Below are 52,217 nucleotides of genomic sequence, written 5' to 3' on the forward strand. Positions count from 1 at the left end.
ATCTCCAAAAGCACAGCACTTCATTTTACGGCGTGATAAGAGTTCAGGTTTAAACTCACTTGGATATCTCCACGGAATTCCATAATTATTTCTTGCACCTATCTGGATTTGAATGTGGGGGGTGAATGGGCTGTGTGCATGCACACATGCGCACACTGTCCCACCTCGCTTCCTAGGGTCCTTTGCGAGACGGACGGCGGGGACACTGCGAGAGCCGCTCTTCCCCATTCATAAAATAAAATCTTGGGAAGTGCATCGGACAGATGACGACACTCCTGCCCCTGTAGTGCTCTTCAGCGGCGCGCGGCGAGAACGGCCATTATGTCATTATAAACTCGGTGTGCGTGATTCCCGCGCAGGGATGAGTGGAACGGTGCGGGAAGGGAGCATTCCGAACTCTTTCCTGTTCTCGTGCACACGTGGGCCAACCACAATATTCCTGACTTCATTCTGGCATGGGAGCAACCCCTGGACCCCATCCAGTCCTAATCTGTCTCCCAATTCCCACCGACAGCAGGTGTTCCGTATACGGAAAGCTGCGGCTTTGGGGCCAGATTTTCGCAATCACATGTGACAGGGCGCGCAGCGGAAGCTTCTTAATCAAGTCCTTGTCGCATTGTTGCCAGTGTGCCAAAATGCACACAAAGTGTACAATAAGTACTTCACCGCTACTACTGAACACTGTAGCGTAGTATAGTATATATACTATATAACATGTAAGGAACGATGCGCTATATATTAGCATATAAAGCAACATTCCTTACATGTTACAGTTTTCCCAGATATTTTACATTTAGAGCATTTACCAGATGCCCTTATCCAGAGCGACTTACAATCAGTAGTTACAGGGACAGTCCCCCCCTGGAGACACTCAGGGTTAAGTGTCTTGCTCAGGGACATGATGGCAGTAAGTGGGGTTTGAACCTGGGTCTTCTGGTTCATAAGGCAAGTGTGTTACACTCTAGGCTACTACCACTACTATATTGACTTCTGACATTTATTAAGTGTTTTCGTTGTGTTAACCCATCACCCTGAGTGAGCAATGGGCGGCCATGACAGGCGCCCGGGGCAGCAGTGTGTGCGGATCGGGATTCGAACCGGCAACCTTCTGATTACGGGGCCGCTTCCTTAACCGCTAGGCCACCACTGCCCCATAATTACTTGTTTTCTGTGCCAGATGAATAGGGCATACCGTCCCCATACACCGCTCCCTGCCTGGCGCCTGTCATGGCCGCACACTGCTCACCAAGGTGATGGTTGCAAGCAGAGGACACATTTCGTTGTGACATCGTGTGCTGTGCTGAGGTTTCACAGTGACAATCCCTTCACTTTCACTTTCAGAATGCTGTCTTGGCAGTGCGATGGCGATTGGAGAAGCTGGTATTGAACGAGAGCACTGTCTTTCCCTCAAACTGTGTTTCAGTTGTTAGAAAAATTAGCTAGCTGTGCGCCATTTGCAAGATTACTTTTCTCTAATATGGGTTTCCGGCTTCCCAGGTTTTCCCAATTGCACTTTTTTTTTGGTATCTCAAGATAACAGATGTTATCGCAAGGTCATGACTTAATTTTCTCACCATTTCATGCGAGCCCAACATTTACGACGTTACTAAACGCAGTGCTTTCTAAGAACGGTGCAGGCGATTTTAAAAGATTCAACCCCATATGTCCTCTCCTCCCTCACTAAAAAACGCGATGCTATTTCTGCTTGTGTCAGCCCCTGATTACAGCAATAACGAATGTGTTCGTCCATGATGCCGTATGTAGCAAGCAGGTTAGCTCAAACCAGCAAATCGGTTTTAAAAGAAATGATCTCAAAGTCACAAGTTGTTTTTGTTGAGATAACAAGTTGTTTTCTCAAAGTAATAAGTTGTTAACTCTAGAAATCAATTTACTATCTTGAGAAAACAAAACCAAAAAGTGGAATTGCATGTCCTCTATGGATCTCCGTTGGAGCGAATGTTGTTATCCATACGAAGACGTAGAGACATTTTTTCCAGGAGCCTCGACCCCAATTCCTTCCCGCATACACACATTAAAATAATTAAATGATTAATTACCAATGTTTATTGAAAAAAAACAGCAGTGGACCACTAGCTCGAGCTGACCCAGCTCAACTAAACTGATAGAAATTGAGACAGGAGAAAGAAATATTTCTCCTGCTTTGAAGGTCCCAGTAGTGGGGACAGTGGGGACTTCATCCATAGGTGGAACGATTTCAACACCACTAGGACTCGAGCCACCTAAACTCAGTGATCAGGGGAGAGGGCCATAGTCAGGGAGTTGACCAGGAACCCAATGGTCACTCTGTCACTCTGAGGAGAACCTTCTAAAAGGACAACCATCTCTGCAGCAACCATCACCATCTGCAATAAACGGCACATGGCAGCCTGCCTGGAGATTGCCAAAAAGCACCAGAAGGACTCTCAGACCATGAGAAACTAAATTCTCTGAAATATTTAATTCTGGATGTCATGTTTGAATCACCAGGCCCATACCATCCCTACAGTGAAGCATGGTGGACGCAGCCTCATGCTGTGGGGGGGGGCTGCAGGAACTGGGAGACTAGTCAGGGTCGAGGGAAAGATGACTGCAGCAATGTAAAGAGACCTGCTCCAGAGTGCTCTTGAACTCAGCAGGACAACAACCATAAGCACACAGCCAAGATGTCAAAGGAGTGGCTTCAGGACAACTCTGAATGTCCTTGAGTGGCCCAGCCGGAGCCCAGACTTGAATCAGCTTGAACATCTCTGGCGAGATCTTAAAATGGCTGTACACCGATGCTTCCCATCCAACCTGATGGAGCTTGAGAGGTGCTGCTGAGAGGAATGGGCCAAACTGGCCAAGGATCGGTGTGCCAAGCATGTGGCCTCATATACAAAAGGCCTGGAGGCTGTAATTGCTGCCAAAGGTACATTGACAAAGTATTGAGCAAAGGCTGTGAATACTTATGTACATGAGCTTTCTCAGTTTTTCATTTTTAATAAATTGAATAAATACATTTTTCCAAGTTGTCATTATGGGGGCTGTACCATAATAAAATGTGGAAAAAATTATGCTCTGTGAATACTTTTCGATTGCACTGTACGTTCATAATCATTATTTATCAGTGCATCACTTCATTTTTTTTGTTTATTGGAAAAAACATGTGACTACAAGTAATGGCAATGTCATTTGTCAATATGGCAGCAAGGAAAGTCAATGCAAGTTGTAGATGGCCACCAGAAACAGACTCTGTGCTCCAGGGTGTCCCAGGTCCTCATGTCCTTGCTGATTTGCCCATCACTGTTTATACAGTATGTATAAATGGCGTAATAGAATTCCTGCTATTGCTGCCATTTGACCCACCACCTCTGTGTTTTGTTGGATCTTCTGCTTTATGGTAGTGATCTGGTCCGGCTCGCCTTCACATCGTACATATTATCAATCTCAGCCAATCAGCAGCGAGGGCCCTGTTCTGTGCTCTCTGTCCACCTGACGTACATAAAATCTCAACTCGCTATAACACATGTGACTGTGCCCAGCAACACACACACACACACACACACACACACACACACAGAAACACACTCTTTGACAGACCCCTCCCCCTGCCACCGCCGTCCATTCCTTCAGCGCCGCCGGTAAACAAAGCAGAGCGCATGAATGAATGAGGGACTGAGGAGAGGGCAGAGGAGGAGGAGGAAGATGCAGATGGTAGAAACATCCATGCAGAAGGAAGCAGGGGGGTGGGGCTGCAGGAACTCACTCACATCATCTCTGCCAACGCGCCTCAACGCCGCCGCCGCCGCCGTCCTCTCCGCGCTCGCCCCGCTCCCGCTCTCCTCTCCTTTTTTCCTCCTTTTCCTTCCCTTTCTCTCTCCCTCTCCCTGCATGGTAAGCTACGCGGCTGCGGGTGCTGTGGATGAGCGTACATGAGAAGTGGGGGCTGAGGGAGGGGCACAGAGAGGGGGTGTGGATGGTGGCAGAAGGTGTGTGTGTGTGTGTGTGTTGCAGATCGCTCTGTTTCCCAGTGCAACGTTCCAGATCAATTCTTCAGGAGCTAAAACTCGCAGGACGCGTAGTGGCCTTTTCCCCAACACTTACCTTTGAGAAATTCCCGGAAACAAACATTTCCGGAGTGTCCAGAACGGGGGGAGGAGGACGTGAGCCAAAAGTGCTGAATTGGGGCAAAAGGGGAGAAGATATCTACGATTTCCCTCCATTCTCCTTTCGTCCCCCCTCTGCCCGGTGACTCTGATGACACTTAGAACCTCATCTGTTCTGAGTCTGGGTAACTTGAAGGGTGGCAAGACCGCCATCACTTCATGCAATACAATATGGAATTAACGTTTTTTCCCGCCCTCTTTTCCCCATCTTCCCTTCCCCCTTCTCCCTCTCTCTCTCTCTCTCACACACACACCCATCTTCCTCTCTGTCCATCCAGCCTCTTCCTTCCCTCCGGTGCCCTTCACCGTCTGACCTCCAGATGGAGACACCACAGGGAAGAGGGGGAGATGGAGAGAAAATTAAAAAGTGCAGGGAGGTGAAAGAAAATGGGATGAGTAAAAAGACGGAGCAAGAGAGGAGAGGGAAAAACAAGGGTAGGGTAAAAAAAAAAAGCTGAATGGATGGATAGATTGGGACAATGAGTGTCAGAACGCACCGTCCACCTGCTTCATGCCAGATAGAACCCTAAAAAATGTCTTTATTGAATGTGACACTGCGGCAAAAAAGGAAATCGGGGCCCGAAATCAATGGAATGGGAAAAAAAAAGAAACATTTGTATGCGGTTCGTTCCGTCTTCTCCGGATCTTGCATGTCACTGTTCCATGTGCAACTTTTTGGGTTCACAGTCACCATCCAACATCTACTATGTCACAAATCCTACTAAGTGCAGAGGTTTTTAGTGTGACACACGTTACACATCGGCTGTCCAGTCATTCTGACGGTGATGCTGATGTATCAAGCGAGCCCCAGCACATACAGACACATTTCATACACACTTAATATAGAACCTTACACCAAAAACAAGCGTTTTTAACCATCTGTGAGGACATTCAGTCAGTTTTGTCATCGTCCCCAAAACCACGTTCCGTCATGAAAAGATATATCGGTGTTTGGTGACAACCAGTGATGGTCAGGGAGCTTTAGCACATTTGCCTCTGTTCCGGGATTTTGGTCAAACTCTAAAACAGGCTTAAAATGTGCTTCAATGGATCGGGCATGTGTGTGTGTGTGTGTGTGTGTGTGTGTGTGTGTGAGACCTGGTTCCTCACGCCTGCAGGTGTTTTAGCAGCATGGATTACAGGGACACCATATGGCTGATGGACCACATCCAGACCCTTCCAAGACCTGCTTCATGAGTTCAACATACATGGCTCCATTCAAACATCACTGACGGCTACAGTTTCCCAGTAACTGAGAATCCTTTGTCGTGATGAAGCCACGCCCACAGAAAAACATCAGATCTTTCATGGATCTGGTAAAGGAAAACACACACACAAATGCCTCACAATGCACAATCACCCCAAGTCAGAGGTCATCTGAAACCTCTGTAGAAACAGCAGCCCACCCAAGTAGGACAGCAGCTACATTCCCATAATCCTCAACTAGTTCGGCCAATCCCGCCCAGACTGGCCTAACCACCATGTGCTGCAGTGCAGCGCTTGGCAGTAACAACATGACATCACGTGTAACACAGTTTACCATCATCTACAACAATGGTTCCCAACCTGGGGTCTGTGACTGTGCTGAGGTTACCAAACTTATATCAGTAAACATTTACTGTATAAAATCCCAATATCCCAACCCTGTATAATCCTGTATGTGAAGTGAAGTGATTGTCACTTGTGATACACAGCAGCACAGCACACAGTGAAATTTGTCCTCTGCATTTAACCCATCACCCTTGGTGAGCAGTGGACAGCCATGACAGGCGCCCGGGGAGCAGTGTGGGGACGGTGCTTTGCTCAGTGGCACCTCAGTGGCACCTCAGTGTATAACCACTGTTACATAGACTAGAACTGTTAATCTTGGCCCAAGACGTGTTGAGTCGGGTTCGTACTAATCAGTTTAGTCGGGTCAGCTCGAGCTCGCACAGTAAATGATCGGTCAGCAAGCACGAACTTCTGGTCTATAGTACCTATCCTTTCTGTAGGCTTCACCACTTGTAAATTGGTTTTATTAAAAGGTAGTTGGGCAGCGGTTGGCCTAGCGGTTAAGGAAATGGACCCCTAAACGGAAGGTTGCCGGTTCGAATTTTGTTGTGTGGGCTGTGCTGCAGTATTTCACAATCACTTCAATTTCATTTCTGTCTTTTTAATAATCACTTCATTTTCATTTCTCGGCCACCGTTGTCAGGTGATGCGTTTGAATTATCGCCAGAGAGATGCTGAGGGGGTGAATCAGAGGCAAGCATCTGGCTATAATATTTTAAACCCGCACATTTCCTTTCCCGCTTAGTCTAGCACGTGTGGCCGGGCTTTTAAAAGTTGAACATTGCAAGAGCTCATGGGGTCATGGCTGTATGGAAATGGCGCAGTAAATACACTGCCACTGTGTGACTGTCATTTATTTAAATGCGCCACACGGCATAACAGTCAGGTCAGGTCGGGTCTAACTACAGATTACGGCTGTAATATACCCTGCAGTGTGAAACAGTGTATGTGGGAAGGAATGGGGGGGGTTACTGTCTTATTCTGGACACAGACGGGGGGCTTCAAGGGATAAAAGGTTTGATCTACTCAACCAGTTAAAAGTTTGGACACTCCTATTCACTTATGGGTCTGCCATATTTTACATTATAGAACACAATTGGAGACATAGGACTATGAAATAATATGTCAGTTATGTAATAAACAAAAAAACGAACAGAACAAGGCAAAAGGCGTGGAGCTTTTGCTGTGTTTGCAGCATTTCACACTCTTGGCTTCTCTTGACCACGTCCCTTTTTTCATTGCAGTGGTGGTCTAGCAGGTAAGGAACCGGACACATAATCAAAAGGTTCAAATCCCAAACCACCAAGGTTGCACTGAGGTCTGTCCCCACACACTGCTCACCGGGAGCCTTTCGTGGCTGCCCACCGCTCACCAAGGGTGGTGCGGGGTTAAATGCAGAGGACACATTTTGTTGTGTCAACTTGAAACAAACCAGAGAGTCACCACCGTAACAACTAGCTTCAGGGACCTTCAAATGGACCAGTAACATCATAATGGACAATCGTAGCATCGTAATGTAGACCACGACACTGGACTACACTCTGGACTTCTCCAACCCTACAACTGTAGGACTTTTATTTATTTATTCTTATTGGACAATCATCCCCAACCTGCACTGACACAATTTGCAGGCTCACTCTACCCTGGAAAGGGGTCCCTCTCTGTATCACTCCTTCCCAACGTTTCTTCCTTTCTTTTTTTCTTCTCGTTTTTTTGTTTGTGGAGTTTTTTCCTTGTGTGCAGAAGGGTCAAGTGGGGGGGGTGTCAACTGTAGGGCATGTCAAAGGCCCATTGAGACATACTGTATGTGATTATGGGCTATATAAGAAATAAATGTTGTTGTTGTTGTTGTTGTTGTTGTTGTGTGCACCGGGTGATGTGCAATTAATCACAAGAAAAAACTATCCCAACAGTCCTGAAGGTTCATGTTGAACACTTTCTTATTATTCACTCGTGTTAATGTGCATCTCATAATGCGGATTTTGATGATGTCAATAGTTAACAAAGCAGCCATGAAGGTAAAAAGAGGCGACTCTGAAAAAACAGATTCATTAAACATACTTCACTTTCTCCTGATACAACAAATGCTAAATATGTTTCTCGCATTGGATTCTTCAAAATGGCTCCATATTGGTATCCATAACCGCCACAGGGTGGGTGCGAATGGTGAACGTATAAGTACAAGTGCCTTTCCCAGTGTGGAAGCATGTGATGCAGTGTGTACTGCAATGCAGCATAATACAATATATACTAGTGCTGCACAATATATGGAAAACATGCGATATTGTTGTTGAATATTGTGATAACGACATTTGTTGCGATATAACATTTCCCTAGAGAAATGCTTTTTAAATAGCTAATAATAATTATTATTATAATTTAAAAAGCATTTAAATATGTAATGATCATTCTAAAATAAACATGTAATATATATTAATCTGATCTAATTAAATCTAATTTGGCTAAAAAGAAACAATGTCAAGGAAGTTGCAAATATTTAGACTTCAAAACATTATGAATGACTTAAAACCCTCAGCAGATATTCTGATTTCTGGTTTGCTGTTACCATAGACCTGCCAACACAATATGAATTGCTTTCAAAGATTACTTTTTATTTACATGTAACCATACACTCATCAAGAGTGTCTTAAAACAAGAGCATATATATAACTTATCAAACAAAAATGAAATAAGAAAATACTATTAAACAAAGTGTTCAGACCTCAAATAAATTGGTATGTAGTGGAAACACTAACATATTGTCAACATTCCCATAAATAAAAAATAATATTAACATGTAAACATTACAGGGTCCAGTCTAGCCAATAGCATTATATCACCAACTTGGGAGGCGGGTATAGAGATAGTAAGGGCCCATCTGATTGGTCCAAATTTAGGACACACCAAATGCTTGGCACAATAAATTAATGCTGTGTCTACATTTAACTACATTTTACACTTGAAAGAGCCATTTCCCACCATATTTCGAATATGGGATAATGAAAATGTCCATCGAATGCCTACTACAGAATTCGGCTGGAAGTTTGTAGGTCACTTCTCGTGTACTGTTTTTCAAATACGGAATGTGAATTCACCGCTCAGCTTGGCCGGTTCCAGCCCGGTATTGGTGTCCAGTTCGCACGTGCTGAAGTACAGCGGAAGTACTGCGCGTACTACTCGCCTCGCATACTGTTTTTCACATTACAATATGTCATGTGGCGGCGGAGGGCCGGCCATGAGTAGGAACCAGGCATGCCTTGCGGGTGAGATACGTGCTGACGGGACTGCAAATAGTTTAACCATGTTACGGGTAAATGTGTTCTGTTGGGGTTTGGGATGGTGTGTGTTATGGGGATTTATATAGCGTGAGCAAGGGGGGGAAATTTTACACCGGGACGTAGTGGTGTAGGGCTGGAGGAGAAGAAGACATGCCTCCCTGTTATTTGGAAGCCGGAGGAGTAGGTATTGGCTGTTGGCGCCACCTACTGGCTTCCGTTCAATAAAAAGTGGAATTCCGAAACCCTCATGATTGATCCGATTTCTCCTTTCCTGACCTCGCGGCGACGGCTTGTCATAGTAGTATATGGTATGCGATTACGTATGCAGCAACTCGCGACTCTTTGCGATACAGATATTGCGTATACTATTATCGCGATAACAATAATTATATTATATAGCGATATATCGTGCAGCCTAATATAATACTGTACTCAAGTTTAATTCAGTGTAGACAGCGATGCAGTATAACGCACATTTACCACAAATATTGTGGCATATAGCATAAGCGTAATGTTGCTATGCGTAATGTTGCAATGCAGCAACGGAGCAAGCAACGTTGCCTGGGATACGATACATTCCGGCACTAAACTAGAAAGGTTCACAGTCGGCCACTTTATTAGGATACAGCTCTTCTTCCTCCAACGCAACGATGGGATGTCTGCGCCGAAACACATGCTGGACCTGAGGTTGACGAAAGCCTCATCTACTGTAATAAACGTGTCCAGCAGGGTGCGTGAGACGCCGCGGCGGCAACTCTTACCTGGGCGCGTCGAAGCTGTCGTAGGAGCCCACGGTGTAGTGTCTGAAGAGGCGCTTGGCCCTTCTCGCTGCGGCTCTCTGGAACACACACACACAGCGTGGTTCAGATCTCCAGAGCGCGGGCGCGGGCAGCATGGCAGGCCGCGCACGCCTCAGAACGGAGGGCTTCGCGGCTCTCGCTCGCTCGCTCGCGCGAAGTTCGCTCCACGCCGCCACTAATAATAGAAGCCAAGCCCAGCGTAGCGCCGCCGCTAACTGCGAAAACACACACTCAGCATCACAGCACTCACGCTGCGCCGGTGACACAACACAACTCCACACACACCTGTGAGTATGAGAAGGAGAATGTGTGTGTGTGTGTGTGTGTGTGTGTGTGTGTGCATACAGTAGGCCTGGCACTAACAAATTTGGAGCCCTAGGCAAGATATTAGGTGGCGCCCCCAGAACGCTGCCAGATCGCTGCTTCTGAAAGCATGTTCAGAACGCTGCTTTTTTAGAACTTGCACACGAACAGCCTGCGGGGTTTTTTTCCGCTAAGCGTAAAAAATCTGATTCTTTATGCTGTTGTCTTGCAACCTTAAGAACACCGTAGTAGAGGGGGGAGGGGGTTCGCTTATATGGCCTATTCAGTACATTGCATTTACATTTACAGCATTTACCAGACTCCCTTATATAGAGCGACTTACAATCAGTAGTTACAGGGACTGTCCCCCCCAGGAGACACTCAGGGTTAAATGTCTTGCTCAGGGACACAATGGTAGTAAGTGGGGTTTGAACCTGGGCCTTCCGGTACATAGGCGAGTGTGTTACCCACTAGGCTACTACCATCCTACAGTATTCTGTGTTATTGTGTGGTGTGTGTTGGTGTGTGTGTGTGTGTGTAAGCTCACCTGAGCGTGACTCCAGGCTGCGCAGCGCCACCTCCTCCACGCAGTCCGATGGGAACCAGCCGGTCCGGCCCCTCACCGTCCCCTCCCAGAATCCGCCCTCTCCCACACTCAGCACTGACAGAGAAACCCAACGAGACTCGTTTATGACATACACACACACACACACACACACACACAAAACCTCTAAAATCAAGCAAGTAAAACTTTAAATTGTCCTCAAGTTTAATTTAACTACACAACTCAGGAGACATGCATGCAGAAACATACGGTCACGAACATTAGGGGTGTTGAAATGAATCATAAAATCGATGCGTCGCGATGCAGATGCGGATTCTGCATCGATGCAGCGCAGAACAAAACTGATTATATCATGACGTTGCTTGGTGGCGGCGTACACAGCAGTGCCGATAGTGTAGTGACTGTGGCTTTGAGGGCTGAACGCCCGCGTGGACGCTTTCATTCGCTCCGGTGAGCAGAAAAGGCCCTGGTGTTCAGTCCACGCTCACCTGGAAGAACGCCTGGCTCGGACGTCCGTGTGAACGAGGCCTTTACTCTCATCTCACTGATGTGTTTGAAAACATAATGTGAAATAATGTAGGAAAACGGATGGGATGCATCGTCATGCTTCGATATTTGAGGTATTGATAATTGTAGTCGAATCCGGAGACCAGTAAAGGTTCACATGTCTAAAGCAGTACACACACACACACACACACACACACCTTTGACTTTGTCTCCCTTGTTGAAGCTTATTTCTCTGTCATTTTGGGCAGAGTGTGACCGTGTGGCCACGAACACCCGACCCGGAACGGCACTGTAGAGCCGCCGGCGCTGGCCACCTCCAGTCGTGCCCTGGCTGCTGATGGAGCCCCTGAGGGTCAACACACACACACACACACACACACACACACACACAAATAAAGTTACACAGAAACACACTTGTATACACCAAACGCTTGAAACTTTAATGGAGTCCTTCTCACCCCTGTCTGCCGCGTGTCTGCCGGCTGCGCTCGTCTCGGTCCCCGGCTCTCCCCCGTGACGGTGAGCGGGTGCGGGCCCCGCGGGGGCTGCTGGAGCTCCGCAGGGTGCCCTGCTTATAGCCCTGAAATCCACACGCCGCAATTAACAAGACAAATCGGAATACAAAATCGGGCTTCATCAGCATCTTCCAGCCAACAAAAACCACATCGTGATTAATTTGCATCATGACCCGGCTACGTCATGACTGAACTTCACTGGCATCTACAGGTCTGCGTGGCGCCGTGCAGCGCAACTCGGCTGAATCTTGCCGAGAGCGACATTTGTGCTTACACCCCATGAAATTCAAGATTCAAGACTATTTAGAGGGTAGAAACACTGATCCTCTGAAGAGAAGCTGATATTTAACAAAGCAAGATGAGACACAAAGTGCAGATGGGATATAGTGCAAAGAATATCATAAAAGGAAAAAATACATACTAATATACATTTACATTTACGGCATTTGGCAGATGCCCTTATCCAAAGCGACTTACATACAGTACAGGCCAAAAGTGTAGACGCACCGTCTCATTCAATTTTTTGTCTTTATCTTCATGACCATTTACATTAGTAGATTCTCCCTGAAGGCATCAAAACTATGAATGAACACATGTGGAGTTATGTACTTAACAAAAAGTGGAGACCTGGCCTCACCAGTCACCAGACCTGAACCCAATCCAGGTGGTTTGGGGTGAGCTGGACCCCAACAAGTGCTAAACACCTCTGGGAACTCCTTCAAGACTGTTGGAAAAGCATTTCAGGTGACGACCTCTTGAAGCTCATCGAGAGAATGCCAAGAGTGTGTAAAGCCGTAATCAGAGCAAAGAAACTAGAATATAAAACATGTTTTCACTTATTTCACCTTTTTTGTTAAGTACATAACTCCACATGTGTTCATTCATAATTTTGATGCCTTCAGTGAGAATCTACTAATGTAAATGGTCATGAAAATAAAGAAAACACATTGAATGAGAAGGCGTGTCCAAACTTTTGGCCTGTACTGTATACAACAAAATATGTTTCTTGCATTGGATTCTTGAAAATGGCTCCATCTTAGTCTCCATAATCGCCACAGAGTAGGAACGTCCAAACTTTTGACTGGCAGTGTAAGTTAAGAATTAAATTGCAATGGCAGTTGTGGCCTAGGAGGTGAGGCAGCATACTCGTAACCAAAGGGTTGCCAAGGTGCCACTGAGGTCCTCTTGATTAAGGTACTGTCACCACACACTGCTCCCCGGGCGCCTTTCACGGCTGCACACATGGTGATGGGTTAAATGTACAGGACACATTTTGTTGTGTCACCGTGTGCTGTGCTGTGTTATTAGGGGTTAGACACTTTGAAGGATACCTGTCATTTATGATTTCTTTTTATTTATTCATCTTATCTTCCGCAGAGGAACCTTTCAGCAACCACCGTACCTGCACCGATACAATGTTGGAGCTGGCGGCGTTGGGAAAGGCCATCCAGTCTGGGAGGTTCATGCTGTTGTCGCTGTTGGCACGCAGGAACGGGTGGGGATGTGGGACACTCAGGGTGCGGGCGCTCTCCCGCCTCTGTGGGGCGTACTTTGGCGACTCCAGGAAGGGAACTTCCAGGAAGAAAATATCATGCAACAGTGTGAAAAGTCTAAAATACTGCAGGATTTCTTTATCATGAGCCTTGCCATCTCCAGAACGAAAATAAAAATACAAACATACATACACAAACATCGTAGAGAGAAGACCTACCCACATCCGTCTCCCTGTGGCTTTTAATGATCTCCCCAAGTTCAAAATGGCCAGACATTACTGCCACCTGAAAATTTGAAACAGTATGATTTATGTGGGTGTTTTCTGACTCTACACATGTCTGTACTTCCCACACACACACACACACACACAGTCTCAGCTGGCAATGTGGATATAACTGTGAAGTGCTTCAGGCATACAGCTCACCTGAGACCACACTATCTCCTTGTCTCTCTCTCTCTCTCTCTCTCTCTCTCACACACACACACACACATAAATAAAAGTACCTTTTATGGAACAATTTTCGGGAAATCTCGGTACCTGGAATGGGGTTTGCCCGCTGTTGTTCTTCATGTCCTTTTTGGCGCCCCTGTACAGTAGGATGCGGGCACAGCTCTCCTGAATGGTGGAAACGCAATAGCACAGTCAGCTACGTTCGACCAATGAAAACACTTCCAACTGTTGACTGCTTTTCCTACTACCTTATTGTATAAAGCACAGATGTGCAAGGCAGTGTTCCCTGAGGCATTCTGGGAAGAAGAGTCCGCACCGTAGAAGAGCAAGTGCTCTAGGTGCTGGGAGTGGCCATTCTGACAGGCCTGTAGGACAGGTGTTTAGGAGGAGAGGAGACATAGATGGAGGAAGAAACAGTCAGAAGCACAGTCACCAACATTAGTCAATGCCCCATCATGCAACATCAAGAGAGGAAAAAGGAACAAAAGCCCCTGGGATGGTAGTAGCCTAGTTGGTTAGACATTCCCAAGTTCAAACCCCACTTACTACCATTGAGTCCCTGAGCAGGACACTTAACCTTGAGCGTCACCAGGGGGACTGTCCCTGTCACTACTGATTGTAAGTCACTCTTGATAAGGGCACCTGATAAATGCAATGAATGTAAATGGATAAATGTAAATAATCTTCTCTAGTCATCAATTCATATTTATCCTTTAATTTGTCCCCCTGGTGTATCTCCACTTTACACTTAATGTCAGGTTTTTGGGTTGGGGGCAGAAGGAGGCGCAGAAGCGGGACATAGTCGCAAGGGGACTTTATATTATAAACAAACCAAAACCTGGCACAAGGGCCGGCAAAGGAAAGGAAATAACCAAAAGGGAACAAAAATAGACATAAACTAAACCGAAAGGCGTGTGGTACGAAGACCAGGAACTGAAACAACAAATGTAAGGTAGGTATCGAGTCCTCATTAATGCAGCCAACTTTTCAACCTTTTACGGGGTCCTAATCACAGACGCCTGATCAGATGTCCATGGTTAGAGCCCCGCTGATCGGTGAAGGCTGCCATGTCGGTGTGCTCATCAGACAACGACACATACACACATTTGCACACGGTCCTTGTGAAGTTCTGATGGATGGAATAGCGCTGAGAATGAAGGTATGGAGCATGAGTACCTGCCCTCTAGCACTCTGCTTGTCTCTTCCTCTCAGAGTGGTGGGGTGAAGGAGGTGTGAGCATGAAGAGGAGGAGGGGGGGGGGGGGGGTTTGGTGATGAAGATGCCGTAAGGTAACATCTGTGGTGAGGATTATGTCAGCAGCTTGGTGAGGGGTGGTGATGGGTGATGGAGAGAAAAAGAGATAAAAGAATATGAACACACAAAAAAAAGGAAAAAAAACAATGAGCATACACTCACACAAACGTGCACCCACACACACAGACATTTCACATCTTAGAGTGGATCCAGTATAATAACTGTAATTAAACACAGGTTTATTAATTTATTAGAAGGCTTTTATAATCCAAAACGTAACCTCTTTTTAAAAATCATGAATTTTGTTCCTCCCTGTACTTTTTAAGGGGTCCCTGTGTTTGTGTGGACATTTGGTGTCCATCGTAATAACTGATCAGACTGTATTATAGTTCAGATGCTGCAGAACCCGATTTGATTGGTTCCCTTTTTTGCATTAATGTCAGCATCACTCAGGCTGCATTGGCTCCAGAACGACTGTACATATCCAGGCGCTCTCATGTTCTTCCAACAGGGAGACTAAAACCTTTAGAAATGTCCTCAAACATGATGAGCAACCTACCACCGATCCCGGACACATTTTGTTTTCCTCTGAAAGCAGTACACTGTGTACCTGATGGGTCTCGTCCCACCCGTTTTCATCTCGGAGCCCCAGCTTGGCCCTGTGGTAGAGCAGCGTCTCGCAGCAGGAAGTGTCGCCCCCTGTCAGCACAGTGTGGTATAGCGGCGTCAGTCCACGCCGGTCCTTATAGTCCGGAGACGCGCCCAGTGAGAGCAACGCCTGGAAAACAGATTGGCAGCCTGTGTCACTACAGTGATATGCGGTTAGCGTTGGGTTCACTGTTGGGTGGTAGTAGCCTGGTGGGTAACACACTCATGTAATCCAGAAGACCACAAAGTCACAGGTTCAAACCCCACTTACTGAGCAAGACACTTTACCCTGAGTGTCTCCAGGGGGACTGTCCCTGACTGTTAGTTGCTCTAGATAAGGGCATCTGATAAATGCTATAAATGTAAATGTAAAATGTGTGGTGTTAAGAAAGGTCCCCAAGGATGTTGTTCCTGTTCTGAAACAAAAAGTGTGGGGGTTGTTTCTGCCATAAAACGGGGGTTATGGGTTGGGTTTATACAGTGGAGCGTCCATGTACCAGCAGTGCGGTGTGGCTGTGGCTGCGGACAGCCTTGTGCAGAGGGGTGAGGCCATCCTTGGCCCGGAAGTCAATGTGCGCCCCTCCCATCACGAGGACCCGCGTGCACTCTCCAACAGCCTGCTCCGTCTGGACCGCCAACGTCAGGGGGGTCTCTATAGATACAGCGGAGAAGAAAAGAAAGTCAATGTGACAGCGACCAAAACACTGCTGTTGAACTGATGTTCTGGGTTATGGGATGGGCTTTTGTTGCGATTTGTAGACTGGAAGGGGCTGAGCACGTGTTCTGAGCACATTTTACCTCTCATGTTCACACCACATCTCTATTACATTTCTATTACGGCAGTATTTGCACATTGTTAAGCTGCCCCTTAATTACCAATTTCAATGTTTTTTTAGAGCTGTCTGTCTTCTTTGTTGTCTGCATGTTTTATTGGATGTTACTCTTGCAGAGCCCGTGTCCCCTGTTTGCAGTTCATGTAGCCGGTTTCTCTGTTGCACAGTACGTAACTTTGTTTAAATGTTACATGTAGAACTAGGTTCCGGAGAAACGTTGTTTCGTTTAATGATGTACTGTCTAACATGGAATTACAATACAGCTCAAACTGAACTTGAACTAAAGTTGGAACATTGTGGCAACATTGCTGACAACTCGGTGCCATTTTATTTTAGCTGTTGAAGACACTCGGTTACACTACCATCCTGAAATTTGTTCACATCAAAAAACAAATAAATAAATCAAGAATTCATTGAAGAGTGCAAATGATTGCATTTTTGAGATTTTAAAGGCGTGCTGCTGCCACCTGGTGTACATTTGCCACATTGCAGATTACACTCTGATGGACATACTGTGTTGCGCAAATGGGGTGACAGATTGACTGGACAAGAGCAGGCCAAGCTGTGAATGACAACTGAGATTACAATGTGAAAGATCAACAAAGTTGCTGTACAAAAAAGCCCATTCTAAAACATTAATCAATATTGTTAATAAAGTAATGAGATATGTTTTTTAATTCATGCACCAAACCAATTTAAATGAAAAAAGTATATCCTGTGACGTTTTTACTATGTTTATAGGTATCTTTTTTCTTTGTAAAGGAGTTAACATTTCAATTACAATCGCAGGTCACAGGAGTGAGTATTTTGTGTGTGAGATCATCAGATGGTTCAAAAGTGTCTTGGTTGGAGGCTCACCTCCACTGTCGGAGTCATGGTAGTTCGGGTCGAGCCCTTTGTCCAGAAACTTGGCCACCTTTTCCACGGAGCCAGTTTGGATGTAGTCCGTGAACTTCTTTAGACTGGCCTGTAGGGGACGTATGAGTTAAAAACGCACTGCAGCACTGCACAGTGATGCACAAAATGAATGAATAAATAAATACAAGGATTTAACAAAAAGTCAAGTTAATTAAGAGAAAGCGGCCTACATTGTCAGTCAGAATCAATAATTAATCAAATAAAAGAACCTTGTTGCACTGTACAGAAGCCAATACCTTTGTGTGCAGCTTGGCCAGTTGTTTCTCATCCAGGTTCGTCTGTTTGTAGACCCGGGTCTTGTAGCGAAACTAGAAACATGATTGGAGAGCGAAGACTTAGAAGCACTTTTACATACGATGTAATTATATCCAATATTAAAAAATGTTTGTACATACCTCCAGGTAGGGCACTCCTTTCTCAAAGGATTGTGGGTACTCTTTGAGGAGCCTCTCCTCCTCCAGGAACTTGGCGTCGTGGCCATCGGTGGCCGGCTGGAAGAGGCCGTAGTTCAGCACATCTCTGAGAGATTCAGTCAGGGAGCACAGGACCTGCTGCTTCGCCTTCCACACGGTCGCGTCAGGGTTAAAGCGCAAACATTTCTGCAGAGAGACAGAAGGGCATGGTTTATGAGTGTGAGGCACTGAGCCTCCAGCGTCCCCCCATCCTTGACTTGGATAACGGTGTTGAGAAGATGAATGGATCTCTTTTTCTCCTCACCATTTCACATTTAATGCTGCTATTGTGATAAGGTTCTGCTGTTCAGTTTGTTCTTGTGTCTCGGTGTCTCCATCTGATGTCTGAACATCATGTAAGCCTGACACAAGTACAGTTAATTCGTAGCAGAGTGTCAAATATTTTTTTTAATTGTTTCATTATGAAAAGGAAAAAGGCTTTAAACCACTGTTTAAATTAATTTTCCCTGTATTGATTTGGAATCACAGTTTCTCACATTTCAATGCATCTTATAAAACTATTATTTTCCACAGTTGCTATCATAATAAAGAGTCAACAAAACCCAAATCTGTACAGCAGCACTAGTCTGATAATACACAGTTTTGTTAGATTATTGTTAGATATTAAAATAAGAAGAAATTATTTATAAGTAAAATGATTTATGAAGGATATTCTGTCATTTGCACAGATCATATATAGATGAAAAGAGAGGTGGCCTAGAGGGTTAGGAAACAAACTCAAATCCTGAACCGCCAAGGTGCCACAGAGCAAAGCAACGTCCTCACATGCTACTCCCCGATAATGGGTTAAATGCAGAGACCACATTTCACTGTGGTGTTTCACATGTGACAATTAATCACTTTCACAGCCTAGCAGTGGTGGTCCAGCGATTAAGGAAGCGGCCCCATAATCAGAGGGTTGCCGGTTCGAATCCCAATCTGCCACTGAGCAAAGCACCGTCCCCACACACTGCTTCCCAGGCGCCTGTCATGGCTGCCCACTGCTCACCAAGGGTGATGGTTAAATACAGAGGACACATTTCGTTGTGTCAGTGTGTGCTGTGCTGTGTATCACAATGACTTTCATTTTGCCTTCTTTAATAACCCAGCGGTAAACACAGTTTTGGAAATGGAATATCTTATCTGCATAAACCAACACTGGGCATGGAGCAGAGGCACACAGGTGACATGTGGGAGTGGAGACTGGGATAGAGAGGGTGGAGGATTAGAGGGTTGCAGCAGTGAGATTGTGGTCCAGTGAAATGGTCCAGCGCCAGAACCGTTCCACACAATTCTGGGGTTAAGGGTTGGAATCAGGACAGCTGGTCCTGGATCAGAAGGGGCGCTCCAGATCCCACTGTGGCCTTCAGTTGAGACTTCTCATTGGCTACACAGGGCATGAATGCACAAGAGCCAGTATCTTCTGTTTTATCATTTTCTTTTGTATTTTGTCCCCAATGACACAGGATTACAAAACATGTACACTCATCTCCTGTGAGTGTGGTGACATTAAAATTCATCTTTTGTAATTTATTTATTTTTTTAATTCTGTCTCTCACTTTGCGCACAGCCAACCACATCACCATGGCAACCAGTTCATTAGTGGAGCAAGCTCCTGGTTGCCATGGAGACATCTCAGCAGTCCCTAGGAGACTGCACTATGGTATGGGTTGTGTGAGCGAGTGTGTTGGTACATAAATGGGTGGATTTGTCTGAAAGAGGAAGGATAATCGAATAAAGCAGATGGACATCGTGTCACCCAGACCCATAGGCAGATACACTCATACTTCCATTATATCCACTCCAAATCAGACAATCAACTCATTATCTTGTCATAATATGAAAGAGATATGAGGGCCATTATCTTAATTAACACCTGAGAATAACTCAACATGGAGTGTAATGACTGTAATTTAGGATGTATAAAAAATATTCAAGATGTATAATTATTTAGAGTTCTGTTTACATGTTTAAACATCTGGCTCCCTTGAATTAAAAAAATTGAAAAAATGTGAAGAGATTTTAGAAAATTGGTTGCACTAAGGTCTGTTGCTTGAGCTGTTTGTGAGATATTCTTTTTTGAGAGATTCTTTCACAGATTATTTTGACTAAATATGTTGCATTGTATAGTATGACTGTGTTTCCACCCGCATTGTCTAATTCAAACCGTTAAAGAGTGCCCTGTGCTGACCGATGCACATTTTATCTCCTCCCATCTCTACTGAGGTGTTTTGCAATGGCGGACAATGGAGCTAATGCAGGAAAAATGCAGGAATATCTTGTTTAGCCAATTACGTGGCTTCGCAATGCTACCCACCTCTAAGGTGCTTTTGTAATGGAGGGGAATAAAGCCAGAAAAAGAAAGACTACATAACTAACATGTTGCTTTAACTACGTTTCTTATATCTACTACAACAGCTCAGCTGAGCCAGATAGCACAGAGTAGACAATGTAATCCTGTTAATATCAAATTCGGAAAAGACCAAAAATAAATACCACCAATATTGATGGCAGCTGTTAAAAACACTGAACACCACCTAACAAATTAAGTATGTATCTTTTTTAGAATAGAAAAGTAAAAAATCCCAAGCCAGAGACTAGATTTCCTGTACATACAAACTTAACCTAACGCAACTTCAAAATTCAAGATGGCTGCTCTCTTACTGTGTAATGCTAACAAAGCTAACAAGGCTTAAAAAAGCTAGATCGCTGTTGACTCTTTTGCAATGTTATATTATGTAGCATTAGATAAAAATCCCTGTCATTGCGCAGCCATTTTGGACTCTGGCCTCAATATTGCAATTATGAACCTAAAGAGGTAATTTTTTTCCACACTGATTGACTTCAGTATAATTAAATTCACGCCTCATTTGACCAAGGAAATAGATTTTTTTTTCTCACTCATAAACACTGTGAAAAAACATAAGTGGTAATTAGCAGCACTGCAGGGTCATTCAACCACATGCACTGAAAACCATTAAGTTTATATAGATTCAGAATATCCTACATCTCTACCTGCTCCTGAGTGAATTATAAGCTTCTGCAGATAAACATGGGAAAAGCTCTTGGGGCACCATGGGAAGGGATCAAACTGACAGAAAACAATGCATCTCGGCAAATGGACTCAATTTATGTCCATTAGAGCATTTTCTTCCAATCCTAGTCCTGGAGAAGAGACTGCCACATTCATTTTTATGCAGTTAGGAAACACCTGAGCCATGGTAACGTTTGTTAAGGTCTTTGGTACATAAGGATGTCACTGTCATTCTGTTTGATTCTTGGTGTCGGTGCTCTAATGCAAGGCGGCATGGCCATTGATCACAGACCCACCAATTTTTATTTCCTGCGCTAAGTAAAGCGGTGGGTCTATATAAACCTACAATGATATACAACAGATCTGGTATATAGAGACCTTATTGTTGTGATCTTTTGTGGGAATGTGGAGGAGGACTGAATGAGAATGTAGGACACATAGCCTGTAAGATTCTTTATGGATTGTTAACATATGCAGAATCTGCTGAAAGCTGCATGCAAGATGCTTGAAGGATCTTTCTAACTGCGTTGTGGCTCAGAACGCTGCTTCCTTCCCCATGCTATTCATTAATTGCCCTTTATATGGAGGCCACATACAGAAAATTCATGTAAAGCTGGGCTCTTAACCTGAAACAGTGCTGTGCATCTTAGCCGTGTGCATGTGGCTGCATTCAAGAATCCAATCCAAACTGATTTATTCAGGAAACATACACCCATTTATGTTATTCCCCTCAGTCTTCCAATCCTGTTGAGGTGTTTCATTCACAAGGAAACATCCCAAGTCCTGGGTGTATTTATTTATTCATTCCCAGTTTGGCCATTCAGGCTTTGGAGTGTAGCCCCCTTCATCTCCTCATTCTCTTTCCCGCTCCCCCTCGGTCCTTCTCTATGGGGCAAGTGCTTGGGGATTAGAGTGATTTAATGAGATCTGCGGAGAAATAACCTTCCTCTTCTCTATCTTCTCTCTCTTTCACTCTCAATTGCATTTACTCCAAATTCTCCTCCTCTTCGTTCTTCTTCCCTGATCTTCATGTTCATCCCCCTATCTTCCCTCATCCTTTATCTGCTTCAATCCTTTACCAAACTGGGGTCCCACTTTCTCCATTAACCATCAAGATTTTCACCTCATAGGGTGTGTGTGTGCATTTCTGTCCATTCATAACTTCAAAGGGTCCCACACTGACTGCTGAATTGGTGAGGGTGCAGAGACCAGGAGGAGGATCGGTGTCTCAGGGCACTCCTCAGCCGGCCCGATCGCGCCGCCCCTAATTCACAACATTTCTGTTTTGCATGCCGCCAGCCGCTCCCTGATCTCATTAAAACACAATTAACAGGCAATTAGGGTTTATTGAGGGCAAATTAGCTGACATGTAGAACAGGCTTAATGCACTGGGATTACACAGGCACATTATCCAGCACCGTAGCAAGAATAGGGCAAAAAGAGGGAGGGCGGGGAGATGAAGAGGCCAACCGAGTGATAGTAAAAGACATCAGGTGCGTTTTAACTCATGTGCTGCTGTTCGTTGGGCAAGCGTGAATGCTTAACAAGGTGTTCTTGCTGGCTCCATTGCCCTCCATTGCCTAAAAGCACCTCTGTAGAGATGCAAGGAAACAAAATTGTGCATAGATCAGCACAGGGCACTCAACGGTTAGAATTAGACAATGTGGATGGAAAGTTTAGATGAGTGATGGGGATAATTTTCAAAGTGAAATGATGATGGGCGGAGCTAAAAATTGCTGTAGTGCAGAAGGGGCACCTGACCCGAGGTTGTATCCCAATTTGAACAGACAATCCTTGAAGAACAAGTTTCTGCATATATGGACCCCTGAAGGTACCACTCGCAGTCATGAAATCAATAAAATCGTTCTGTTGACAGGTAGTGCAATCTTAATTAAAAGCCATACAATAGACCAGACGCCCACATTAGATCCATCAAGGGTGTCCAAATCTTTACTTATTATCATTATTTTAAAAAAATGCTATTATTAAATTACCTTATTCAAACAAAAGACCTTAACATTCTCTGGCACCCAAAGGTCATTGGGCGCACACAGCAGACAATCGTGTGCTCAATAAGCAGGTCCTGATGGCTCTCCTTGGATTCCTATGGAGCAAGGGCCATCAGGACCAGTTTAAAGCAGTAGCCTACTGCCACCAGTCATGGCGGCTGCATTAATGTGGAGAAACTGTCCTTACCTTCTGTGTTGCGTTCTCCTGACAAAGTAGTCCCACACCTTAGGGTGGTTTTAGGGTGACTCCCAGTACTTTACTTTACTTTACTTTATTTAGCAGACGCTTTTATCCGACTTACAAGAGGAAGACAACAGCAATTCTCGTTCGATTTCTATTGAATATTGAATTTACAAACTAAGAGCCCTGATAAGGCTCAAACTTGTCAGTGAAGAGCACGCTCAGAGATTTTTAGGTGCTAGACGAAGAAAAATTATAATGTATTTATATATTTTTGTATTGTTTGTGCAATGTGTACGCATGTGCGTGTGTAAGTGTTAGTAAGTGCCAGTAGAACTGGCAACATCATACACACTCATATTTCATCTTGCATCGATCATTTCAGCTGTCCTCTCAGGTCTTCCCAATAAACTCCTCCACAAAAATATTGCTGACTGTGTCATCGCCAGACGCTCCTCCACTATTCGCTGGCTGCATGATAAAGTCCGAAACTCTCGATATTTTATGATTTCCTTCATTTCCGCATGTTCCGTTAAACCTACTATGTGGGTTTCAGGACCTGCATGTCATGACCTGGTCCGGAAGGGGTTACTGTGTAATGTTCCCTAATCGTGTTCGCCTGTGTCTTATTGTATAAAGCTGCCCTGTTCATGTCTGTTCGCCGTCGGGACTTTGTTATGTTACATGTTCACCAGTTACCGGATGTCTCCCCTGTCCTGTTCTTCAGCCATTAAACCCCAGTTTCGTGACGTTGTGCGATTGCATCCTTCTTCCTCGTCATCTTTTCTTATCATCTCCATTCACCTGCCTCGTCATGCCACCACGGTTGTGACATTGCAACTCTTTCCCTCAACTCTCTGTAATTCCAGATGTTCGGTCTGAACTTCTCACTACTACATAATAGAATTTGCACGACAACTTTCTATAGTACGTCGAGACAGACAGTTAATTGTTGTCATGGAAAAATGTATGAAAGTTGCCCACGAGTGCCTGACAGCCTTGAAAACAATGAATTATTACCGTTCGTTATTAAAAAGGAAATTTCTGCTCAGACAATGAACTCTGCTTCATCCTGCTGAGATACAAATGACAGGTTGATTACATGATACCTTTCCTCTGATTGGCTTTGTGTCACTTCAGCATGCAAATGTTATCTGCTTGAATTTTTTACTGTTTACTGTTAATTATTGGATGCTGATTGAGACAAAATTGCACACGTTTGACAGATACTCTCAATCAGTAATAAACCCCTCAGTGGGAGAGAGAGGTCCGCAGGTAGCAGATTCATGCAGATGCTCTGTGCCATCAGGACACACACACACACACACACACACACACACATATACACAGCTGGATAACACTGCCCACCCTCCTCTTGATTTAATTATCAGTACCATTATTCCTGAGACATTAAGTCACCGACTCAGTTCTCTCTAATGTTGGGATGGGCTGGTTGATGAGGTTTGGGGTATGGTGGGGTGATGGAGGTGCCATCAAACCAGAGAGGTCATTAATCAGCCTCATTAAAGACCTTCTCTCTAATAAACGAATGAGTAAACACATTCTGCCTTCCGTTTGACACACAAGTGGATATTTCTGTCACGATATATAAAACTCAATAATTTTGAATTCTTGACTTAAAGCACTGCTAATCCATCTGCATGTTTTTTTTTCACACGACCATGGCTATAAAAGATTTTGTATTTGTGGGACCATGTGGAATCTGGGGCAGTTAAAATCTTATCCGATAAATCAGGCAGATTTCTGTGCATTGTTGGACAATTATGATCTGGCAACACTACAAAAAGCAAACTGGAGCTGTCATTTGTTTAATGTGATTTTCTTATTACAGTAGTTAAAAAGCTATTAGTTAATTTTTTTTAACTAATTTGTCTAATTTATGCTTATGAGTAAATTGATTTCACTATAATGCTACTGACAGCAGGTTTGTTTGGTTTATTCACCTTATGGCAAGTGCACTTGTGTTGCTTTGTGAACGTGCCATATTCACGGAAGGGGATTTAAATTGGGTGGTAGTAGCCTAGTGGGTAACACACTCGCCTTTGAACCAGAAGACCCAGGTTCAAATCCCACTTACTACCATTGTGTCCCTGAGCAAGACACTTAACCCTAAGTTGCTCCAGTGAGACTGTCCCCTGAAACTACTGATTGTAAGTCGCTCTGGATAAGGGCATCTGATAAATGCCATAAATGTAAATGTAAATTGTCCAGAATTTTAACTCGGTTCATTAAAAACAGTTGTCTTCTGGGTTACAGAAACAATGACACTGAAAGCGCTGGGTGGGCAGCCATCCCAGATCCTGAAAACTAGAAAGCAGTCCTTTCTACAGTCGGGCTACATTTACTTTAAACCGGGCCCACGCTCTCACTATAATCGTTTGTGCGTGACCTTGGGAGGCTTTTGTTGACCCTCAGAACATACAATTGTGGCCTGTTCTCACTTATTTTTCATGAGGCTCGGGTCACATTTTGGCTGCTTTTGATTGTCTTTTTAGAGGCGATGGAAGTCGCCACCCTGCATCTGTGTGTGTGTGTGCGTTCCTGCTATATCAAGGATTAAAAAAAATCAGCACTAGGAGGATTTTGCAGAGCCATGCAGATCTGCGTGGGCGAAGGCGTGTGCAGAGGAGTCGGTTGGGAGTTTTTCCCCTTTGATTTCATTTCAAACAGTTGGGGAGCAGAAATCAGTGCAGTGTCAGCAGGACCTGCCCTCAATATTCAATATTCTCACCCGCTGCTGCTGCACATGACTGCATAGATCTTTTATAGAGCTTCGGACAATAGGAACATAGATCGGTTAGAGTTCCATGGACTATAGAAACCACTACTGTGAGGTTCGGAGCGCTAGACGTGGTCAGATATTTGCTCTTTACAACAAAATGTGCTGGAAACTCACTAGCAGTTTGCTGCCAGCTCTATACTGGCGCTGTGTGTGTGTGTGTGTGTGTCTGCCAGACTAAATATTTAATGTCAAGGACAATGATACAGATGAACATGGTGATGTATCTGGGCCAGCAAATCAATATGAAAGTGGCTATGAAGTGTGTGTGTGTGTGTGTGTGTGTGTGTGAGAGACCATCTGTTTGATATTGATGATAGAGATGCAGAACACTATCACTGTGGCATGAGTCTCCTTCTGTCAAGACCTCTAACTACATCATATATGTATAGTTATATACGTATATATGTGGGTGTGATCTGAGCAAGAGTGTGTGTGGCTGTGACTGACCGTTTGTTTGATGTCGGGGATGCCGATTCGAAACACCATCATGGAGATGTGTGCATCTTCAGGGGGACCAGAGGAAGAGCTTCGCTCCCTGAGCCTCCTTTGCTGCAGCTGATTGGCTGTCTGTTGGTGGGTGGGTCCAGGATTAGACGAATAGGGGTTAGGGGCGTGTCCGGGGTTGCCGGAGCGCATCTGTCTGTCTGCAGGTGCTCTTCCAGTGGCCATGGTGCCGGTTTGCCTGTGCCCATCTTCCCTGCCTCCGTGATATTGGCTGCTGCCGCGCCTGACTGACACTTCCACCTCCTCCTCTTCCTCCTCCTCTCCATCCAGCTCCCCATTCTCCTCCTCCTCTCCATCCTCATCTCGCTCATCATCCTCCTCTTCCTCCTCCTCCTCTTCCTCTTCCTCCTCATCTTCCGCCCCAGGATATAGGTGTTGACTGTTTCCCAGCATCCTTTGTTGCTCCTCGTCGCTGGAGAGGGGGCTTAGCGGCATTGTCATGGCGACAGGGAGGATGGCACCAGCGGCAATCGCATCATCCCCAGAGACACACTGAGGAGGAGAGAGAGAGGATGTTAAAATTTAACACAAATTGCACTTTGATGAGTCCTGTTTCAGCCTCAGAACCAGTCGACCCAGTTCACAGCTGTTCTCCACCACCGTGTTACCATGACAGCATTGTCATGGTAACAGACGCTTTCTCTCCTCGTTGCCAACGCGAGGCCTGTTTTCATTCACACGCTCCGCAGCCCTCCTGGCAGTGCCACTCGAGTCTCCAAATCTCTAAACGCTGCTGTAGTCAGACCCCCAGGAACGCCCTGATCTGCCTGCACGCGACCTGCCATACGCAAAAATGCATACTTCTTCAAAACTAGTACCAGGAGACAGTATTTTCTATATACGGTCCCATTGTGTATTAAATATGGGTTTGCAGTGGTATATGCTTGAGAACCATGGGGCTACACTTGTTTCAGGTCTTTGGATCAAAATAAGAATTTTTGTTTATAGAATGTTGTACTGAAACCGACTTCTCATCAGTGTTGGGCACATTAGTTTTAAAGAGTAAGTTGTAGTTACTAGTTAAACTTTAAAAAAGCAACTGAGTGAGTAACTCTGTTAGTTATAGTATTATAAAAGTAACTAGTTACCAAGGAAAGTAACTTAAAATGTTCAAATATGTGACCGGTGGGGCTGTCTCCTCCTTCATTAGCGGAGCTCACTTTAGTCTCTAGTGGGTTTACAATGAATGACACGATGGCTGGACATGGTGTGAAAGAAGGACGCATACGTACAGTGTCACGAAACAAGGGTTTAATACATGGTGGACAGGACAAGGGAAACATCACCAGACAATGAACCAACACCGAACAGACACAAACAGGGCAGATTATTACAATCATACACAGGTGAAAGCAATCAGGAAACATAATTTACATTTACATTTACAGCATTTATCAGACGCCCTTATCCAGAGCGACTTACAGTAGTTACAGGGACAGTCTCCCTGGAGCAATTTAGGGTTAAGTGTCTGGCTCAGGGACACAATGGTAGTAAGTGGGATTCGAACCCGAGTCTTCTGGTTCATAGGCGAGTGTGTTACCCACTAGGCTACTACCACCCCACACAGGGGGGGTGACACAGGATGAACATGAAACTCCGGTCCGAATAAAGAGTGGCCCCTGCCAGACCAGATCATGACGATGGAGTTAAAATTAACCTTAGCCAATCATCATAACTTATGCAAGAGAATGCCAATTCGTTAGATGTTGTGAGATGCACTGAAAAAAGTGAACACTGTCTAAACTGTCTAAAAAATGTAAGTAATCTGTCATTTAATATCGCTGTAATGTAAATATACCAATCAAATATGCTTTTACCTTTAAATTAGTATACTGACTATATAAAGTTTGCAAATGGGTCTGGAAGTGGACTCCTAACCGAAGGGTTGTGGGTTTTAATCCCAAACCACCACGGTGCCACTAAGGTTCGGTTGATCAAGGTACCGTCCCCACACACTGCTCCACAGGCTCCTGTCATGGCTGCACATTGCTCACTAGGGTGATGGCTTAAATGCAGAGGACTCGTTTTGTTGTCTCACCATGTGCTGTGCTGTGTGTCACAATGACAAAAACAATCACTCACTTCTAAGTATATGTTTTTTGTAGCAAAAATGTAGGAATGTTTTTGGGGTCAATCAGGTCAAGTCAGTTATTAAAAAAAGAAACAAGCTCTGTACATTAAATATTTGAAATTCAACCAATCAAAAGCTGAGTAGAATAACTAGAATGCAAAAACAAAAATAAACAAGAATTAAGAAATCGTGTCCATGGGTTCAGTTTTAACAGCACGGTAGCACGCTGGCAGCACTGTTGCCTTGCAACAAGGCGACCTGGGTTTGAATCCTGGCGTGGGCTGTCTCTACATCTTTGTCTGGTTCCCTCTAACGGTCTTGCAGACATGTAGATTCTGTGAAATGTTGATTGGTGCTATGCGTGTCTGCGTCTGTGCTTTCAGCTTGTATGTTCGAATGTTTAGTTGATAATATTCACTGTGTATTTTACCTCTTTAAACCACACCATAAGGCGTTTATTTTTTATCTATTTCAGGAGAACATTTTTAAACTTGGAGAACGGGATAAAGGGTGTACCTGCCTAAAACACACTTACAGGAAACACTTTCAGGGAAGATTAAAGTATTCCCTGTGTTACACCATCAGTTCCCATGAGTTCTGCACATCACCTTAAATCGACAGATTATGGTTCCCAGACCCTGAACTCAATTCGGAACAGTTACAGGTGAGAGTGAAGTTAATACTGGACTTGTGAAATACCAGGGGTCCTTTGGAGGGGCAGCATGCGGTTCGATTCAGATGGTTTATTAACAGAGAGCCATAGAGACGGTTACCAGGGTAGCTATGGTAAGCTGATGGTTTGATGTGAGAAGACCAGACGGTGAGGATGTGTTGATGTTTATTGACTGGTTTATTTAGGCTAAGACCAGACCAGACAACCCTCTCTTACTTCTGTTCAGGTTATTACATAACTGATTGACAACATGGCATCACCCCTCCTCGATCCGTTGGGTTCTCCAAAACAATATTCTGTCACAAAAAGACAAGCAAGATGTGATACGGGAAATTACGTGACTACCAAAAACAGGTTGTATGTGTAATGACTGCCATAGAGCCAACAAATGGACCGACAAAGTCATATCCCATGTCACGCATTCTCTGTAGCTCTCAACAAAATAGTTTGCATACTTGATATCTGGTTGCAGTCTGTAACAAGTCACTGAGACAAATGAAACAGTAGTAGTTACAGGGACAGTTCCCCCTGGAGACACAATGGTAGTAAGTGGGGTTCCGACCTATGACTTTGTGGTCTTCTGGTTGATAGGCTAGGCTACGACAGTTTGCCTCTCATAAGAGTGCAATCCATTTCAGTGTCATAAATATATTTATTTCCAGTCAGAGCCAGAATGTGGCATAGGCGATATAGGCAAATGCTAAGGGCGCCATCCATCCAGGGGGCGCCACAAACGAAGGAAGAAAAAAAAAAAACTAGTTGATATTAATGTCTTAATATGAAAAGATCAAACCAAAGTCTATTAAGTAGAAGTTGAAATAATAAAGAAAATAATTTGTAGGCTATTTCTCAGAGCACAGCACAGTAGCGCCTCACTATGAAACAAGCGCATCTCTGCTGGGGTCCTAGAGCCTGTCACTTACCAGTCAATCAAAAAAAGGGCTTGTCACTTACCTGTCTTCAACAATTCATATTGTTTTGTATTCCAATTTATTTGCAATTGTTTTTTTTAAATAAAAGAATGTCTGAGAAAAAGCTAGTCCATTTCTTGTGAGTATGTCTACGCAAGCAGTGGAATTTATTGCGATGCATACGGGCGCCACCTAAAATCTTGCCTGGCGTTCCAAATTTGTTATGGCCGGCGCTGATTTCCAGTCTATTTACGTTATGACTGCAGTAAAATTAAACACCTGCAGCGGCAACAGCCAATCAGTGTGTCCGTATCCGCAATCATGTCGTTTTGATGCTTGCGGGCGGGAAGTGCGGCCTCATGAAGAAGACACCATGAAGACAATGTCAGAAATGAACAACGACGAGCTTGTTCTTCATATGTTTAGTAGTTTGTGTATTTTACAGCCGTCTTCCGCTGTTTAGTTTCGTTTAGAGAAACGAGTCAGCCGAGTTGGCAGGAAGAGATGGCGAGGCGCCCAGGGGAACGCCTGCGTCTGAGTTGTGCCGTTGCTGGAAGCCCCTGTTGTACACTGAAAACATACTGCAGTGAATGACCTGGAATTTTGGTGGGACCAATCATTGTTCTTTCCATACTGCAGCGAAAAGAGGAAAAAAAAAAAAATCTGATGTTGGAACGATTGACGTGGTTACTTTCTGAACAGATGGAACATAATGACGAAAAGTGCCGGTTTTGAGCACATATCATATTTTATTAACGTAAGAGTTAAATTTTAAGTTCAATTTCATTCAGTGTAATTTTGGCCTGACATCCTATGTAAGGCAATGAAGGTGAACATGGTAAAAAAGTAGCCTATGAATATGTTAATTAAGCACAATGTGTTCATAATTCAACAGTCACAACACCAAGTACATCACTAATGCAAAAACGTGTAAATGACTTGTGTGGAACAATCATTGTGTGTGTAAAAGACACATGATGACCCTGAATGACAGCAAGTGAATGGGAAAGACAAACAAAGCTCATCATACCGGTGAGACAAGAAGAAAAGAAGAGGCTTTGGAGAAGACGTGACGGAATGAAACAAGATAAAAGAATGTGTGGGGCAATGAGGGAATTTGATCTCCTACCATGGGGAAGGAATGTAATTTGGGGAGGAGTGAGTGATACAAATGTTGATAAAATGTCTTAAGTCTGATGATGGTGTCCCAGACTGTATCGGCCCAAATATAAGACAGCAGCCCTTTTCCAAGACTAATTAAAAGTGCTTTAAGTGTCAGCTACTGGTATTGCTTTTCTTTCAAGACCCCAAAAAGACAAGACATCACCACTTTTTCAGATTTATTTTGCCAAAATGAAGTCTTACATTTAGGCCAACATGGTTTGAAATCACCGTTAATTTATTGCATAAGCGACTAATAATTTAAAATATCATCAAAATTGCAAACATTCTGGTCCTAGACCCTGTCCACAGTGATCCAAAAGGATTATTTTTAGCTGCCTCCTCAGTCACTTCATCCTGGCACCAGGTCAATGATTTTTCAGTCAGTACAAAGTCAAGCCAAATTCACATCAGCAGAACAGGGCTGATGGAGGATTGGGAATGCCGAGGTTTTTGGCGGCAAGGATCAGACTCCAGTGGCAGTTAGCACCCCCAGCAATTCATTTAAAAAAAAAAAAAAAGGACAATTTTTCAAATTCTTACATTTCTGGGACCCATCCAAAACCATCCGGACATCTTCCAGAAGTGTGGAAGCCTGTTCTGTGCAATTACAAAGTTTTAAAAATTCCCAGGCTCCAATTTCACCAGCAGTTTGCCCTGCTGCATGGCACAACGTGAACACAGCCCGCTTAACATCAGCAGATTACAAATTCTGTCACGTTTCATTGCTGCACCCCCCAACACTATTTTCTCTCACTTTACTCACAGACTCAGTCCGCCTGACTCGATTGGTGCTAAATATTTAAATAAAAGTGATGAAAAATTGATCACCGTGCCTTTTGTCTTGTGTTAAAAACACAACAAGCCTTTCAGGATGCGTGACTGCAGCAAAAAAAAAAAAAAAGAAGTGTGATGCTCACGCCACCGAAGCCTTTATTTGAGGTTAAGGGGCGTCGAGGGCAGCCATCCAATGAGCCGTCAGAAAGCTGAATTAAAATAAATGAAAGAGCAGGGAGTGAGGGGGAACTTTTACACGGTGTGTAATTAGTGAGGAATTAGACCTGATAAAGAGAAAGACAGACATGGAGATGGAGAAGGGCTGGAATGGAATAAGCAAGGGATCAAAGAAGCGAATTGGGATTTTGCTTGAGTAACTTTTATTAAATACATACGTTTAAAGTTTGGGTCTCCTGTGAATTAAAAGTGAATGCGATCGATTGCAGGATTCAGTGTTACCCATCGCAACACCAATGGGACATTTTTATAGAGCCTTGGTTCTCAAATTGGTGGAAGTCACGCTCACTAGTTCCCAGGAGTCCGAGGTTATTGTTAATATTTCATCCACAATATCATCACTTCCTGAAATAAGCCAGTACCAGTGGCCAGTACCGAATGATAAATGACAGACAGCCGAATTCCGGATTAACCAAGTCCAGGACCAGAAAAGACAGGGTTAAAAGCAAAAAAGGGGAACTCGGCGGAGACAGCGTCTTAATTAAAGACATCAGAGGCAGCAGGCTGGGGGGATTGTGATGAATTTCCATCCCCCCGGCCACCCGAATCAGACCGAGAACGATTATTCAGATGTGATCAAGATCTCTGTAACGTGCCCTCCGTTTGGCTCACGGTTCTCCTGTGCTATCTCCGCGGATCTGCAGCGTCCGCAGGGACGCCAGGTTTGTTTGGGACAAGGGCGTCTCTGAACTTGGTACCCCCAACCGAGCCCCTGCGTCAGCGCGCTCTCTCTCCTGTTGGGGGATTTCTATTGAGTCGTCAGACTGGCACTGAGGTTAAACACCTCTACATTTACTACAGTAGAGGCGGGGCGGGGTGGGAGGGGGCTTAATCCCATCAGGGAAGGAACAAAAAAACTGGAACTCGGTTCAATCAGGCTTTTTTGCCGGCGCAAGATAAGCGTGACTCATGCAGAATAGTCTTTCAAAGGCACTCGGGGCTACATTATCCTGCTGCTACAGACGATGTGGCCTGTGGGTCATGTTCATTAATGTCTTCAGGCGAAATAGAAACAACATAGGACTGGAGGCAAACTTAAAATATGGTTTTAAAAAAAGTGGAGGAGCTTGTGGGCTTGATTGACAACCCTCACACGCCCTACTTCCCGGTTCTGGACTATTTAAACCCCCGTCCTGTCAAAACGCCTCACGCCCAGGTGCAGCACGGCGTCAATGTCCTGCCTCTCTTCTCTGTTCTCTACACTCCTAACAGCCCTTATCCACCAGATGTGTCACCGGATGTCACAAAAGTGATCTGTTGTAGAGGTCACACCCAGAATCTGCATCATGCAGATTATCGTTGCTTTAATTCAAGCATTAGGACTGGTGCTAACTTTCTTTTCAGGGGTGCTGGGCAACCCTCTCCCTTTTTTTTACGTGTGCATGCGTAATGCGTACGGCCATGTCGACATAACGACATCTAATCTGTAGCACCACGGCCGCTCCCTTGCTCTCCCCCGCCCCTCTCTTATATAGGACAAAGCGTGTATATAGATAGATATTTCCAGTGTCTCGGTCCCCAGGACGATTCACTGGGAAACTTCCAAGGAACAGATCGTCCCACTTTTACGCCATTAAACTGGAGCGGCCAATTTGCCTCTCGCAAAACACTTGATCGTACACACACACACACACACACACACAGATCATGAGGAAGTGTGTAATTCTGGCCTGCGTTGTACGTGTGTGCTCTCTCTCTCTCTCTCTGTCTGACTCTCGTGTGACTCGTCACCTGAGGCCTTGGTTCTACATCTGAGCGCGCCACCCGGAACAGAGATAAAGGCTCCCGCCTTAAAGACAGCCGAGAAAACAGATGCTTCTGCTTTTCCTGTAATCATGTGGCTGAGGACTCAGGAGACAAATAATAATTGTTCTTCATAAAGAGGCCTGTCACCGCACTCCTACTGAGGGAGCGTGTCGCTCACGGGCACCAAAACTGTCAAAACTGAAATCTTCCGTGATGTGCATTAAAAAATAAATAAATACAGTAAGTGCTAACAGGTTCTTTTTGACATACGCAGAACATCTGCTGTAGAAAAATAATCCAGCATAAATGAAAGGAATTGAGAAAAGCAATTGAAAACACAAATGCAATTTGGTTTAGTGAGCAAAGTAAATAATTTAGCCCATATGGAGTTACGTACAGTACAGGCCAAAAGTTTGGACACACCTTCTCATTCAATGTGTTTTCTTTATTTTCGTGACCATTTACGTTGGTAGATTCTCACTGAAAGCATCAAAACTATGAATGAACACATGTGGAGTTAAGTACAAAAAGTGGAGCCCTGGCCTCCACAGTCACTGGACCTGAACCCAATCGAGATGGTTTGGGGTGAGCTGGACCGCAGAGTGAAGGCAAAGGGGCCGACAAGTGCTAAACACCTCTGGGAACTATTTTGAAGGGCGGCTATTTTGAAGAAACTAGAATGTAAAACACGTTTTCGGTTATTTCACCTTTTTTTGTTAAGTACATAACTCCACATGTGTTTGGCCTGAAACGTGGGAAAAATCCCAGATCCCAGATCTGCTGATTCCACGCATGGCCCATTGCCTAATGGGTTAAACAAAAATGGAATGATCGTGCCTATAAAGGTCTTTGAACAATGTTTTTTGCTTTAGCAGCACTCATGTCACCTACTACGGCAGCAAATCGAAAGCCCAAGAATCTCTGGGGAGCTCATGTCCAACTCAGTCATGTTGCGTAACTTGCACTGAAACCGTAAGGAAATGCAGGAGACGGCTGGAGAAAGTGTATTTCAGCCGCCATCAAAGACGTTAACCGAAACGATACTTTCGGAGGTTGGACTTAGGCGTCCTTGAATAAAATATAAGCTTTTACCATCCTCACTGGGATGAAAGGGCGATGAAGATTACTCGGAAAAACTGCTTGCCACCATTGTGGAGCAGCCAACAGAGGAAGGTGAAAAGCAAAGGCACCCATACATGAAGCAGCCTTCAGAGTGTAGTCCAGACAGTCTAGGTTTTCCCCTTTGTTCTCCATGGCCTAAAATATTCTCTGTAGCTTTTAGGCCCACATCAGCTGCAAAAAAAAATAAAAATTCCCCCCCTGCGAGTTCAAATTTTAAGTGTAAAAGTGACAAAAAGGTCCCCACTCTGGTGTTCTGGTTCGAACTTCATTCTTTAGCTTATAACAAGTCCATTTAAGCACTGCAAGATGTTCCACATTCTGGACATTTTTGCCATTTTACCTGGTAGTAGTAAACTAGAACCGAGGGCCTGAGAACATGGGTCACATCGGCCAATCATCATCACACCCTGAACCAGGTAACACTGGAAATTCACATGTGGAGCAAGGCTGTAATTTCACATCAAGGAATTGAATCGATGATCAGAGCGAAGCGCAACAAAAATGTGCATCAGACGTCAGGCCGCGTAACATGAAATGACGGGAACAGCGACTTCCTTTGTCAAAATGATAACGTGGAGTGACAATTGCAAAGTTTGTGGTCAGCAAATACTTCCCATCAGTCAAGAGTACCTAAGACCATGCTTCAGCTTCGTGCCCATATCGCCGCAAAATGATTGCACTTGATGCATAAATCATGAAGCTCTTATCTAAGCTCACTTGACCTCCACCTCTAAGTAAGCCCTGTAGTCAGGCCCAGCAGCCTTGAAACCACTCAGTTTTGCTCACAGGAGTTACGAAATACCCTGAACTTTCAAGTACCATAAACCTATCCACCCCTCCATCATCAAAAGCACTTAATCCCGGCCAGAGCCATGCTCCATTAAACAAATGCCTTAAATGTCTGGCTGGTTGAAGAATGTACCTCCTTTCAGAAGCACGGTGTTCTCCTGCCCCAACCATGTATGGATTCTCCATTGGAGTTTGTGGGCCAGCTTAACTCCGGTCAGTTCATGCCAGGTTTTTTGGGACTGGCAGCTTGTGTTTATTGAGGCACTGCATCATCTCGTTGTTGTTGTGAACTGCGGATCTTGTCCTAAGCCCCGGCATCAGCAGAGAGTGGCGGGTTCTTTTTGGAAAATCTACGACATGGAAAGAAGGTCCAGATGGCTCCTGGTTCAGATCTCAGGATGCTTTGCAGACAAAGTGCAATCCTACACATCAACACGGGTTAAAAAAAAAAAGCAGCACAGTTGGTCTAGCAGGTAAGTGTAAGTCAGAAGGTTGCCGGTTCAAACCATCCACACACTGCTCCCCGGGTGCCTGTCATGGCTGCCCACTGCTCACCAAGGGTGATGGTTAAAAGCTGAGGACACATTTTGTTGTCACCGTGTGCTGTGCTGTGTATCACAATCACTTGACTTTCACTTTCACAAAGGAAACAGACCTCCTGTAATCGGAAGGTTGCTGGCTCAAATCCCTGCTCACTAAGGGTGATGGTTAAATGCAGAGGGTTCATTTCATTACAAGAACCATGTGCTGTGCTTGCTGTGTGTTTCACAAAGACAATCATTTAAAAAAAAAAAAAAAAAGTGCCACAGCAGTTGGTGACATCACAGCCCACGCTGCTGATGAGCCGTTAGCTAATTTGGATGGGCCAGGCTCATGAATACTTAACGGCCAAGTTGCTGTGAGGAGGGCGGAGACTGAGCATACATGCAATCTGAAATATTAAAGGCGAGATCTGCTCCACCGCCGCGGGCGCTGACAGCCACATGACTCTCCTTCCTTTCACATCCCATCGTCGTTTTTTTTTTTCCTTTTCGGCTTTCTGGAAGAAAAGCAAAAGTGGAGGGGAGGGTCGGAAACTGAACTCAGAAGGAATAGGATGGATTTGGTCTCGGCTGTCAGTCAGAGGCCTACTGATCTTGGAGAAGCAATGAATGAGCAGGTTTTACAGGCGTGTCACATCAAGCACTCACTCTTCCTCTTCTGTGCTAATGCAAATGAGTTTGAGCAAACTAGAAAGTTCTACTGGATAATTAGCAGTAGCAAATTAATCTCTTGAAAGTCCATATTTCTGGGCCGATTGCTAAATCATTTTAGAGTCAATTTTAGCTACAGCTTTTCAGCATTCAGTAAAAAAAGAAAGATTGCTAGCATAACCTGAATAACGATACAAACTTTTGTTCCTAGATGTTTTGTCATTTAATCCTGTCCACCGAACGCTCCTCAGAAATTCTGATTATTGCTCTGCTTTGCTCTGCATTGTTTCTGAACAGTAAAAAATATGTCGCCTCCTGCTGGCTGGATGGAGCATTTTAGCCCCGCCCACCCAATCTCATTTAAGATTTTGCAGTGCTTTTTTCGTTTTTAGATCTGATACGAGGTTGGCCATTCTGATACAGAACAAAATGAAAAGGCAAACATGAGTATTTGTACCAACTGCTGTTAAAATACAGCCCTATAAAGGTGCTTTACTGCATTCCAAATGTCACAAATCAGCTCGTTATTCATTTGGAAGTCAAATGAAGACCCGATGGCGTTTGGAAGCCCGGAGACAGCTTGTTTTAATCGCAGCTTAACGCATGACATTTGGACTATGGTTTTGATGCCGCTGAGTACCTCATCCTGTAATGTTTTATGAGGCGTCATTACGATATGTGATGATTAGCGCTACAGAAGATTTACTGTGTCTCCCCCCCAGTCTGTACAACAGTACAGTGCAATGAATTAAATGCGCTTTCTGCAGTGTGTGACGTTCACCGACTCGTGTCTCTTTTTCTCTGTTCGATTTTGGTGGATTTCTCCTTTTTAGGGAGCGTGTTTTTCTGATTCAGGAATCTTTTATTGCTGTGTTAAAATGTACTGTGAACAAAGGAAGTCTGGGAACGTGGTGCTAAAATATTAAACGCTGTTCCTGCTGTGTACGAGTTCAAAATGGAGGGGAAAGCAGAAAACAGTCTTTAACACATTCTTACAGTTTTTATTAAAATATTTACCATACAAAATCTAGTAAAATGTACGTGTAGGAAACGAGAATGGAACTGCGAGAACCCATCTGTCAGCGTTCACAGTGGGAACATGAAATCTGTGATGCTCCGGTTCTGGTTCGGTTACCTTCGTGAAGTTGTGGATTAACTCTCCCGCTGGGGACGCTATTAATGACTGTCTCTGTGCTGAGAGATGCGCTATCCTAACCTAACGTTTCAAGATGCCCACATGCCACACAGTAAGAAAGAACACCAACCAAGGTGTTCCGATAAAAAGAACCAGTGTACAAAATCAACCCTTTGTTTTTATTTGCACAATTGTAGAGCATGCTGGGACACCCCAAACGTCACTCTCATACTGGCATCATTTTTTTGCCATATCACCAAGCCCTAGACAACGTTGTATTTGGCAATTGAATTGTGGGTCCTCCTTCTCTCTAGAAAGTAAATTCAGGTTGGTGGAAATGTTGTTTGTGACACAAGGCCTATAACTGACCGACCCTAAATGGCACAGAACTCTCCGGTGTGTCGGTCCATAGCTTTACAGTTATTGAAGTCATAATAAACAGTTCTGCTTCAGGAATATGAGTAACCCTCAGAATTGGCACAACTAGGGCAGCGCAAAACCCTTCAGAAACAGCCCATCATGCGTTAATCAGGTTTTACACCAGCCATTTGCCACCATATTCCTCCTCAGCATTCAGGATCAGGATCTCTTCCCATCAAGTTGGGTTTATTTTTTCCTTGAAGGACCGAAGCACTGCTCTGACAGCCAAGGGAAACCGGAGATCACTGGTCCCTCGTCGCCGGCTTTTGACGGGCCGTGCTGATCTTGATGCTGGTTCCTGATTCCACACCCTGTGGCAGGAGCTCTCCGGTGAGCTGGCAAACCGGGGATTAACATGAAAGAAGGAAAGACTCCCTCCTGGCCCTTATCTTAAAGGTCCGTCACGTGTGACTGTACAAGATGCAGCAGCATTTGCTCCGATGGGTCTGACAACATCTGTGCTTCCCATTCAAGAAGAAGCCACCCCCAAAATTCCGCCTCCTGCCAACACTAATAAAACATCCACCGTAGGCTAGATCACACGACATCATTAAATTAAGGGAGCTGGAATACAGTACGACTCAGAGACTTTGATATCATAACTGGTGGCATCGGGTGACGCTGTCCGGTGGCCGGGAACCCGCGCTCTCGATAAGCAATGAGGCAAATGCCTGGAAGCCAGAGATGAAATCAGAGTTAATGCATTCACACTGTCGGACAGAGAGGGAGAGAGAGAGAGAGAGAGAGAGAGAGAGGGAGAGAGAGCGCACTGATATTTCTTACCACCCTAATCTTATATTTGTAGGCCGATCAATATGGCCCCACATCAAACGTTTCTACTTTCCCCTTCTTGTTTAGTATTCATGATTACCCTTCTTTTCTTTCCTTCCCTCTCTCTGCCCTCCTGCCTAATCCCTCTCTCTTCAGCACCTTCTTGCACGTCCTTCACCTTTTAATTGTGTTTGCACTGTAAATTATTCAGCGTACCCTAAAGAGGAGGGGAGGATGTTCGCTGGGAACTTGTTTGCGCTGCAACAAAAAAAGGGAAGATAAAAATCCGAATTTAATCCACTGTCAGACTAATTAAATACCCAGCAGTGCGAGTTTCTTGATAATATATGGACTTGAGCTGGTTTTAAACCAGGCAAAGCGCCGAAAAGTCACAAAACGTCGAAGAATTTTGTTTAACGGAGCACACGGGCAGGCTGATGAAAGGAAATAAGGTCAGCGATAAGAAGTCTGAGCTTCTATTTTAAATATGTAGCACACCTCAGCCAGAGCCACACTACCTTCACTCTCTGTGAATAAGAAAACACGAATACGGAGTGAAAACACAGACGTTGAGGAAATCACGACACATGCGTCAGGTGAGCCACAAAACATCCCTTTGGCCATGAATCCGGCCATGAATCGGCACGTGTTCAGTGTGAAATATTATGGACCTCTACTCTTCCCTTCAAAGAGCCGGTTGCATGAGGAAGGGAGTCGGAGCGCTGGCTGCCGTTTCACACCAATATTCACTCCAGCGTTCCGGAAATGTTGCCTAAACCCCGCCACAGGGGACACACGTGACAGCCCGGGTGAACGGGGAGAGTTGCGTCAGGAAGGTTGTATGCCGATTGATCCTCTGTGGCGAGCCCTAACCGAAATGAGAGGAAAATGATTCCCGATGCTTTTCCTAATTTTCCACAGTAATATGTAATCCAGGCTGCTATATGTGAACAAAGTACTAATTACAAGTGGCCCTTACTTACAGTTATTCTTGTGAACAGTTATTCTTGTGAATTCTTGGGGCAGTGGTGGCCTAGCGGTTAAGGAAGCGGCCCCGTAATCAGAAGGTTGCCGGTTCGAATCCCGAGCCGCCAAGGTGCCACTGAGGTGTCACTGAGCAAAGCACCGTCCCCACACACTGCTCCCCGGGCGCTTGTCATGGCTGCCCACTGCTCACTCAGGGTGATGGGTTAAATGCAGAGGACAAATTTCACTGTGTGCACCGTGTGCTGTGCCGCTGTGTATCACATGTGACAATCACTTCACTTTATTTATTTATTATCATTTGAGTGGCGTAAAATCTGGTTGGTGAAACCCACTCTCGCCTCAGTGCTAATGACAATAAGTTGGACAAAATACTCATCACAGCTGACATATTTGGCACCTTGGTGTGTCCCCATTCCATTCCCTAATGCAGTGTTTCTCAAATATTAAGAGCATATTTTGCCACAGGGAGTAGGTTTTTTTTTTCCTTTCGTTGCACCGAACAAGAGTGCGCGGGACGTACGAAGTGTAGTGAACAAGCCGCCGCCGGCGGAGAGAGACTTAGATAATGAGACAAATGGAAGTCTCCCGATAGATAGCGCTTGGCTTCATTGTGACTACGCCATTCATCCAGGGGGCTACACAAAAAAAAAGTGTTTCCTAAAACTAGTTGGCATTACAACAAGCCCACATGAATTTACCTGTTTTACAAAACCTATTAAGAAGTAGTAGTAATATTAATAATCGCGATAATTAACGTTCCTATAAGGCCACCGCGGCCATTAACGTTTTTTTAAAGGCAACACCATTTTGTTGAGGGCTAAATGTTCCTGACGGGTGTAACGGAAAATAACAAGGACTGCCCTAATACAATACAATGTACAAAGTTAGGAGGATTTTAACACGTTATGAGACTAGCAGGATGAAATGGCAGCACCCCGATCCTGCTGTGGTTTGAAATCGATGAATGTAGGAGATGAAAAGAACAATGTGTGAGTGTATGTTTGTGTGAATGAACAAATTTGAGTGTGTGTGTGTGTGTGTGTGTGTGTGTGTGTGTGTGTGCGAGACAGCTATTTCTGCAGCTGTTAGTCATGGCCGGCCGCAGCCTCTGTGGCCGGCCATGACGGGGAAGAGGGAGGATTTCTCATCTATCATCTCCCATTCACAGCCCCGCCGCTGTTGCTATAAATACCGGCAGCGGCATTATTAATGCAGTGAGCTGGCCCGGCCAACCCAGCTACTGAGTGCACGGTGCTCCCACCCTGGCAGCCCATGCCAGGTAACCCCTTCCTCCTGAGCCAGCTGAATGGCTGCAGGCCTCACGGTCCAGCAAGGACACCAGCTCAGGGCAGTCACACAGAGGAGAGGAGCATGCAGAGAGCAAGAGCTGTATTCTTGAAATCCAGAAGATGATCTTTGTACTTTGTAAAGAATGTTTAAAAGGGGGAGGAGCCCGTGTGCATGATTGACAGTTCTCAGAGTTTACATCTCAGATTTGAACTGCCTCCTGTCAATACATTTACATTTACATTTACGGCATTTGGCAGACGCCCTTATCCAGAGCGACTTACAACGTGATACGTTACATGCCCAGGTATTTTCAAGCCATGTACACAGATAATGTCAGTGGACGTCACAAAAGTGTGACCAGGCACCCTACAACACCAACCATTCTCATTCCATTAGTAAACAGACCCCACTCACTACAGCTGATATAATGCTGGGAAAATACAGGCCATGAAGAGTCTGAACATCCCTGACCAAAATGACCAGGGAGACCCATCCAGAAGAAAGCGTTACAACCAGAGCAATTGGTTACACACAGAGCAACGGCGTCACAGATTTCCTCTGAGCCCGGCAGTCAAATAGCTCTACGATGCCAAGAAGCCAAATGATTCTGCGTGAGAGCTGAGGCGCATAAACCCCTCTTATTCAGAAGGCACAGCGAGAAAACCACGGCAAGCTGGCAGTCACAGGCAAAGGGGGTGAAATGGGATTTTGGAGGTGATGGAACCATCATGCATCATCGCCTTGATTCAATCTATTTAACGGCTTTATGTTCAATTATCGACCCCCCCATACATCCTTACTGCTTGGGTCAGGCTGGGTTTTAGTTCAACTTCATTTAATCCCTGAGCACAGCCACTCTCCACGAAGAGAGATTGCAAATGGATACCTAGGCCACAAAAGCAAAAGAATACAGATTTTCACCTGGCCCAAAATGGCCTTTCCGAATATGAGAAAATGTTCTGCAAGCTGTATGCCATCTCTGCCCACTTACACACCCACAAAGGCACACAGTAACACAGAGATATCTTGCGATATTCCCAGTACCCATTTTGCACTCTTAGATCACGCACGCCATGGCTGCAAAGTCATTGGCTGACTCAACGACGTTACATGTCATTATCAATGGCGCCAGCACTACATGTCTTCCATCTGCTCTGGACATTATATGCGGCTATAGTGTATACATGGCTTCCTGCACCATGCCATGGTTCTGGCTCAATTCTGTTTGACTCAGTTGTGGATAATGCCAGGTACTGCTGACGTACGACAAGAAATGTGGGGAAACAGACTGCTAACTGCTGGTAAGAGAAATCCTGCTATTACCACCATTACTGTATGAGACCGTTTCACCTACCAGGGTGCCCTAGGACGAAAGCAGCTTCATTCATCCTAAAAAAAGGTGCAATATTCAAAAACCTGGTGAAAGTGATGGTCATTGTGGAAAGTGGTTTTGTCATTGTGATGGATACCAGGCACAACACGGGTGTCCTCTGCATTTAACCCAGCACACTTAGTGAACAGTGGGCAGCAGTGTCTGGGGACAGTACCTTGTTCAAGGGGACCTCAGTGGCACCTTGGCAGTTCAGGATTTGAACTCGTAACCCTTTTATGTCCTCTTCCTTAGCCACTAGGCCACCACTACCTCACATGACAGTGGATTTGTCTGCAGTATGTTGGATGGTACGCAGTCTCTTACATTTATGGAATTTTTCAGACGCTCTTATCCAGAGTGAATTACAATCAGAAGATACAGTGACGGTCCTCATGGAGACACTCAGGGTTAAGAGCTCTCAATGCACTGCCATCAACAGAACACTGTTAAACTCAACAAGAATACACTTCCAGCCTTATGCACCTGATCTTTGCTCATCTCAAGTCTTTTTGCACATTTTTGTCTTGTGTGTCCTGTTTGAAATATCCAACATATCCCCTTACAAGTGCCCTACATGATGTTGTCCAGTTATGTTCTGTTCAACCTGTTCATTGTACAGAAAGGTTTTACTTTTCGAGTTAGTATAGTTTAGTTAGTGTGTATATACATATTTTTCTTTTATGATTGCACTATGGGGGGGGTCTGTGTGAAACATTATTTCAATATACGGTATACTGTGTATACTGTTGTTCTGACAATAAACCAATCTTGAATCTTGAATCTCAAGTGTATTGCTCAGGGGCACAATAGTAGTAAGTGGGGTTTGAACCTAGGACTTTGTGATCTTCCGGTTTATATGCAAACGTGCTACCAACTAGGCTACTACCACTCTTCAAATACAGCCCAAAAAAGACACTTTTTGTTGATATTAGGATTCTTTTATAGGATCCCACTCAACATTTAATGATATATTGAGCAGGATTTTGTTGGTCTGGAAATATTACTTGCAGCTACCAATCTGAGTTGAGCCAAGCCACTGCCATCCAGTAGAAGTCAGTTCAATTATATCTTCTGAACAAAGTAAACAAAGAATGCAGAAAATACCAGAAAAGCAAAGGGTCTTCTTTTCTGTGATTTAAAAGGGAGTATGTCAAGGTCTATGCACAGGACTCATCTTACACTAGGTCAGCATTATTATAATTGCTTCTCTGCATCCGCATCACACTAGCTTACAGTGGCATTTTAGGAGCACAGGAAAATTATGGCAACTCATTAATATCCATTAATGTTACGTATAAAGGGCAGACCAATCAGCGAAAAGTGGTGGGGAACTCCAAGCGACACTGCTGTAACTCGACCAAAGCATACTGAGATGCAACTCGGTTGGCCAGCATGGCTTGTTAAGTAGATCAAGCTAACAAGCTAAAGAGAGACGTCAATGAGCTCAGTCACCCGGCAGCAGCTGATCCCATTCATGCAACCCTGCTTACAGCATCTGTCCAGCCTCGTTCAGATGACGCTGATCGGCCGCACCAGCCAAGCCGACGCTGATTGATTTGCTAGCTTTAAAGATACGCCAGGCTTGGATGGATGGTGCGAAACTCTGTTCATACTGTTTATACGGTGGAGCTGCGCCCTACTGGGCAATGGGATTGCTTCAGATTGGGTCTGGTGGTATGCCAGGGGTGGTAGTAGCCTAGTGGTACCATTGTGTCCCTGAGCAAGACACTTAACCCTAAGTTGCTCCAGGGTGACTGTCCCTGTAACTACTGATTGTAAGTCGCTCTGGATAAGGGCGTCTGATAAATGCTGTAAATGTAAATGTAAATGCCAGCCCTCTGCAACATGGGGAGGGATGCATGAACACTTGGGCTAATGCCTTGAACTTACCGTGGGGGAAAAGTACATTCATTGTTATTGGCACCTAAGGGAGCGAAATAGACTGATCTCTGATCTACAGGGTGTTTAGTGGAAAAGTGAACATGCTTTTTTTTTCAAGAGGACGAGTGGTGAGATGGTAGCCGGATGCATTATGGAAAGAAATTCAGCTTGGGGCACGCATGCACTTATTACCTACCCAAAGAGCATTGTTAACCAACTATACCACTTCATAGTGTTATACCACTTCATAGGCGGTGGCTATTTTGGCATCTGGACAAACACCTGACAGCAGCGCAACGACTTGGCACCAGATACCACAGGACACCTTCTGAGGTCTTGTGGATTCCATGCCACAGCTTTTTTGTTGGCATGTTATTCATATAATAGGCAGGTGGTGTTGTGTCTGTCTCAACAGTGTTTGACCTGTTCAAGTCTTATGGATAAAAATGATCCGAGTAATCTGGGCAGGAATGCTTTCAGAGTGCAGAAATTTTTTGGGAGGCGGAGTACATTGAACACCACAGCTTTAGACATTGAGGGCCACGCAGTTGCACCGGCTCTGCATCAGTTGCTGAGGCTATTAAGCGCTGGCATGCGCCTCTGCTCCTCATCCCGGGCCAGCCAGCCAGCCAGCCAGCTTCCTCGCACAGCATCTGTGTCCATATATAGTCATTCTTTGATGATGTACTGGTGACTGCCGGGAGACTTTGCATCCCATGCGCTCCATCTCCACTCTTGCATCTCTCTGTGGCACAATTAGCACTGAAGTCGGCAACTGTCCGCAGAAGCAGTGGAAACTCCGGCCAATCCTTCACTCTAATTAACAAAAATGAGACTGTCGCCAGGACCCACATGCAGGCGTTGGAGCTAAGCACTAGGCACTTGGTATTTTGGGCTATCAAGACCATGCCCCTGTGTAAATGAATGGGGTGCGAGCCACAATTGTACTTTCAACAGCACATAAAAACTGAAAACACGCAACAGCATTAATATGATTTGGCCATAAAAGCATTTTGGGAGAGGAATGGGACATATGCACACCCATTACAGACTTTTCCCATGGATCCTTTAAATGATTTGTCTCCTTCCTCATCAAAGCGCTGGTTTTATCCTCCACACTACGGCTCCATAGCTGATGGACCAGTCTTTCATCCCTCTGTCTACTAAACCTGCAGTGGACATGAGAGACGGGGTTGGTGGGTGGGCATGCTGCTCTGGGAGAAACATTCAATTCAGACACCTGACTCTCCATAACTTCATTAAAAACCTAAGCAGAAGAGAAGGGAAGGTGCCACTTCTACAGGGACACACCCATCACTACAGAGACGTTATGGAGCCGTTATGAAGACAGCGGCTCGGACCGAGGGCCCCCGAACCACAGAGGCAGATGGAGAGAGGAAGGAGGATAAGACAGAGAGAAAAAGGACAATGCTGAAGTAGGCCAGCGCGCAAGGGAGGCCGCCTGTCCCAGATCAGTCGTTTACTGCGGGCAAAATGAGGTGGGGGGGGTGCAAGAAGGAGAAGGGGGGTGATAGAGGGAGCACTTAAGCGGGTGGGCTAATTTGGCAATTTTCAACGATCCCCCCAAGAGCCAATACAGCAAATATTGGAGGAGATTCCGCCATTTCTCTCTGTTGGGCAAATACTGCAGTGGTGGAGAGCAGCACAAGGGCAATTAACTTGCGCTTTGCGTCTGTGTGTGTGTGTGTGTGTGTGTTGAGGAATATTTAAAATGAATAGAACTGAAGACCATAACTAGAACACATGCCAATCCGAAACAAAGTGATGGAACGTGCAGCACATTATGCTCTGTTCGTGTTATTGGAGTCGAGCCATTAATATCGATTCAGTCAAATCAGGCAGATGCAGTTTCATTCAGACTAGCAGAGGCTTCCCTGGTGGAAGGTGGAAAAAATCTTAATGTGAAGCAACGTTAGTAAAATGACACTCAAGTGAGAGTGGAGTGATCGTCATTGTGGAACACTGCAGCACAGCACACGGTGACACAACAAAGTGTGTCCTCTGCATTTAAACATAACCCTCGGTGAGCAGTGTGTGGGGACGGTGCATTGTTCAGTGGCACCTTGGCAGTTTGGGATTCGAAACGACAACCTTGCGATTACGAGTCCTTTTCCTTAACCGCTAGGCCCCCACTGCCCATCAACCAGCCCAATAAGAAGGTACTACAAGGTGACAGAACATTACCGCAAAACCTGTCCGCAAATATGTCCATAGCTTGTGGCCAGACCACATGTGGTAAAATCAATATGGTGAACGGGTCTCAGGGACGGGCGGCAGAATGTGCAGCTGTTTTTATTTCAGAGGGAAAGATTGATTTGCAGACATTTCATTTTCACTGTCACTGTCAATCACTTGAGGTGTCACCAAGAGGGTGCCACTCAACAAAAATCCAGCTATATACAAATTCAGCTTTTTAACACCCTAACCAGGTAACAGGGTGTCAATATGCCATTATACTGGCACCTAAGTGCTGTATTGGTCTGACTTTAAAACTACTTTAAAAAAGGTCTTTTCATATGGTGATAACACCCTGGTACATTTTGATTGGTGAGAAGCAGAGCGGCATTTGAATAACCATCAAACTTTTAAAAATGATCCTCTCTAAAGAATCAAAAGAAACCTAATTTATGTCCTTTAATGAGTAAAAGAGCACACAATGAACATTGTGTGCTTTCAATCTCAATATCAACCAAAGTGCCACTTAACTCCTTCGATAAAACAAGGGGTAAGGCAGCATGATTTCTGGCAGCTCCTGTCGAGCATCGATATAGACTTGGAGCACAAATCTTATTCCGAACCCGGAGATAAGAATCGCAGGCGTCTGCTGGAGACATGCTGATGAATGGGAAACCTCATGTTCTCCTCGGTTCTGATGAGATTGTGGTGAGTGAGGAGGATGAGCTGATGTGCTCGTTAGGCCGCTCGCTGTGCGATTGATGTGGTCTGCATTTGATGTCGACGCTGTTGTTCACCGCTGAAGAGGCTTCGCGTTACGCCCCTCCCTTTTTTCCTCTTTCCTCAACGATTTCGCTCAGTTTTTATTTTTTTTATTTTTTCAAAATAATAATGTTCAGAATAGTTGTGGCACTGGTCAATCGCCCACTCCGCGGGCCTCTCATGGCTGCCAACTGATCACACGGCGAAGGGTTAAATGCAGAGGACACAATTTGTCCACAGATGCACATTTTGCACCGTGCGCTGTGCTAACTCTGTATCACAATAGCAAAAAAGATCACTTTCACTTTGCTTGAAAAAAGCCGTGAAAGTGAATAGTTGTCGCGTGGCCCAGCACCCGGTGCACATGGTAAAATGTGGTCTCTGCATTTAACCCGTCCCCTGAAAGAGCAGTGGCAGTCATGACAGGCGCCCGGGGAGCAGGGTTTGGGGGGGGGGGGCGTACTTTCCTCACTGGACCTTGGCGATTACGGGCCTGTTTCTTTACCTGCTAGGCACAACCACTGTCCAAGTGGTTTCAAATAGTTCCAATAAGAACCTTACACCTACGTAGGTGCATTCAAGAAAAATGTAGTTCAAAATGTTTGTAGCAGGCCAGACCACGGACATATTTTCTGCAACACATTCTGATGCTTCTACAAAGCCTGAAGCGCTGATATGAATGCGGCGAAGCCCTAATATGAGCAGATCCATGCGCACGTGTGATTATGATGGCTAAAGTAAAGGATTGAGGTCGCGGAATCTGTCTTGGACAGGACAACGTCAGTGGTGCTCCAGTTTAGTGGTTTGTCAATCATTCCTTCATTGTAGCTAATTTTAGGTCCTCCCTTTGTGTGCTGAGTGTGATGAGCCACTCAGTCCTTCCGCTCCCCACCTCCCTCAGGAGTCACTCAACTCATATTGCAGTGTGTGTGTGTGTGTGTGTTTGTGTGTGTGTGTGTGTGTGTGTGATATTTCATTTCTAACCACTTTGATAGGCGGTACAGGAAGTAACTGGATTTGAGGGAGCACAAGACGGGGATCAGATCCGATCTGTCCAAGCAGCCATTCCCCAGGTAGCTCTGCAGCGGCTCTTTTTGCCTAGAATTATTTGCGCGACCCACCGGCACCCACGCCCACGTAATGACGGAGGGTGCCTGTGAACAGAATGGCCCCCCTCTCGCTGTGGGCTCAGGTGTGTTTGGGAGTGTGTGGGGGGGCTGTGGCGCGCCCGTTGGGGCACAGTGTGCGGTGGCCCGCGCTTGGCAGCTGAGGTCCAGGTCTACTCTGCCGCTTTCCGTGCCCCATCACCCTCCACCTCTCCATGCGGACTCCAGATGCGGTCCGCCATTCGCTCCTCTCCGGGACAGAACTTCCCGCTCCCTTTCCCCCCGCTCCTCACACGAGACACAGACATAGAGAAAAGGAGTGGCGTCCTACTTACTGTCTTCCTCTCTGTGATCAGTCCTTCGTAAAGGAGAAAAAAAAAAAAAAGAAGAGAAAAATCCAACAGCTGGGACCGCAAAGAGAGAGACAGAAAAAAAAAAAGAAGAATGGAAGGATTGAGCAATTTGGGGGGAGGGATGGATGGGGGGGGGGAAACAGCAGCAGCGAGACCTTGGGAATTACATCTTATGGCGGGTCCATCGTTCCAGGCGGCGCAGGGGCTGAAGCGTATCCTGGATGCTCGCTCTCCCTTCCAGTGGCCACTCGGTAGTAACACTTTGATTTTCCTTCGGTGCTGAAAAGCAGACTCTCTCTCTCTCTCTTTCTCTCTCTCTATCTCTCTCGACCCTCCCTCCTCCTCCACCTCCTCCCTTTGCCTGTAGCGCGTTCAAAGCGCCCTGATCTCTCTCTCTCTGCCTCTCTTTCAGCTGGTTGGTCGGTTTTCTTCTCATCTCCCTCCTCCTCCCAGTACCTGTGTGTGCTTCTCTCTCTCTCTCTCTCTCCCCCCTTCCTCGTCAGATACCCCTCCCTTCCCCCTGCTGCCTGGCGCTGGATTTCTTTTGATGTTTGAAGGTGTTCTGGGTGCGGGAAAGCCGAAAGAGGAGATCAGCGGCTGTGCAGTAATCTGATGGAAATGAAATGCGCAAGAGCGATGGAGGGGAGTTTTAATAATCAAGTCGTTAGCACCCACCCACCTAGCGATGCGCCGGATACAGAGCCAAACAACCTGACAGACGAAGTCACGAGAGGGACGGGCACGGCTGCAGCTCTTCTTAACACAAATAGGTGGCGCTAGAAGCCACCAGTCACCCTCCTGTTTTATCGGGGTACAGCGACAACTTCCTCCATGGTTGGTGTGATGGCATTTAAGAGCTTAAAGGTTCCCATTACACAAGATTTTTTGCTTTTATATCGGTCTTGGTGGTCCACTTGGTGGTATTACTGTATCAGAAGCGTCTTTCCGAAATTCAGCCGTGGTGCAGAATTACAGCCACTTTGAGCGAGATTTCGGTGTCTGTAGCCTTAAAGGTCATGTCGGCATTTTTCCAGGAAAAATACAATGATCCCGCTGGAGTCTTGCATGACGGAACTAAGAAAAATGACATTTGCGCTCATTTTTACATCCAATCACCGAGCAACTGCGATGCTTCGCACGTTTTGTAGCCATGACGGTCGGTGGAGATAATGTTTTAGGGGAGGGGTGGGAAATTCTCTGGCCCGAAAAAGAATGAGAATTACGACGTCATAAGGGGACAAGATCAGACCGTTTGAGCTGCCATTCTCTGAACGGTGAAGCAGAATGACCAAAAACACCTGTCACATATCGCCATTTCTAGGCGCTGCAGGACCATAGACAGGCTAGGGGAACTGATATTAAATGTTAAATAATCTCACAGTCAAATTTTCATAATAGGGGACCGTAGGAAAGGAACCTGGGACAGTGAGAACATTTTCACAAATTGTTTTTGTTTATGTCCTCATTCATTTGGCTTTTGAAGGCAACAAGCACGCACGACCTTTAGTAGAGGATATTTCTCCAATATTTCCTGTTCCTTTTGCCCGTATCAGATAATGTCACGTTGTGCTGACTGGTGGTGTGAGAGCGGTGCCATTCTGCCCTCTGGCTCACTGGAGCCATTCATCCATTCCAGCTCGCCACTCACTTTGAGCCATTAAACTGCTCACGGTGAAAAACGGCTTGAAGATTAAAAAAAAAAAAAACAAAGGCTAAGGAGCCACTCATCATCAATTGGTCACAGGCACTGAACGGTGAGGATTTGTGCCTCCAGAGAGATAAAAGAGGCGCTTTACTGCTCTTGATAAATTGCACATTTTTTGTCTGAAAAAAAAACAAAACATATTAAGTTGGGTTTTGAGTTAAAATGGAACCAGTTAAACAACTAACTTAAAAAGAGATGATTATGAATTTTAGCATGATGCTGAAATTGAATGACGGGATGAGGGGGGAGGGGGTGTCCCTGCTACATTGTCTCAACAAGCGGCAGAAAATTAGGTTAGCAGGCAGGCTAAACGTCTTCTGATGGGTCAGTGAAAATCCGCTCCTCTAAATCTTGCTTAGGAGGAGGAAGAAGCACAATTCTCAATCTGTTACTGACAAACAATGAAAACGTAACCTGTCTCATTCTATTCAGAAATGAGCCGTAAATCTGCAGACAGCTCGGTTTTTCAGATGAATTAGCATCTGTGCAACTGTGGCATCGCCTTGGTGCACGGAAACGAGGAGTCCACTCGTTCCTCCTCGGCTACCGAATCTTTGCCTGGCCTCGATATGAAAAAAGCCGTTCCACTTTGAGTCGGAATTAACCCTGTAATCTCCATGAAACAGAACTGGGTCATGTGCTTAAAGAGAGGAGAAGGGTACAGAAGAACCAGGAGCTGGGGAAACTGTAAAAAGAGGCCAGGCATATGGACAAGCAGGGGTGAACAATGGCACCGGGCAGCGTTTGTGATTCTGTAAGTGGATGTAACTTACTTACAACCTACCTAAACACTGAATGGGTGTAATTGGTCGGAAACAATGAAACGGATTGCCTAATGGCCATGGGCTCTTGCCACACTGCACAAACGGTTCAAGAATGTTGACTTGGCCTCCAAATTCTTTAGATTTCAAGCCACGTCCAGAGTCAATGTGGGTTCAGAGTCAATCCACATCCAATCGTATCACGAAAGTCAGACAAATAGCTTTACCAAAGTCATTTAATATATACATTTCTACATTCTTACAGGAAAAGAACTCAAACAACATTTAAAAAAAAAAAAAACTATGTCTCTAAAATAGGAAGGAATTTCATAAATCAGATTAGTTTTACATTTCATATATTTAAAAAAATATATGAAATATTACAGTCATTTCATGTTGTCAATACAATGTACAATCAACACACACAGCATATGTAATTACTTAAAAGCACCATTTGAAAAACATACAGAATTAATATTATATTGGTCATGTTCTATTCGTCTTCACAATGTTATCGAATTTTGTGATGACCAAATGTCTGGGGAGTTCCTCC

At 45.0% G+C, this 52,217-nt stretch overlaps 1 protein-coding gene across 1 annotated transcript; it reads right to left on the minus strand.

Annotated features, from left to right (window-relative positions):
* Positions 1–9,837: 9,837 nt before the first annotated feature.
* LOC114784195 (SH3 and multiple ankyrin repeat domains protein 1-like) lies at positions 9,838–49,281 on the minus strand. The gene is made up of 15 exons (XM_028969404.1): positions 49,181–49,281; positions 26,189–26,737; positions 17,658–17,861; positions 17,499–17,570; positions 17,203–17,311; positions 16,009–16,163; positions 15,474–15,641; positions 13,858–13,974; positions 13,697–13,774; positions 13,376–13,442; positions 13,067–13,236; positions 11,608–11,729; positions 11,347–11,495; positions 10,625–10,738; positions 9,838–9,989 (listed from the first exon to the last, which is right to left on the minus strand). Exons 2-15 carry the CDS (start codon positions 26,684–26,686, stop codon positions 9,838–9,840), a joined length of 2,175 nt encoding a protein of 724 aa, XP_028825237.1. The 5' UTR covers positions 26,687–26,737; positions 49,181–49,281.
* Between the last annotated feature and the right edge of the window lie 2,936 nt (positions 49,282–52,217).

The sequence above is a fragment of the Denticeps clupeoides genome, unplaced genomic scaffold (genome assembly GCF_900700375.1).
Source record: "Denticeps clupeoides unplaced genomic scaffold, fDenClu1.1, whole genome shotgun sequence".
NCBI classification, from domain to species: Eukaryota; Metazoa; Chordata; class Actinopteri; order Clupeiformes; family Denticipitidae; genus Denticeps; species Denticeps clupeoides.

What these genes read in the sequence shown, in the direction of transcription:
- LOC114784195 (XM_028969404.1), bottom strand. Translation starts at nt 26,686, where the DNA reads ATGACAATGCCGCTAAGCCCCCTCTCCAGCGACGAGGAGCAACAAAGG. An exon ending in TGGCCAAGCTGCACACAAAG is followed by an intron (nt 17,312 to 17,498) that starts GTATTGGCTTCT and finishes CGTCCCCTACAG; the next exon opens with GCCAGTCTAAAGAAGTTCAC. An exon ending in CCACAGGGAGACGGATGTGG is followed by an intron (nt 13,237 to 13,375) that starts GTAGGTCTTCTC and finishes TCTTCCTGGAAG; the next exon opens with TTCCCTTCCTGGAGTCGCCA.